We start from the raw sequence: 68,611 nt of genomic DNA, 5'->3' as shown, positions 1-68,611 counted from the left end.
AAAAAAAGATGCAATTAGTTAAAATAAGACCATACAGAGTAGAGTGGGCCCTTAACCCACTATGACTGGTGTCCATGTAAGAAGAGAAATGATGGAGTGATGGAGTGATGCTGCCACAGGTAGGGGATGCCCGGGGATACAGAAGCTGAAAGAGACAAAGGTGATCCTCCCCTAGAGGCTTCAGAGGGAGCATGGCCCTGCCAACACCTTGGTTTTGGACTTCTAGCCTCCAGAACTGTGAGAGAATAAATTTCTGTGGTTTTCAGTCACCGAGTTTGTGATGCTTCGTTACAGCAGCCCTAGGAAACTGATGCCCTCCCCTCTCTCACTGTTACCAGCCCCAACATGTTATAATAGCACCGATTGCTGCATGACGTTGCTACCATACAGTTAGCAGGTTAAGTAACCCATATTTATTATCTCATGGTTTCTTTGGGTCCAGAGTCCCAGCATAGCTTAGCTGAGTTCTCCACAAGGCTGCAATCAAGGTGTTGACCAAGGCTGGTTTCTCACCTGAGAGCTCCGCTGGGGAAGGCCCACTTCCAAGTTCACATGATTATTGGAAGGGTTCAGGACCTCGGGAATTGCTGGACTGAGAATCTCAGTTTCTTGCTGGCTGTAAGCCAAAGGCAGCCCCCATTTTCTTGCCACAAGGCCCTCTCCGTAGAGCAGCTCACATCACGGCAGCTGACTTCAGCAAAGCCAGCAAGGGAGAGAGTCCCCCTTGTGAGATGGCACTACAGTCATCTGCATCTTAATCACAGAAGTGATCGCTCTCGTCACCTTTCCTGTAGCCTCTGGGTTAAAAGTAGGTCACAGATCTCACTAACACTTCAGGAAAATCCATGAATACCAGGAGGCAGGGGTCATGGGGGTTACACTCGATAAGGAGGGTGGACAACAAATTCTCTGGGAACTAGGTTGCCAGGCTGAATTTTCAGGGTTCAGTCTCGACAGCTCTCCCACACATCCAAAAGATAAAACGTTAATTTTTCCTCCTCATTCCAAAATTGGGAGCAACTTCTTACTCGTCTGTGGCGTGGCCCCATTCCCAACTGACCCCTTTTCTCCCTGCTGCCAGTTGAACCACGGCATAGAAAGAGGCCCCTAAATCCTGGGGCAGGGGCACAGAGTGAACGCTGAAAACAGGCTGGTCCAAGTCAAGGACAAGCTGTGTTCTCGCAGAATCTGATGGGCATTATCTTCCCTTAGGGGTGAAAGGAGCCACTGCTCACGCTCATTTACCTTTCCTTGCCTCTGCTGCTAGGCTTGGAGTCAGTCCCCCTTTATGGCAGAGACAGTCCATGTCTCCATATTTTCCCATCCTCCTTAGCAATTAGGCTGGGGCCACCTGACTGAGTCAGGCCAAGTGTGTTTGGTGTGGCATTTCTGGGATGAACAAATTAAAAGCCAGTGTGCCTCCTCCATCTCTTTCTTCCCTGACTCACTTTAACCTTATCCCCAACCTGTCAGCACAGGTCCCTGGGGGCTTCTCCTTGGCCCAAGAAAAGAACTGTGCCGCCCATCTTGAAAATAAGTCCCCACTTAAATTCTTTTCTGCCTTCCCCAACTCCCTTTCAGGCTATTACCTTCCTTTCCTTAACACTAGAGGGTGCTTTAGGACTGGCACCATCCAACACTCCAGTTCGAATTTTCATTCAGTTCAGTCAGCAGCCGGCAGGGGCCAGCCAGTGGCTGAACTTGAACTTGGAGCATATTCCTTTCAACAAGAAGATGGGCTTCTCACCCATCGAATGGACAACCAACCTTAAGTGATGCTCATATACTGTCCTATCCAAAACTGTCCTGGACCACTTTCTTAGAACGTCTTCTTCCCCTTCTTAATAGTTAACATTTGTAATTATATACTTGTTTCTATACTGTTCAGTTTAATGTCCTTCTCTTCCACTAAACTATAAGCTCCATGCAGAAGTACATACCTGTTTTGTTCACTATTTATTTCCAGCACCCAGCATAGTGTCTGGTGTATGTATTTTTAATAAATACTTGAGGACTCAAAATTAATCCCTCTATTTCTTCCTTCACCCACCTACCCCCACGCCACTGGACATCAACCTGACCTTGTGCTCCGCATCACTACCATCCCCACCTCATCATCATCTTTGCTTATTGTCACAATTTTTTTGACAAGTTTTCATTTTTCCAAATGTTTGCTCTCCAATACATTTTGCCACTCCACTACCCTGCTCAAAAAACTTACCCACAGGTTCAATTTCCAACTGCTTTTAAGACATACTGATGAACAAGGGAACAACTTAGATAGTTGGGGGGGGCAGGAAAAGGTGCTTCTTTAGGGTCCAAGATCCTTATCTATATAGTAGGGAGAGTAATACTGACTTAGGGGGATGATTGCAATGCTTAAATAAGACCATGACAGGTAGGGAACTGGCAGAAAATAGACATTCAATAAAGGATGCATATTTGCATCAATAATCTTCTATGATTTTAGTCTAAAGGAATGAGGACTGTTCAGGTGAGCAAGCAGAAAACTCTAGTGGACTAGTTCAAAGGCTACTCGGGGAAGAGGGAGTAGATTTAATCTAATGTTTCTTTTTCTAGAAGCTATAAGCATTACCAATAAGTAGGAATTCAAAGTAGTTAGATTTAGCTCAGTTAAGATTTCCTGAAAATCGGAAATATCTAAAAATGGAATTGGCTTTGTGTGAATTCCCTGTCACTGGAGGTACTTAAAATGAGGCAAAATGCCTCCTTTTAAAAGAAGACTTCAAAGATATTTTGCATGAAGTAGAGACTGAATTAGGTTACTTCTAGGGTTCCAGAAACTTTATGATTCTATGATAATTTGTGACTCTTAAAATCTGTTCCTAGCTTCTTTGGCCCATTGAGTTTTCTCACTCTTTTGAGGTCTTACTTTTTGGAATATGTAAGTTTGTATTGATATTTGAGTTTTCATGCTTCTTCCATAATTAGGTAGTAAAATTCTTGAGGACAGTACCTTGAACTTATGCCTTACTATCTTCTCCCGGATGTACCCAGCGTTGTACTGGGAGTCGTCAGGGAGGAAGGGAGGGTCCAGCCAGGTCTGGCTTTTAGACAGAGAGCACCAATGCTTTATATGCTAAGCAGGTGGGGCAGGAGGATTCCATCCCCTGATCTCATTCAATGTAAACCTCAGCTTCATAAATTGAACAGTTAGGAAGGAGATACCCTAGGAACACTGGGGAATGTATGAACCACCTTTTGAAATGCAGAGTGAGGCTTCCTTATTTCCTTAGGCCTCTTTATGTAGAAACCATAAAAAAAGAGGGGCGGTGATGAATGAAGGATTAAGGGTAATGATTTCTGAAGATACTTTACCTTCTCAAATTAAGTAATTTCGTCACTGTAGAGTTTAAAAGGTGATATAGTCTGAACAAACAGGCTTTATTTAGAACTTAAATCAGAATGAAATTCCCCATCATTATGGAGCCTATCCCACTGAAGCGAATCTGGAGACTGGAAACACATCTGCTTGTTTCAATATTTAGTGGGGAAGTAGCCCTTGAAAGCCCCCTTGTTATCAGATGCTGTGGGATTTCAGGCAAGTTGGGTAAGTCACATAACAATCTCTGTAAAAGAAATTTGAACCAGCCCTTTCTTTTTCATACATATATAAAGGCTTAAGTCCAAAGAAAATGGGGACATTTGGGGGAGAAATGGGACCCTGAAACTTGGGATGGAACATCTGGGTGGATGACCCCCCCCCAAATTTTTAACTCCCAGATTCTTCTAAACTCTCTGACCTGCAGAGTTGGCTCACCTCTCCTTATTAAGAGCTAGCACTACTCTCTCTATTCCCTGAGCCCCCCACCTTTACCTTGCTTGAAGACACTACAGAGACCTCCCCCGCCATCTCCCCTTCTAGTAACTAGGCTGATTACGAGGGTTAAGTCACAGCATAACCCCACTGCTATGTGCTGGGCCTAATAATGGAAGAAAGAGAATAGACCTCCAATGAGCTGTGAGTTCTGGCTGGCATGTGCCAGTCAAAGTCAGAGGAGCTCCTGGGGGACTGGATTCTGAAGGTGCTGAACCAAGGGGGTTGAAACATAAGATAGGACAGAGAAGAAGTTGTTGATTTGGAAGCGCTCTCCAAGGACACAAGGTTTAAAACCCTGGCAAGGATGCCAGGAGGTGACTTCACTGTTCAAATGGCTCCAAGAAGTATAGAAAAAGTGATGGCCGAAGCTAGATGAAGTTGAACTGGCAGTACTGCCCCAGCGGGCAGTGGAGAAAGACATGAAAGGCTCAGGGTAGTGAGCGTGCTAGAATGGACATGCCACAAGGCTGGGAGACCTACCAGGTGGTTCTGTTGCATGGGGAGGCCCGGGGAATACACCATTCACAAAAACTAAAAGGGATGAGCTAGTGAGAAGGACAGCAGCCTCACTAAGAAGATCAACCAGGGTTCTCTGCTATGAGCCAGGACTGGTGATAGGAGAGGTAGGTGGAGAACTTGCTCAGTGACACCAATGGTGAGGACAGGCCCATAACCAAAGAGGCCAGGTGAGTCCAGTTCTTATGATGAACAACAGGGTTGGAGTGGCAGCCAAAAGGGGCCTGACCCACAGAGGGTTATGGAGATAATTAAAGTAATACAGTATTCCTAGAGACAAACTAGACAACCAACCAACAAGGTGCTTCATAGCTTGTGCCATTCGAAGAAGATAAGGATGGATGACAAGGAGTTAAAAGACAGTAACCCCAATAAAACGTCATGATATCTTGCCCATTTTCTGGACCTGGGCCAGTTTTCTCATATTCATCCAGGTCCCCAGGAGAAAACACCCTGTAACACCACAGCAAACATACACGGTAATGATTCAATGAGTCTTTCCCGCAGGGATCCAGGGTCGTTTATTTGGGTAACTGTACACTGGGGAAAAAAAAGATTCCCAAATGTTCTGAGGACTGTTGGACACAGAATCCAAGCTGAAATGATACCAGAGAACCAGAGCATCATCATGGCCCCCCTTTTCTAGCTAGTGGGACATATGCAGCCAGGTAGTAAAGTCCTGACCAAGGTCTGGCTTACAGTGTGCCCACTGAGTCTGCAGATACACCCAGTGGTAATTTCTCCAGCCCCTGAATGTATAAGTGGGATTGACGTACTTGTTACTTGGATCATTGGGTCTTAGGCTTGTGGAGTAATAGCTATCATAATGGGGTTATCCAAGAGGAAGCCCCTGAAACCGCCTCACCCCAGCCAAGATAATAAATACAAAGCAATGTTGCATGGTGGGTAAAATTGTTATTAGTACCACCCTTGCAGATCTAAAGGATGCAGAATGGTTATTCCCATAATAGCTCCATTCAATTCAATACTTGGCCCCTGCAGAACCTGAGGGCACCCTGGGGGATGGCAATGAATGACTGTAAGTTTAACCAAATATTAGCCCCAATTGCAACCACTGTGTCTGTTTATATACTACAGTGGTTCCCCCTCCCATTTACCTGTGGTTTCGCTTTCCACGATTTCAGTTATCTGCAGTGAACCCCGGTTTGAAAATACTCAATGGAAACTTCTAGAAATAAGCAAGTCATATATTTTAAATGGTGCATCATTTTGAGTAGTGTGATGAAATCTCTCACTGTCTTGCTCCATCTGTCCAGGAGGTGAATCATCCCTCCAGCATCTCTATGCTGTAGACCCTGCCTGTCCATAAAGTCATTTAGCAGCTGGCTGGATTATCAGATCGACTGTCACAATATCATTGTGCTTGTGTTCAAGTAACCCTATTTTATTTTATAATGGCCCCAAAGCACGAGAGTTGTGATGCTGGCAATTCGGATATGCTAAAAAGAAAACTTAATGTGCGTTCTTTAAATGAAAAGGTAAATACAGCACTAGATATTTTGAGAGAAAGAGAGAGACCACATTCACATAACTCTTATTATAGTATATTGTTATAATTGTTCTATTTTATAATTAATTATTGTTGTTAATCTCTTATTGTGCCTAATTTATAAATTAAACTATATCATAGGTATTCATGCATAGGAAAAAATATAGTATATATAGGGTTTGGTACTAGCGCCAATTTCAGGCATCCACTAGGGGTCTTGGGATTTATCTTCCTCCCTTTCTCCCGCAGATAAGGGGGGCTACTTTACAGCAGATTGACATGTCCTCAGCCACAAAGTCTGCAGCCTTGACTGGGTGAATTCATTCTTTGCTATTCCCTTCAAATAAGATTAGAGACTATTTGCATTTCTATGGATGAATGATAGCATGTAGTTACAATTTTGTCCCAAGGCTATATCAACTCCCCTGCCTTCTGTCATAATACAATCCAAAGGGATCTGAACCATCTGGACATCCTGAAGAATGTCACATCGATCCATTATTTATGATATGATGCTAATCAGGCCATTTGAACAAGATGTGGCCAGCATGTTGGAGGCCATAGTAAGACACACGTGCCTCAGAGGATGGAAGGTGAACCCTATGAAGATTCAGGGGACTGCCACATCAGCAATATTCATTTTTAGGGGTCCAGTGATCAGGAGCTCCTCTGGAAATCTCGTTCCAAGTCAAAGACAAACTATTACATCTTGTACCTCCCATCATAATAAAGAAAGCAACATAGCTGATCGGCCTCCTTGGTACTGGAGGCAGCATATTCCACACCTGGAAATACTACTCTAGCCCACACTCCAAGCGGCATGAAATGCTTCTACCTTTGGTTGGAGCCCAGAGCAGGAGAGGGCTGTGTAGCAGGCCCAGGCTGTGATGGAAGCAGCACTGCCACTTCATATTACAGGTGTGGGTGTTGAGAGAAGGCGCTATGTGGAGCTTATGGCAAGCCTCAGTGGGAAAATGACAACCTAGTCTCCAGTGGCTCTTTTGTAAGGCCATGCCATCTGCAAGGGAGAATTGTGTGTCTTTTGAAAAACAACTCCTGGCCTGATACTAGGCCCTGGTGGAGACAGAATACCTGAACACAGGACAGCAGGTGCGTGTGCATCTAGAACTGTCCATCATGAGCTGAGAGCTAGTATACCCATTGAGTCACAGGTCCAGCAGGCCAGCAGCAATTTATCATAAATTTGAGTGGTACAGCTGAGACTGAGCACAATAAGGACTTGAGGGCACAAGAAGCTGCGAGAGTAAGTAGCCCAGCCCCTCACATCAACCCCCACTGCTGTACCAGTGCCCCTCCCTCAGCCCAGAAGGGCCACTTAGGTGCCTACCTTATACCCACATGTCAGAGGAAGGCAAAACCCAAGCTTCACTTATCCATGAGTTGGTTCAATATATGGGTTCAAGTTGAAAGTGAACAGGAGGCGTGTTACAAGGAGTGACCATGGAAAACAGTGGCAAAGGAAAAGCCGTTCCAATAGGCAGAACTTGGAGCATTGTACCTGGTTATCTACTTTGTGTGAAAGGAAAAATGGCCTACTTTTAGAATCTATAGAGAGGCCTGGATGGAGAAAGATGGAAAGATTGGCTAGAGACATGTGGATGGACATGGGAGAGGCAGGAAGCGTGAGGCTGTTTGAATTATATACTAACGCCCACTAGAGAGTATTCACCATGGAAGAGACACTTAATTACCCTGCAGACAAAATGACTCGGCCATCTGAGGTCAGCCAACCCCAGGCACTGGCTGGCATGGTGTTGGCACAATGGACACATGAGGGAAGCAGCCAGTCAGAGGGATGGGCTATGCATGGGCTCCCACAAAGAGCACAGGCTCCCACTAACTGAGGCTGGCTTTAGCAGTGTTGCTAATGAACATCCAACATGTCAGCAACCGAGGAACACCAGGTCCCCCACATTTTACCATTCTTCCAGGAGACCAACTGCCTCCTCAGTGGCAAGTTAATTATTTGGGGCCCCTTTTCATCCTGCAAGGACCAGTGATTTGTTATCAGAGGATAATGTCTACTCCAAATAGTATTGTGACCAGATAATCCCAACCAGTAAGAAATATATTCATTTTGATCCCCAGACTCAAGTTCCTCCAGAGAGATCACGCTAAGAGCTATTGGTCATGTTTTTCTGCAGCAATTATACCAATATCCTGAGATGAGATACAGCTGAGGTCTTAGACGACCTACTCCTATGATCTTGGAAATGATCTCCTGGGATTCTTTCCTCTGTGCTTTTACCAGCAGCCTATACGTGAACTTGAACCATCTCAACACTCTCCTGACTGCCTTTGGAATGTCTTCTGTGTTTAGAGAGGTGTCAATGCTGCTGGATCGCAATCTTTGCTATCAGCCCCAAGATGGCTGAGGTTGTAAACGCCTGCTATATGCCATTATACAGCAGTCCCTTCTTATCCGCTGGGTTTGATCATTACAAAACACCAGTTCCCTTTTGCTGTAAGCTATTAATATTATCAGCTAATGCTTACTGATAATTTATAATTCACTTTGCGTTACATGGATTACCACACTTAATCCACATAATAACTTGATGATGCAAGACCTATTACCTCCTGTTTTACAGATTAGGATAAGGTTTAAAGAAAGTAAGTAATCTGAGCCATATCACTTGCCCAGTAAAAAGTAGGGCTGGGATATTAACTTGGAGGTAGTCTGACTCCAAAGTCTATGTGATTAGCCACAATGCTATACTGCTCCCTGGGGAGCTGGGAGGGGAGCGTCTAGCCAGACATTAACCTTTTCTACCACTTGCACAGGGATCGTTCAGTTCTAGGGGTAGCCTCTGAAGGCAGGGCCACCATGCTCTGTTCTTGGGGTTGTGCACTGCTCATCCACAGCCCAGCTCACGGGATGCTGTTCATGTTGTAGATGTGTTCTAACACATATGGGAGGCTATAGGCATTTGTGAAGATATTGAGCTCCAGGATTGGAGCTCCTGATCATGTCCTGGGATAGCAGCACACACAGCTGTGCACATGGTCACTGGCACACACACACACACACACACACACACACACACACGCACTAGACTGCCTTGTCCCAGCCCAGCCATCTGTGGACTTGCTTCTTCCCCTCTCCTCTTGCTTTCAATGACTCAAGTCCTACCCCTAACCTGTCTTCAAACCTGGAAGGGGGAATGCATATAGAAGATACACGCTGCCACCTATGGTTATTCAAACTGTGCAACAATGTGCCAACTGAATTTATTTTTTCTTAAGAAAGGAGTGTCCTTTCGAATGGCCCCGAGGGTGCTACATTGTCTGTCAGGGGTGCTGGTGAGAGTCCTTAACATGTATGGTCTGCTATACCTCCACACCTTGGAGCCCTTCCACTGTTGAGTGCTTGGGCTGTGTCAGTTTAAAACCAGCTGAAGTAGGCAAATTTACCTTTTACAAGGAAAATACCCACCCGTGAAATATTTCCCAAAGGGAAATATTGGGGGATTTTTCAACTGTGTCATCCATCTGGATAAGCCACACTCAGTGTTCTCTTTCCATGGAGATCACCTCATTTACTGTTCGGTGCTTTGTCCAGGGTATGCAGTCACACTGGAGTCGGTGACCCAGGCTGCCTCTCCATGGGAGGTGAAGGGGCCAGATCAGCTAGAAGGGACCAGCTGCCAGCCAGACAGGGGAATTCCTCTTCAGAATTTTTTCTCCCGTCCAGGCTGTTGCATCACTTATCTGGGAGAGACCTGAATGGGCTGGCTGAGCTGGGGCATCCTGAAAAGATTGGGACCCTAGGCTGGACGGGTAATGAGAGATGGAAGGATATAGATTGATGTGTTTTCTTTGAAGCTACTGTCACCCTGGAAACATTCTGCAGGAATAAATGACAGTAAGAACACGGGACCAGGACTAGCTCCATCTTATAAGAAATAAAACCCAAGGCCTAGGGTGAAGTGACTGGACGCAAGTTGTGGAGAGGTGAATGCAGAGCTTGACCTTGCACTGAATTCTTCTAGCGCTAACTCCAGCTGCTTTCCAACACATCAATACTGCCTTCTCAGTCTCCAAGTTTAAAGAGAAGAAAAAGAAGATGTCCAGCTGCTAGCATCGCAAAGAGAGCAAAAGTCCAAGTGGACTTTATTTCTAGAGTGAGATGGAAGGAGAAGCCCTAGCTAAGCCGGGAGAACGAAAGGTGAGATGAGGTTTTCTTCCCAGAGGTTGGGGTCTTGTCTCTGAATGTGGATTGTGAGGGGTGAGTTACAGCAGCAGCTGTCAAGCGTGCATTCAAAGTGTCCGCCCCAGAGCAGCTGGGCTCACTCCCAGGAGACCAGGGAAGAATCTGGAGTTCAGGCCGCAGTATCTCCCTCCTACCTCCTTACCCTTCTGCTCAATCCTACTCTCCCTCCCACCAGAGGGCATGATTCCTTAGAGGACCCTGAGGAATTTAGAACCAGCAAATGCTAGAAAGAGAAAGGAGCATGGAAATCATACAGTCAAAGCTCTTCTGTTGTTATGGAGAGGAAAGATGCACAGGTCAAGGTCATTCCCTCAGCCACAGGCAAGGCAGGACCTCCTGGGTCCTGGTCCTGTGTGCTTGTCAGCCTCCACCACACTGGCTCCTCCCCTTCTTGTCTTCTGTCCCAGGGGTGGGGGATAGAAGAGAAGTGGGGCTCAGAGGGGCATTCGAGATTTGGGGAGTTGTACCCCAGCCTGTGCTGAAGTTGAAGTACATGCGCTTTCCAACAGGACCAAGGGACAAGAGCGTTCCCCGATGTGGCCCTCATCCCCAAAAATGCTCTGTGTTCACTATTACAGAGGCCTAGGTAGGCTCCCTGTGTCCTGGAGGAAGGTTTTCTGAAGGTCATTGGCAGGGTGGGAAACTTGGAGACATTCTATTGAGTGTTATCCTGCAGCCTCCAATCAATGCTGATAACTCTCTGGAGACATTTTATCTCACACTCTGTGCTTCCTCATTGCCCCTCCGAGGCGGAGAGATGGCTGTCCCCCTGGACTTCAGAGGAACCGGGCCATGCGTTGTGAAGACTTTGGCCCCCAACGGGTGCTGCGTCAGCACTTAGTTCTTCGGAAAAACTAGCCCACCTGGGTGCCAGCCTCAGATTTAGCCTGGACGTGCTGATACTAATCAAAGAATTAGGTGCAGGCACACCTGGGGAGAGCCTCCAGCTGAAGGCAGGAAGTCAGAAGCTCTGGAAGGCAGGGAATGCCTAAGGCTGCCATGGCAGTGCCCAAGGCAGGGCCGTTGCTGAAGGGGGGGGGCACAGAAGGAGGTGTGAGGAGCCCGTAGACTTCTCTAAATCTGACCACTCTCAGGGCTCTACCTGCATAGAGCAGCAAAGGCTTTGGTGGAGATGGCTGGACAGAGCCAAGCTGCAGTGACAACTTAGAGCTACAGGCCCCCCATGGACTCTACTTTTCTCTCATTCTCTCCTCTCTTCCCTTCTCCTTTCTTCCACTTCTCACCCTTCCTTTCCTCTCGCCTTTCTGCAACTTCCTCTGCCTTCTCCCCACCACCCCCATCCCCTTTTCTCCTCCTTTAGCCTGTATCCCAGATTGGCCAGTGGCCTCCTGTGGTTCACTTGGAGAAGTGGGACAAGGGGCTCCTGCCCATGGGCCAGACTGTCAGCGCCTGTGTGTAACATCAGCGCCCTCTGTGTTAGAGCAGGAAGGAGGAAACAACGGCTACTTCAGTTTGCCTTTTTTTTTTTTTAAATCCCAGGAACTGCAGGCAGTAGATAGATTCAAAGAATGGATTTTTAATCAATCCAAAAGTATCCATGAAAACCTTATGGAGCCTACAAAAGAAGTATAATGTACGATTTCTGTCTTTTTTCATCAGCAGGAATAAAAGAGCATTGAGTCGTGATAAATAAAAAGAGTGGTTGGGTCTTGTTCACAATAGCTATGCATGGTCCACCTGCACTGTGCTGGATCCTGCTTCAGAGCCTGGAGGTGACAGATGAGACACGTAGTCCTGTCCCCAAGAGCTCCCCAGGCCAGTGGGAGAGACCAGAGTGGGGGGAATATCCGTGTGAACCCAGGGGGGAGGGGGGAGGGGAGGGCAGGCAGGGAGGGCTTTCTAGAAGTTGTGGAGAAGGAACAAAATAGGACCCTCGAGCAGACCACTACTTGGGCTGCAAGTTAGTTTCTAACTCAGTGTTACCGACTTGCATGCTACCAGTGGAAACAGAAAGTTTCTCTCGAAGGAATCGATTCTCCTGCAAAAATGAAGGGGTGAGGCGAGAAGGGGACAGGAGCTGCTCTGTACCAGGCACACTGTCAGCACTTCTAACACGATCTCATTGACGTTGTGCAACGAGTCCATACGGATTCTCTCTTTCCCCTGGAGAGGAAGCCAATCCCTGACACAGAGTAACCTTTCCAAGGACCCACAGTGCCGGCTAAGGTTTAAACTTCCAGCATGTAGTCTTTCCACTAAGCAATGCTACCCCAGTTCAGAACACCATGCTGGCAAGTGGGTTTGGGGGCTGGAATTTTACAGAGGGTGTTTGGCCTCGTGTGAGCACAGAAACAGCCAGGCTAGGGGAAATTCTAGCCGTTGGCAGTGACGCAAGCCAAATGTGCACACTTAGGACTGAGGATGGAGTTCTGCTTCTCTCAGAGAGGGCAGCCCCTGTCTTGCTCATACATATATCCAATCCATCCCCAACAGGCCGAGATCCCGAAGTGAGCAGGTACTCGTCCCAGGTCCCACTGCTGCTCACCCCAGCTTCTCACTTACCTCCTCTCAGTCCTCTTCATTTACAGTGTTTTTTTTGCAGGTTGTCAACCAGAGGGCTGGATGGAAAATGCCCGTCCTCTTCATACTGTGCCTGCTGCAAGGTGAGTCCCAAACACAGCCCAGGTACAGAGCTTGCAAGACCAGACCTGAGCCTTCCAGGCTGCGGAGACCCCCGGCAGGCCCCTCAGTGGCATCAGTGCCCCCTCGGCAGCCTGAGCATATCCGTGACTTTCTCTCCTGGGACCCAAGGCCATGCATTAGATCCAGGGAGTGGTCAGATCTGGGCCCCTGGGGACTGAGAAAGGCAAGAGCACATGCCTGATGTGATGATTTCTAGAATAGTCACTGTTTTCATAGTGCCAGGCCCAATACAAGGGGCATAAAGACGAAGACCCTGCCCTTCCAAAGCGTTCAGAGTCTACAAAGAAGCTAGGTGGGTAAATTAAAATTATATCTATACATTTACTTATTTCGTCAATGCGTTTATGGAAGGCCTACTATGTGCCAGGTACTAGGGACAGATGAAGGAAAGACAGGGTCCCTGCCCTAAGGGTCCTGGCAGGCTGGTGAGGTGAGGCTGGCCAGGTATAGATCAGGTTCAGGTGTCATGTTGTGGTGTCGGCATTTTATTTTGATGGAAATAAAAAGCCATTGAGGAATGTAGTGAGTGTGTGCCTAGAGTATCTGGTACCTAGAACATAGTCCCAACTAGATACTTAACAAATGATTGTCAACAAATAATTGTTGAATGAATGAATGAATAAACAAAAATGCTATGATAATACCAAGAAAAGATTAAGAACTGTTTTCAAATTGTAAACAAATCAGAGTTTTAACGAATCAAAGGTAGCAGGAATTCCCTGTGCTAACCACACCATTTCTTTATTTTAATCTCTCACTTCCCCCCTTAAAATTTTTCAGTAGGAGCAGGCTTCCCCTGCCCCAAATGAAAACTCAGGCAGCCATGATTTCTCTGCTGACATATAGATAATAGTCCTAACTTAAGTCTTTTAAGTTTCAAACACTTGAAATTTAATAATATTAAGTGTCCAGTTAAGTATTTTCAGTCAGCACTTTCATTTCCATTCAAAGACATGCCCCCTCATCCACCCAAGGCCTGCAGTCAAGAAGGCAGGAAGGGAGGCGGGGGGTTGGCCGCCTTCTCTTTTCTCCTCCTCACTCTTCTGTCTATCTCAGCAGCAGGAGGGAGAACAGGCAGAAGGCAGCCAGCTCTAGGTGATGGGATGGCCTAGAGCTCTCGGGCCTGGCAGAGGTTCAGAGCTAGCCCTTAGTCTTGTAGGTGCCTTTGCAGACCCTTTCGTGGCCCCTGATGGCCCATCTCCTCCCACTGCCCAGATTCTGCTGTGGCCTCTCCACTAGAAGCCCTCATCTCAATTGGCCATGGGCTGGCTCTGTTTTCCGGGCCAAGGAAACACTCACGCCTTCTTGACCCCTCTGCTGGTAGGAGGAGAGACCCACTGCAGGTGAAACCTCTATGGTCCTGGTCCCACCACAGACCTCTTGTGCTTTCTCAAGCCAAGTCAGGCTCAGTCCCTGGCCTCCCTCTAACTGCAGAACTCGCTCACCTCCCTGACAGAAGCAATAGACAACTGCTGGGGAATGGTGGGCGAAGGACAGCAGGGGCACCCTCCACTGAAGGGCAGAGGATTTGCTCCAGGGAAACCAGCTGGGTACCACGTTGATCCTAAAATGTTGGCACGTTCTTTAATTTTCACAGGTGACTAATAAACAATTCCAAAAACTTTATAGATAACTAAGAGCTACTGGTCAGTAATCCACCAAATGAGTTCTTAAGGGTGAGTAAAATTTGGTATTAATACAAGAAAAAAAATGCACATTGCAGGACTTGATTAAGCATTCTTAATCAGCCTTCTACTGTGAAGCCCGCAGCCCTATCCTCTGCTTAGTGGGGCAGAGCTCCATTCGCATGTGCCACATATAGATCACGAGAGTTCCTAAAATCTGGGGGAGGGACATGTTATCAGGGCACCATCATTGTTATCCTGAGATGGTCCTTGTTTGTCATTGTGAATATTCTTGCCTTTTAATGATAATTTACCATTTCATTTTATCAATAGGTCATTGGTGGTGTGTCATTTAGTTAAATCTCCACTGAGTGTTGATGTAGCCATAGCATTTATGGCCTTCACGCTTCCCATAATTAGCCCTCAAGACATATGCAACAGACAGGGCCAGCTTCATGGGCAGGAGGAGAGGCAATCCTTACAAGGAGGGAACTGCAGCCAGAGGCCACAGGAAGGAGATTCAGAAAACAAGAGAAGGAAGTAGCTCATGCAGATCAAATTTAAGACATTCAGTAGTAAGGCCACAGACTGTGGTTTAACTGTGGTTTATGCCTATTGCCAAAGCAGACATAATCACAATACTGCTCATCCAGGTTTTAGCGGTGGCACCTAGTTGGGTCCGTTTCTTCAAAAAAGTGGTCAGTGTTCACATTTTTGCAACCACTGGTCTGGGGGTATACCTGCCATGCAGACCAGGATTCTTGGGTTTTAGGGCCCCCTTCCTTGCAGGGGAAAACGCACTGATCTGTTCTTACTATTTAATCTCTCTCTCCTACATTCCATGAAAATTAACCACAGCCCTTTGCCAGATGTTGCCTCAGCCCTCCTACCTGTGTTTAGATGGCAGCTTTTTAAACATCTGCCCTGGAACACAGTGGAAGGAACCCAGGCTCTGGGTGGACTTGTCTGAGGACACCTGGCACATGATCAGTGTTAGCTAAATCATACCTAAGATTATTCTTTTATGTCCATCTCTTAGATGGGGTTTTGAATACAGTTCCACTCCATATCTTAAGGCTACTCCTGACCCAGGGGTTAAGTACTGACATTTCTATATTGACTCTTCTGTGCCTCACTTTCAAGAAGGTATTTTCTCACCTGCCCCCTAATTCTAGCCATGCGGAGCTTGTAGCAGTAACCCCAACCAGCGCCTATACTCAGCACTCCTTCAACTTTTTTTTCTCTGCCTGCAGCTGCAAATGCATTGAAGGGCCCGAGGATGGTGTCTGGGGAGCCCGGGGACACTGTCGCCATCCAGTGCCATTACACCCCCTCGCCCATCAACAAGCACCAGAGGAAGTACTGGTGCCGCCTAAGCCCCTGGACGGGGCTCTGCCGCACCATTGTGTCCACCAATCACTACACTCACCTTCACTACCGTGACCGTGTGGCTCTAGCAGACTTCCCACGGAGCGGCTTGTTTGTGGTGAGGCTGTCCCAGCTGTCCCCGGATGATGTGGGGTCCTATCGCTGTGGTATCGGAGACAGAAATAACATGCTGTTCTTCAGCATGAGACTGAATGTGTCTGCAGGTACGGGCTGATGGATGATGGGTCAAGGTTGGTGGAGTGGGTGTCAGGAAGGAGAAGGTGCAAGAGAGTGGAGAGGTCCAAGAGGGCTTTAACCACAAGGGGTGTAATGAGGAAATGCTGGAACGAGGCAAGCACTTCAAGAAGAAGGCTTTCATTTCTATGGAAACTACCTTCAGAAGGAAGGTAGATATTAGCGAAAATTTCCCAACTGAGTGCATGTCAGTTATCCCATCCAATTCCCCCCGAATGGGTAACATACACATTTAGAGCCAGTTCCAAGAAGGTAGCGAATCGGGTAACGTGGTTGCTTACAGTCATGGTGTCTCTTTGTTCAGACAAGCAGAGCAGGTAAGACAGACAGGACAAAAGAATCGGGACTGGGCTCGTCCTAAGACTGAGCCCCTCAGCAGACACCTGGCAGCTACCAGGTCCATGCCCTGTGAGGCAGCTTCTGGAGAACTGACCCAGAGTCAGGCATCCACTCCGAGGAATGGCATCCAGGCTGTGAAGGCCAATCTGCAGGAGAGAGGCCCGTTAGGGAGCAGGCAGGCACGAGTGTCTGCAAGTGCGTTTGCCTTATCCGGTGTTGCTTTCCTAACCACCTGCTGAGACTGGCCCCTCTACTGCCACTGGAGTTTTTCTTTTTCTTTTTTTTAATTTAAAGAGTAGTACATGGTGAGGGGTGGGTTTCTGGGAAAAGGGGCAGTATAGGGGCCCTGGAAAGCTTGGATAGAGAGTATGTGAGCATAAAAAAGGAGATGGGACCATAAAAAGTCAATATTTGCAACAGCCTAGAGGATACATCTGGTTTTCACAAATTTTTATTTTATCCAACACATTGGTCAAAGGCTGTATCACTTAGTGAGGTTGCATTCCACGTAGCAAACACTTTCAGCCTGGCATCCTTTGCTACGTCCTGTAGGCAACAGTGTCGTCTTTTCATGTGTCTCCCTCTGCTGTCCACACAGGTCCTCCCAGCACTATCTCCAGAGTCACTCCAGCTGCTGGTGAGCTCCTCAGGAGAGCCTTTAGAATGGCATCTTCAGCGGCCAACAGCTGGACCCCAGGGACCACTCAGACTACAGAAAGGCAGGGGACAGGATGGGATAGAGTTGCTCCCACTCCAGAAACCAGCAAAAGAACAGCTTCAGCTAAGGGAAGACAAACTCCAGGAACCACTGGGGCTGTAGCTGCAGGGACATTTAGCCAGGTAGAGACTTCTACCTGGGCAACAGTCCCCACTCCAGAGAGTGTGGCTTCAACAACCAGAGACGTGTCCAATACAACAGAAGGCGTTTGGATAGAGGGCACCAAAAGCTCAGTGGCAAACAGGTCTACAGCCAGTGAGGAAGGGAGAGAAGTAACAACTGCTGAGGCCGATAGGCCAAGGGAGGAACTGGAGAGGGCCAAAGTAGCCCTGGATGCAGACTGGACGGTCATAGGAACAATTAGGCCCTCAACTCTGGTCTCAGAAAAACGAGTGTGGACAACCCTCCAAGAAACAAGACTGGTTTCTAAGCCACAAGCCCTGGGCTCCGCTGAAGGAACGACCTCCGCGGTAGGTATGTGGGTCTTGGGGCCCACCAGCATAGATATGGCATCTGCAGAAGGAAGCACTGAAGGGGACCTAGACACCCCTGCTGGATACAGTGATACCCAAGCAACTTCGAGCCAGGACCCAGCAGCAGGACCCCTGAGGCTCCCGGGCAAGGGTTCCTCTATGAAGAGGTAAACCCCCAGGCCCTCCACTCAATCAGAACTCAACATCTGCCCCTGCCCCTGGCACACCCCTCAGTGAGCTGACCTCTGTGCCCCTCTCCATGCGCTGGCTTCTCTCCCTTTGTAAAGGGCAAGGGACATAAAAATCAGATGCCCTCCCTCATTCAAGGTCTTTGCTAGGAGAATCTGAGTAGTTTCATGTGGTTCGCAAGCAAAAATCTAAGCAATAGAATAACAGAATACAACAGAACCCTTGTGACTTTTTTTTTTTAAAGATGAGGAACAAAAGTCCCAGAAAGGGGAGGTGACTCGCTGAAGCCACAGGGAAAGATTGTGGCAGAGCCAAATGCCCAGGGTCGGTCGCCTGCCTCTCAGGCCTCGTTCCCACTGTGGCGCGTCAGGGGGCCTGCACACAGGTGGGGGAGCCAGGGCTCAGGGATCTGGAGACAGGGCCTCTGGTAGTGGTCCCAGCTCTGGTACTGACCCGCCATGGGAATGAGGGCAGCCAGCTCACCTTGGCCTCAGCTTCTCACCTGTAAAAGGAGGGGTGAGGGCCAAACGGCCTCCAGTCTCCTACCCAACTTCTGCCTCCCCGCTCCTGTCCTCTTCCCCTCGCCACCCCTGTTGCTTCCACTCCAGTGCTCCTCCAGAAAAGAAACACCTCTCTCGCATCCTGACTCCAGTCTCTGCGGTGCTGTTCCCACTTGTGGCTCTTGTTCTATTGCAAAGGAAGCTCCGGAGAAGGAAGACGTGTGAGTTGGGTTGAAGTTGCCCCAAGGCTGGGGTGGAAGAGTGTGTGTGTAGGAGGGGGACGGGGGAACCGTGCTGATTCCCATCTGACACCCTCAGGACCAGGTGGAGTCACGGTTGATGCCAGTATTTCTGGATGTAGAAGTGCTAAGTTCTGAGCCGTTTAACCATTCTTGGCCTTGGTGTCTTTATCAGTCTAATGGGAATATGGGCTTTGTACTTGTCTCAATGGCAGCCCAGAGCTTAAGGACGAGCTCTTCCGAGGATGGTAAGACATACACCACAAGCATATGAATCACATGAGTAACCCCAGCAGCGGACAGCAAGAATGCAGGGTCCAGATATGGGATCAAACTACATTTGTACCCTGTGTATGGGCCAACTGAAAGTCTCTTACAGCAACAAGCCCAGGTTTAGATACTCTTAAAGTTAGTGCTCCATGGTGTTTAGATCCGGCAAAGAAAGGGGGAGGTTTTCTGGGAGCAAGTGGAGGAGGCCAAGATTCTCAGGCTTAGGGCCCTGAAGGCCTGGCCCAGTCCCGGTCAATCTAAGGCTCAATTGTACTTCTGTATCAGGAAGTTGTTGAAGGCTTGTGGTGAGTGGGGGTGGTTCTCAGAGAACCAAGTATAGTACCCAGTATGCTCACAACATGTTCTGTGTCTGTGTAGCTCAGGAGACAGAAAAGGCAGCAGGGGTCACCTTGATTCAGATGACACATTTCCAGCCAGACCCGCGGCCCCGTGTGACAAGGAAGACGCTCCAGGATGACTCTCCTCCTATCCAGGCCACCATGACTGTCCCAGAGAGGGACGCTGAACCCTAAGGAGTGGAAGAATATGCTGTTTGATCACCATGGAAGGGGAACCAAGACCGAACACCATGACCCCAGCCTCTTCTCATCCTTCCTCCACCTGCACAAAGAGAAGCTAATGGAGCTGGAGCTCCACCTGGGAAAACAAAGCCTGACCATCCTTGGGCCTATGGAGGCCAAGCGTTTTCCATAGCCAGAGGTGACAGAATGGTGCAAAGAAGGCTTCGAGAAAGGATTTATTAAATACTGGTGGAGGTCACCTAGGAAAAGTGTGGAGTTTCCATTCCTGGAGATTTGAATATTTAATAGGTCTCCAATCAGTGTGAGGAATTACAGATTCTCACCCATCACTTCTAGCCCATGCTAATTGCCCCTTTTTCTGTTAGCATTCAGCCTGCTGCACACAGTGAATTATATCCATATGTGTACTAGTAGATTCTGAGCTAGTAATTGTGTTTTCTGGCAGTAATTGTGTTTTAACCATCTCAGTATGTCCCCAGAGAACTTCCAACTTAGCAGGCGCCCCCATAAATACTTGTGACTGAATGGCTGACTGGAAGGGCATGGGCTCAGTGGCCTCTGGGGACTCTGTCCATGCAGATGCCCTGACTCCCCCTTCATTTGGGAGTCCCCTGTATGACTCCATAGGCAGGTGGTTTCTACAAAGAGATCAAAAGGAACAGCACCTAGTCCTCAAATCATCCCTTCCCATTTGGCTCCAAACTCATCAAGCTGTAGTCCTTTTGACCCAGTCAAGGTTTTCTGGATTTTCCTAAATTCATGGAGGAGGAGGGTATTTTTCAGTAAAGCCTCTCCTCCTTCACAAAGCTCTTCTTATTCAACTGCTTATAACTCCTTGATAGCAAAGATGTTGATGAAGCTGAAAAATGGTTGGGAGGGGTGGTGGTAAGAGAGAAGGTCGCCAAGAGGAATTTGATGTGGATTCTGCTTTTGAACCACTTCATCTCATGCCTGTTGGGGGACTTTTGCTCCACGCTTGGTCCCCATGTCTTTTTAGGAGGCACATTTGCTATTTTATTCCAAATCTGTTCACCAGCTGCCTGAACTTCATGTTTGGGCAACAAAGCCTCTGAGCAATGGAAGAGAAGGAAAAGGCTCCAATATCAAGTCGAGAATTGTCAGGGAGACATTCCCAGAAGGCTGAGCCCTGCCCCCTAAGCTGTCAGCAGCACCAGAAACCATCTGTCAATATCTCCTCACCATAGCTGGTGCTGAACCCAGACATGGTCCCAAGAAAATCAAGGAGATGTTGTCTTCATGGTTTGTGAGAAAGAGACCCATTGTTTGGGATAAGTAGGGGATAAGCATCTAACCAAATGGAATCATGGAATTCAGAGCTAGCCAATCTAAAAGCCTCAGCCTAGTGTGAGGTTACTGAGGCCCGGGGCGGGAGGGGGCGTGGGGGGCTCAGTAACTTGTTGAAAGTCACTCAGTAACAGCCGAGTGAGGACTAGAAAAGGGAACTCAGGACCTTGACCTAGTGCCTTCTCCACTTCACCATTACTAATTATATATATGCAACACTAATAAAAAAATTAATGACACCACCGTCCTCTTGCACCAGACCTTTTTCATGTACACTATCTCAGTGACCTGCCTTTAAGCCTGTACTCGAGATAGATAGAATAGCCATTAACCCATTTAACCAATGGAGAAGCAGGCCCTGAGGGGTGTGTGATTTAGCCAAGGTCACTTAGCTCATTAGAGGCGGGGATGGGCCAAGAACCAGTCCTCATAGGATCATTCCCCCTAATTGGTGTTTACCAGGGGCGTCCACATTATTCTGAGAAAAAGTCGGTTCGGTAGATCAAAGAAGTTTGGTTAATGAGGGTTAAACAGTAACAGCTTCTTTTCCACATAGGATTTGTTGACGCCTTCAATACACTAAGGTGCGTTGTGAACAGGCCTGGGGTGGGAGACCCGACGCTTGCCCCCAGCACTTTGGAATATTGTGTTTCGGTGAAGCAGTCTCACAGGCCCGCATTCCCCACATCACCCCCTTGTTTAGGGAAGCTTGATGCGATAAACCAGGGGTCAGCAAATTCTGCAAAGCGTATGAAAAACAAAACAACAGGCCCAAAATGGAGTCACTTATGCTAAGCCCTATAGCACCAAAAAGAGACTTGATTTAATTATAGTTTCAGCCTCTCCCAAAATTGGAATCTTACTTAAACCAATCAATCAGGAATCACCTGGCCAGCTCTACTGAGGTAATCTGCCTCCTGGACCCCTGCCGAAAGGAAGTGATTCTGCCACCACCAATTCTGGTTTTGCTGGTATGACTTGCTTCTCCCACTCCCTTCTGCCTATAAAAACCTGTCATTTTGTACGGCTCCTCGGAGCTCCTTTTTATTTTCTGGATAGGATGCTGCCCAACTCATAAATTATTGAATAAAGCCAGGAAGATCTTTAAATTTTTACTCCACTGAATTTTGTTTTTTAACAAAGGCCAGCTAGTAAATATTCCAGACTTTACCGGTCGTCAGCCTCCGTCACAATCACTCATTTCTGCTGTCGGAGTGCAGAAGTGGCCAGAGACAACACATAAATGGCTGACGGTGTTCCAACAACACGTTCTTTACAAAAACAGGTAGCAGGCTGGACCTGGCTCTCATGCCATAATTTGCCAATTCCTGCAGTAAGCCATAAAACCATACATGGCTCTCCTGTCCCTGCTCTGATGTGAAGGATCAGACGCCACTCTTCCTCAAAAGCTCCCAGACCACACATCGCAGTGACCTTCCCTTCCTCCGAACTCCTATAATACTTTCCGTCTGGGATTTAGCAATTAGGATGTGCTGCCTGACGGCCCATCTTAGGAGAAGAAAGAGACCAGCTCGGCAAGGGTGTTGGCCAAGTGTCTGGAGTCAGGGGCAGCTTCCAGAAGTGGGGAAGGTTGTTTAGTGAGGGTGCTGTAGGGAAAGCTGAGATCCACCAGCGGGACAAGCCAGTACAAGTTCGAAGGGCCAGAGCAGAGCCAAGATCAGAGTCTCGGGGGGCCAAGGAGCTGGGCAGAGATAAGATCTGAGTGAAATCTTTGTCAAGAAGGAAGTGGGGCAGCCCTGAGTATTTATAGCTGTTTTTTTATGGGCCGGTCGATGCCTGGAAGGGGGCACAAGCAGTTGATTTAAAGGGCCAAAAGCAAAACAGGCAAAGCCGGCCAACTCCACCAGTTGGTGGTGGCTGAGGTTTGTTTTTTATTGTATTCCCCAGCTAGCATGACACCCACATCACCAGGATGAGAGGCAGGGGAACATCTATGACCAGGCTGGAATCAGGGATGTGTCCATGGAGATTTCTAATCCAAGATCCAGGGGAGCACTGACTTTCCTATGATCTAGCAGGTTCTCCAGGTGAGGGCACAACTCTTCAGTTCTCTCCCTCTATTATTAATGCCACCACTACTTGTTAAGTGTCTTCACACAGCAGGCACTATCTTAGGTGTTTTCACGTTCTGTTATTGCATCTGATGCAACATTTCTGTAAGGTAAGTATGATAATTCCCGTTTTACAGATGAGAAAACTGAAGCCAGAGAAATTAAGTAGTGACATTCCTCGGGAAAGGGCAAGCTGGGAACTGAATGCAAAGCAGTCTACCCTCACAGCTTAAATCCTTGATCAATACACCGCTCTGCCTTCCTCCATGCTTGGGTTTATGCCCTGTGTACCTGTTCAGGTCTTTTCCAAAGCTTTCCTTGTTTTCCTCTTTTAGACCTGTGTGTAGAAAGATGCATAAACATTTTCAGTTCAGCCACCTCGCTGGCTTATTCCTGTACTGGCTAAATGAAGTATAAAAGTTCAGGAAGCTGGAACTAAGAGCTAAAAAGTCAGTCACCAGCCTAGGTCCTTACTGCATTTGTACAAATAGAGCTCAGATCTTAATTACCTGTGGGGGTAATTCAGGGCAAACACCTGACCCTCAGCCAACTTTTCCTTATTCTCCACTAAGACCTTGGGGGTTTCTTCTTCTCTTCCAGTGGCCAGTGCAGTCTGGAAATACAGAGCCGTTTTAGCAGTTTCAGTTAGACACAAAAAGGAAGGTATTTCCATGGAAAGACCTATATATAATGCACTTCAGCCAAGTAGATACAGATTACATGATTACTTTTAATTGGAACAGATATCCCAAGGCAAACAACTTGACAAACATTGATTGGAGAATCAAAAAGGAAACAGACTCTGTGTGTGGCCCTGCATGCAAGATCCAGTGTCACCAAACTCTCCGTTTTTCATAAAGTGACACAACTTCTCTTACAGGCGCTGGCCCTTCCAGGCCAAACTTCCCCTCACTATCAGCAAGAGGATGAACTGTTGCCGCACGACCTGCTCTCCAAGGGGTCAGCTGAAACCCAGATGGGCAGCAGAGAGGTACCAGCGGCAGGAGAGGACGCTGTGCCACACTTCCGGAGGCATGCAGAAGTCATGCGGCTGAGGCACTGGGCCAGCAGGCCGCTGTTTGCCTCCTGGACCCCTTTCGTTGCAGACGCACATTCCCTAATTAGCCTCTGGAGTCTTCTGTGTCCTGCCTCTTCCAACCTCTGACTAAGTTCCCATCCCCTGCTGATTCGCTGCCTCAATATAGAGCTATCTATCGGCCCTGTTGAGTGTAGAGGGTCAAGTAGGAGCAACTCCTTTCCCCAGTGTTACAAATGCCTGGCTCCTCAACACTGAGTATCTTACAAAAGAAGAAGAGAACCAGGACTACCACAACCGAGGCGTTTTCCAAGTTGCCAGACAATTTGTGAGAAGATGATGTACTTCACGTCTGTCAGGAGCTCAGGAAAAGGGCATCAGGGGGTTGGCTTCTTGAGAGCCTGGCATAGGAAAGGCAGGCTGATTCTCTAAATGCCACGGTTCTAAACTCTTTATTTTGCCAGCCCTCTCATCCACCCGTTTCATGCAGGCAACTAAAAAATAATTACAGTACACATCCCCAGAAAGAAGCAGATTGTACACCATGGTACAGAAGGGAGTGTTGAGGCTCAGATGGGCACAGGCTACGGGGGAGCACAGAATATTTTTCTAATGTCTGCTTGCCAGGCACACCCTGGGCTGGAGTCCAGGCTCAGCCAGGAACAGGGAAACAGCAAGTCCTCAGGAGGACACCAGTGGCTTATGAGAGGGGCTGTGGCCTGTCACCTGATACCTCACCTGTTGACTTTGGATGTCTACTCCAAAAGTCTTCCTTCTTCCCCACTCCCTGGCCAGGGTACGGAGGCGGGAGAGGGCAAGAGAGTGGTTTGGTAACCTCAGAAAAGGTTGGCTCCTCGGCTCCTGCCTCTCAGTACTAGAGGGTAAAAGCTCTCTGGGGCCCCAGGGCTGGCCCAGGAGGGATTGAGAGAGCCTCTGGACCAAGAGCAGCTCTGCATTGCCAGGCTCTCAGTTCAGCTCACCGCTCCTTTGCTTTCCACAAATTACCACCTCCTCAGGGCAAGACACAGCCAGTCTCAGGGGGCTCCCACCACAGTCTCTGCCTCCACTCCTCCGACAGCCAAAACCATAAAGAGTGCAGATACTCTCCTTCCTGGAAGCCTCAGAAGAAATGTTGTTTTCACTCTCTGATTGGGAGTCAACAGAGCCGGGAAAACAGGTGAAGGATTGGACGTCTGGGCAGTGACACATGGAGGTAGATTGTCAGGGAGAAGAAGGTGACTCAGTGAGTACCTGTAGAAAAGAAAAGAGTTGAGGCTCACAGGCATACATTCGGCCAGTAAGTGACCCTCTCCAACACTATGCATAGAAAGGTCACAGCCCTTTCCCCCATGCCCCACTCTCCACACACCTACCACCAGCTTGTCATCTCCTGATTTTTCCCTCATTAAGGCTGTTTTTGGCATTGACAAGGTACTGCCAGATCACACATGCCATGCTCCAGGCTCCTTAAAAAGGGCCCCGGGGAGTCCCTATGAAGTCACCCAATAGCCAGGCAAATATGGAGTATTTATGATTAATTTTCCTCCTACTCTCCCTAACAGAGACTCACCTGAGAAAAAGCTCAGGCCTCTGAACAGAAGTCTGGGCTCAGAAACTCCCAAACAGCTTGCCCGAGCCCAGCCAGCAGGCCTAATCCAGTCCCCGCTCTCCTAGTGAGATTCCAAGCAGCAGCCACACTGGGGGCCATGTGGCCAGCCAGCAAGACTCAGCTGCACCACAGAGCAGAAGTCCCCACCCCATGCCCTCTCCCCAGCCCAAAAGTTGAAATTAAAACAGAAAGAGTAGGTGCTATACCCCTGCCAATGGATGACAGCTAGAGTCAGGAAATACCAGAGCATCATCTGCTGTGGTGAGGATGTAGCTACTTCGGCATAGATAATCCTAGTCAATATCTTTTTAAAAAGGAGCAGGGGCTTGCTATGTAGCTTTGGTAAATGCACTGTCACGATTCTATTTTCCAGTAATTGATACTAAAATGACTATATTATTGGCTTACTGAGGAATGCTGGATTTCAGGGCTGACTGGCCTGGGATTAAACATTGACTACAGACAGGGGTTAAACATTGACTCAGCCAAAGATCTACACGTGGGAGCAGAGAGCTGGCAGTAAACAGCAGTGATAGGCATTTCATCTGTCCGCTCTTATCTCGCTCTAACGCAACATTCATAGGAACCGTCTGCAGTGAGGGATGCCAGAAGGGCAGTGAAGATCTGGGGAAGGACTGTATGGCTTAGGTCTCCCCTTCTATTGGTGGCTGCGTCAACCCAGGTCTTGAAGCATCAAGCTAATGATGCCAACATAACGGGCTGGACCTGTGTAGGACTGTGTGCTCGGTCCTCTCCAATCTTCCCAGGATCAGTAGAAGGTGCAAATGGGAGACCTCTGCTGCTTATGGAAACACAGTTCAAAAGATTCATCTGGAGAATGAAGGCTTTGGGAAGTGGAGGAAAATGCCCAATGCCGGAAGGCTTTGGTTCTCAACCCATCTACGCCATTACCTCACTGGGTAAACTTGGCCGAGTCACTCCACTTCTCTGCCCTTGAATCCTCATTGATTGATCAGTGGGGAACAACGTTTTGTCCTGAAAGCCTATGTGGTCCCATTCATTAAAGCTGAATCATAAGCACGTAGTAGATGCCAGCCACTGCACATGTGATACTTAAATCTTTACAACATACTTGTGGAATAAGTATAATTAACCCCATTTTATAAATGAGAAAACTGAGGTTCAGAGACGTTAAATAACTTGGCAACGGTCTCCTGGTTGGCAGGTGAGCAGAGCTTCAGTGTGAACCTAGGGTGTTTGTTCTAGGTCTGGAGCCTGCGAGCTTCCCACAAGTCTGCACTGCCTCTCCATGCTGGCTAATGCTTGGCTGGTGTTCTCCTTGGCAGTGGTGGTGGTGATGGTGGGGGGATGGTGATTCCTCAGTTAGACCAAAAGCCCTTGGGGCACAGGGATGCACATTCATGCATGTCTCAAATCTCCCTGGACCTTGAACTGGTCATGAGCGTAGTGCAAGGCTGAAAAATGCCACCCCCTGAAAACATGTCCACCTCCTGATACCTGGAATTTGTAAATGTGACCTTATTTGGGAAAAGGGTCTTTGCAGATGTGATTAAATTCAGGCTCTTGAGATGAGGAGATCATCCTGGACTATCCAAGTGCCTTTATAAGAGAGAGGCAGAAAAACATTTCAGACACACACAGAAGGCAATGTAAGATTGGGGGGCAGAAATTGGAATGATGTAGTTACATGCCAAAGAATGCCAAGAAACGCCAGCAGCAACCAGAAGCTAGGAGGGACATGAACAGATTCTCCCTTGAGCCTCCAGAGGGAGCGTGGCCCTGTTCACATTTTGATTTCTGACATTTGGCCTCCAGAACTGAGAGAGAATCCATTTAAGTTGTTTTAAGCCACCAAGGTTATGGTAAGTTTTTACAGCAGTCACAGTAAACGAATGTGGTGCTCAGTCAAAACACAGAATCCTAGAACTGCAAAAGCCCTTGGAAACCATTTGGCCCAGCCCTAAAGGAGGAAGTGATTTGGCAGAAGTCATTCAGCAAATTAGAGGCAGAAACAGAACCAGGACACAGGAGTTCTGACCCCAGGCCAATGCAATACCCACACTGACTCATGCCAAGGTCCAGAGTTATGAAAGTCAAATAAGAAGTTGTTCTTATTATTATATGCTTCTCATATTGTTGTTTTAAACGAGAGGGGGAGCGTTTAAGCAAATGAAGTGATATAAATTTTGGAAGGTATGACTGTTGTTATCATTATTATTGAATTGGACAGTTGGACCCTCTTGGCTGGTCCCTTCCCCCGCCCCCGGGACTATGGTACAGGGGTGATGTTTTAGGTCACTGAGTCCCACATGGGGAAAGCACCATGAGAGACGGGAAGCTGGGAGACTCCAATCACACCACTAGCGTGTGGCTAAACCCAAAATAGGGTTTAGACTTCCTGTTTCTTACCTGGACTCTACTTCTCATTTTCCCCTTTTCTTAAGCTGGGTCATAGGCCAGGTGAGGAGTGTGTGTGTGTGTGTGTGTGTGTGTGTGTGTGTGTCTATGTGTGTCTGTGTGTGTGTCTGTGTGTGACATAGTCTACTAAGAGAGTTTTGGGGACTCGGGAACACACACCACGACATGATCCAGAAAACGTCACACCATTAGAGAATAAGGGAACGGGGAAGAAGATCTGGGGCCCCCGAGGCAGCATGAGAAGCCAGTTTCATGCATGTGCCTCCTTCCCTCCCGACACTCATCACGTTTCTGTCCTAGTATTCAATGCGCCTCCCTTAACCCCTACTCCAGCCCAGGGGACTAGACACAAGTTATCCCCTGCTTTGGGGGAAGTGAGTGCATGAAAAATAAGAAAACAAAACCCACAAATATCTTGATGACTGAGTTCCAAACGAGAGGTGTAAGAAGGAAAACCGAGGGTTGCTAGTTGGGAGGGGGTGGGGATGAAAGAGAAGGGGAAGGGATGAGACAATACAAATTGGTAACTACAATATGGCCTCAGGGATAGAAAAGACAGTCTGGGGAATATAATCAATAATGTTGTAAATATTTTTTAGGGGGCCAGATGGACTCATGTCTTGTTGGGGAGACCACTTCATAGTCGGTGTAGAGGCCTGACCACCGCACTGTATTTCTGAAGCTGATGTTGAATAATAATGTATGTCAACTATAATTATATATACATATAGTCACAGGACGTGGAGTAGAGAGTGGGAATGGAGTCAATGGAATTGTAATAGATAAGCATGATATCGGGGGTGGGAGGGCAGTAGAGGGGGGGGAAAGGGGGTAGTTACTTTGTGAGGGTGAAAAGGGTAACTAGTGCATTGTTCTGTACACCTGAAACAAACAATAAAATTAAAACTGGAACTGGAGAGGAGAAAGATTTTGGAGGGGGAAGAAAGATGACTTAGCTATTGATATGTCGTTGTGCCCTCCCACCCACCACCATGGTGCTCAGTCCAGGGTTGCAGTTGGGGAGAGGAGATTGACAATGATGAAAATATTCAGCATTTGAAGACACCAGAACAAAGGAGGCCTGCACCTTGCATGTCCTGTATACAACTTGGACGGTCAGCTGTCTTTCCAATACCCATTGCAGCCCCAGTTACATGGGAACAATGGGGCACAGAAAGCTGCAGGGAAAAAATACGCTCGCTGCTCAGGGTCCCCAGAGGACTCGGAAAGACACGGGAGAGCCAAACTCACCCTGTACCCACAGAAGGGCAAGAAAGGAGGCCCGGAAGTCCTACCCGAAGAAGCCCAGGAGAAGGGACGAGGAGAGCACAAAGTGGCCCGTAGACCTCTTAGGTAAAGGCCCCTGACCAGCAGGACAAGTTCTGTTCGGGCTGTTTAGGACTATTTGGGGACAGGACTGTTTCCTTCTGGAGCACAAGGCCAACATAGAACCATGACAAAGCAAGAGGAAAAACAATGGGGCACTCCTTCTTACCACCTCCACAGGAGCTCCGGCGTAGGCGGCACTCACCTGTGCCCACTTACCCCAGACTTAACACAAACCTTAGGGGAGAGAAGGGAGACAAAAAGGAGAGAAAATACAGAATGAGACTGAGTTTTAAATCGGGAGTGAAGTGACTGAGATATCATTGAACTGGACTGAGTTTACCTGGAAGTAACTAGATCATATTTTTCCTTATATCAGTCAGATTTGGGGTATAGGGGCTAAAATTAAACTCTGTAATAGAAAATATGGTTTCTTTACTTGCCACCCAAATCCATGATTGTGGGTGGATACCCACCCGTGAGTGAGTGCGAGCTATTATAAAATAAGACTCAGGACTCTGACTGCCTTACGCTTTCTGGGACTCCATTTTCCCTTTCTTCTTTCTCCTTCTGAAGTTTGGCCTGTAGGACGCTGGAGGGAGAGTCTGGCTCAGCCTTGCGCAGGTAGGATGGGGCAGGATTCTGTATAGGGTGGGGGCCATGTGTGTGTGTGTTGAGAGTGGGCTTCCCTGTGTGACAAAGGACTACTCAGATCATTTGGGGAATGCCCGGGGGTCCTAACCTGGTCATGACCAGAAGACCAGCCAACTGAGGCAAGGAAGGTTTCTACCCCCTCTCAGCAGATCAGCACTATCTTTGCTGTGGTGTGAGCCCAGGTCCTGACAAGACTCTGAGGTTCGCTGTTTTCAGAGGCGCCCAGAAGAGGCTAGAGTCTTTCATTCCTCTAGAGAGTGAAAAGGGAAGAGCTGCGGTCTCCCAAGTTCCTGGAGGCACTGGAGCTGGTAAAAGGGCTCTAAGGAAGGTGTGTGAAGAGTGGACTCAATCCAGGCTAAGCATCCTAGGGAGGGGGGCACAGTGTTCCCGGGCGAGGAGGGACATGAGAGCCATTCCTGCCACCTGTGCCCCATCAAATGGGTATCAATTTCATACCATGCTCCGCACCAGTTGTTTTACATCTGATATCTGGTTATATCCTCAACCTATAGGTTTGGTGTTACTATCCCCATTTTCCAGATGAAAAGAAATATGAAGGTGACTTGCCTAGGGTCTTGCCGGTAGAAAGCAGCAGAAATGACTCTTTGCGCTTGGATACCCTGTCTCGAATCCTACAGTTGCAATGATGGAAGAGTCCCATGTAACAGTCCTCCCAAGGTCAAGGGGAAACAAATGGAGGCAGCCAGGAAAGCTGACGGGGAAGGAAAGCAAGGGATTTGTGAGAGTCACGTGCCCCTGGCTGGCCGCCATGCCTGTGGGAGAGTGTCCCTTTAAGAACCCAGGTGTGGGTCAAGCACTGCACATAGTTTCAGTTTTGGCAGCAGCATCCAGTGTCCTGCTGGCAGCTTCTAGGAAGACAGGGTTGTGGAGTGGTCACCAGGCTATCCCTCCGAAACTGAGTCGACGGGAGAGAAGGAAGTGGCTAAAAGTAAGTGTGGCTGCTCTGGGATCCCCAGATGGGATGCCATATGGGAAGGGCCTGGGATGGTGGCTCAGGCAATCCCCTATATTTCACAACTTCCAGGCTCGCAGAGCGGAGTGAGGAGGACATGGGCTGCAGCCTGTGTGTCTGAGTGTGTGGTTCAGGAGTAGAAGTGCGTATCCCAGGGAGATGAGTCAGGACGGACGTGTGTAGGAGCCCCTACCCCTTGTGTGCAAAATTTCAGCAGGTGGGAAGAAGGAATGCCTGTGGTCAATATGTATAGTTATTCTCTAAGTTTGGTCTCTGAATTCCCTACTGACTCTTCCATAGGTTAATGGTGTGATTTTAGGTAAGTTATCTAATAGCGCTCTGGCCTCAGTGTCTTCACCTGTAAAATGTGGATAAAAATAACACCTATCACTTAGGATTGATGTGAGGTTCTAATGAGAAAATATGTGTGAAATTCCTTTGAAAACTCTAGAGCAAAATAACAATTGTTTGGTGTTTTTTGATTTAGTCAATTAGTCAATGATTTATTGAGCATCAGGCAGACCTAGATAAGATAATGCATATAAAGTGCCTGGCACATAGCAGCAACCCTTCTAGTCTTTGGCGCTTTCCTCCTCCAGCTTTCTGGCAAGGGCTCTTGTAGCCCCTTTATGAGAGTTTCAGGAGGATCTAAGATCCTTTCTAATTTCAACCCAGCTTTGCTTCAGCAGATTCCTGCCACGTTGAGGCATAACCTGTATCACTGTATCCTGCTCTTGCTAAGGTGGGAAAAGTTAGGTCCTCCCAGGTAACATGAGTAAGGTGGGCAGAGCCCCCTCCTAGGCACAGGCAGTATTCCGGGGTCCTGATGCTCCTCCTGGCTCTGCAGACATAGGCCTCCCCACCTCTGTGCTCTCCCCTTGCCCATCCTAACAGTATCCCCAAGCCAGCCATGGGACCCTTTGGCACAAGCGCAGCAGCTGTGCAAGCTCCATCCCCCACTACCCTCAGGTCTGGGGCCACCCAAGCTGCTGGTCCCATTTTGGACACAGACTTCATCATTGCTTTCCCCTTCACTAGAGAAATTACAGGTTCCTTAACATCTGGAAAGGGGATGTGCTGATTCCTGGGTTAGGATAGAAGGCAGCTATCTGATCTACCCAGAGCCAGCTGTGGAACTCTCCATCCCTCTCCCTGGTCTGGATTTGATGATGTAGAAGAAAGAGCAATCAACCAGGAGTCAGGAGAGCATCCAGCTCTGTGATCATTGCCTGTTCCTTAGCACTGCTAGATCTCTGTGGTATTATTTTATAGACAGTGTGATAGCAACAGCTTCCACTTAGTAAATCCACTTACCCCGGGCTTTCCCAGCTTCACCTCATCCCCACATGAAACAAACCTGAGAGGCAGACAGGGACAGTATCATGATCCGTTTTACAGTTGAGGAATCTAAGACTCCTTGAATTAATGTGGATGGGTAAGTTCAAACTTACAAACGAAGACATTTTGATCCAGCCATTTTGATTTGGTCATGGGGTCATTTTGACAACACCTAGAAAACAAAATACCTAACTTTTCTAAAAGTAATATTAGCCATGCATGTGCTCAGCAGAGACTCCCCCCCCCCCGACTCAGTCATCTATATCTTGCCCTCTCTCTGGGTGGACTGGGGCCAGGGTCCCAAATTCCCTGACATTGACAAAGTGTGATCAGAGTAGAAAAAAGCTTTGGACGCAATGTGTCTGGCTACAGAAAACAAATACAACATGCCCTACATGTGGTAGGTGCTCAATAAATAGCAGCTATTATTATTTTTCAGGAAGAAATTTCTCTGTTGGCACCTACTTCTGGGTTCAGGTGTCTCTTCATATGAACTATATTTCTTGTGAAAGGCAGAGAGCAGAGAACTGAACTAACTTCTCTAAAATTGTATTTCCTCTTCCCTCCTCTCGCAACTGCTTCCCCTCAACTTCAAGACCCTTCACAATATAGCACAGTAACAAAAAACTTATACTCTTGACCCAGAATACCTGAATTTGAATCCCATCACAGTCACTTACCAGCTGTGTAACCTTAGGCAAATTTCTTACTTCTCTATGCCTCAGTTATCTCATCTGTGAAATGATTTTGCCCATTTAATTCTATCTCTTAGAGTGTCTGTGGAGATTAAATGAGTGAACATAGGTAAAGCACTTGGAAATTACTCAGTATGTGACAGCTATAATTACTGTCCCCCATTTCTAACCTAATCCATAGCACATGTCTCCTTTTCCAGGCCATGTTGATCCAATCTAAGCATCTCACCCCAGTCTTCAAAGGATTCCCAATAAATAGACTTCTGTTCTCCTCTCACTCTAAGATGAGAAAAAGAGAAAATTATATTGATTCTAGAGAGTAGATGGGACAGAAACTAACATCTTTTAAATCCTGACACTACACTATATTCTCTCTCTCTCTCTCTCTCTCTCTCTCTCTCTCTCTCTCTCTCCTNTGGGACAGAAACTAACATCTTTTAAATCCTGACACTACACTATATTCTCTCTCTCTCTCTCTCTCTCTCTCCCTCCCTCCATGTTTTTTTTATTTGATCCTTACAGTGACTCTTTATACAAAGTGCAATTATGTCCAGTTTATAGATGAGGACTTGAGGCACAAAGAGTTTAAACAGACTGCCCCCATATCACATAGCCCCCAGGTGAAAGAGCTGAGAGCCAAGCTGATGAGTTCAAGCTGTGTGCCACTCTCCAAGTACACAGCAACTGTGAAATCAAGTGCACAGACCCTCATCGACCTATGCTTGTATAATTGCACCCTTTTACTGTTGAAGAGCACTTTCTACTATTTAAAGTGCCTCAATATACATTATCCCATTATCCCCTTCCATATTCCCCCATCCCACAATAGCCCTTCAATCTAGAAGAGTCAGGGACTATGCTGCCCATTTTACAGATGAGGAAGTTGAGCCTAAGTGGTAGAGCTCTTCTTCTGTAGCCTGTGATTGAGCAGGACTCTGGGCTCTGGGTTTTCCTCCATCCTCTGGGCTCCTCTTCATGCTACTGTCTTTTGAGTCCGCAGAACCAAGAAAGCATTTGGCAAAGTGAGAGAAATCCGTCCTGATTTTATCCTTCTCAGCGATATGAAGGATGTAACTATTCCCAATCTGATCGGTCTTTGCCAAGCAGCTGTCCTTGCCAGGTCCTCTCATGCAAGGCCCTCTGGGGATGGAGAGATTGAGCTAGTTGGCCCCTGCCTTCCAGGAGCCTACCTCTGGTAGAGTGGATGAAATAAATATCTACACATCAAGTAGAATGGGATGGAGTCCATAACCGGGGTTCTAAGTCTTTGTTGAAAGGCCATCTGGAAATCCACAAGGTTATTCCCAGACCAGCATGAAACTGGTATTTCAAATGCTTCATTTCTGCTTAAGTCTTCACTTTGACAAGGATGGGACCAAAAAGTCTTGAATCTTTCTAGCTCATACATTCTTCAGACCCCTTGGCTATCCTCTCTCCATTTAACTGCCCTCTGGAGTTCCAATTCCCTTGCACCTACATTGCCTTTACTGGGAGATGCTCCCCTACTCCAGGGCTTAAATAAACTACATAAATTATCCTAAGCTCTTACCTGGTATCACTAGTCTGAGGCTGTTCCAAATCACACAGACTGCTCTCCCTCCCTAGTGGTCCTGCGGTTTCCAGGTTCACTCTAGTCTATGCTAGGCCCCTGCACCCATGGGAGATGAGAATGTAGTCCCAAAGGACTCAGGCAGTGAGTGAGTAGGGGAAATAGGGGAAAGGGCCATTCAGTCCAGGCCAAGGAAAGCCCCCTCCCCAGCCAAGCCATCCTCTCCTCACTCCTCTGAACTTCAAGCTTCTTGCTCCTCCAAGTTCACACTCACAGGAAGTTCCCAGAAACTACCATGTTGGCTTCAAGTACCCATAGTGCATGCTCTCTGTCCCCTCTGAAGCCCCTGGGGCTGTGAGCATCAATTGCCCCTCTGCTGTGTACCAAACTGATAAAGAGCCCAGAGTGTTGAAGGTCATGTGGCTCACCAGCAGCCAAGCAAGGACCTGGTCTGGAAGATCTCCCACCCTCTGAAAAATGAAGAAACCTAGGATTAGATGAACAAAGGTTTGAACTCCAAGCTATGGGAGCTGAAGATCAGTCACTCTAACTGAAAGACAGCTAGGTAGATTAATTTTATAAGGAGACAAACTCTATTCTCCAGCATGCTATACACCCATGCCCCAATCCACAGTTGCGTAGACATATGTTATGAATATACCAGGGACAGTAACTTGGTAAAATGAGAAAGGTCTAGAACATTCCAGCCTCAGTAGTGAAAAAACAACTCCTATTTTAAGGACCAAGAAGGTGCCTTCCTACATGATATACTAGCCTATGAATATTCCAAAAGAACAAGCCCTCTGCTCATCCTGGGAATGATAACAGGATAGTGATTCAATCCTCTATGAGTCTCTGAACCCTCAGGTTTCTCATTTGCAACATGAAGGTAATAATATCTATCTCTTCAGTTACTGTGATGATAGATAAAGTCATATAAGACAAGAAGCTAGCAAAGCACCTGGCCTCCAATAAGTGTTATGCTCTTTCCTTCCTTCCTTAAGCAAATCCTTTGAATCCAGTTCCAGCCACCATGGAACTAGGACCTCCATGAGACATGAATCTCCCAGGTTTGAGACAAAGTCTGGTTTTGAAAGGAAAGGGTCTCTAACAATTCTCAGGCCCAGGGTTTTTCTTTTCAGCTGTTAGCAGAGAAATTGTGCTTCTAGTGTCGCTTTGGGCAAAGATTTCCTGCTCCTGAGAGCATGGGTGCACTTACTCTCCCATCCTCTTCCCAGGACTGGACTGTGCGTTTCCTCGCCAAGGTCACCCTCTGCCAGATTTGCTTTTCCAGCTGTGCACACCTGATGCTTTCATCCCTAGATTGAGGCTGTGCAAAGAGTACACGCGTGTAACCCCCCCCCCGCCCTGCGTGGACATCCACAGACAGCCAAGCATGTTATACATGACAGGAAGCCTAGGCTGAAGGAGGTCAGGACCCCCATTGGAAAACCTGGAACCTGACTCTGTAACCCAGAGTAAATCACTTTTTCCAGAGAAGGTCTGCATGCACCAGCTCAGCCCATGGGAAGACCCACTCCGATCCCACGGAAATATTAGGAAGGTTGCTTATCGAAAGGTGAGAATAGGAACCAGAATCAAGGAGAGACACTGCTGGTTTGGGCTTTTCAAACAGCCGGTGGCAGTTTGTCCTCCCACCTGCCACTGATCCAAGGCCAGAGCAAATGGCAGATGGTAGATTCCCTGGGACTCTGCAGCCATCACACCCTACATGTTTTAGAGGAGACAGACTTCCCAGCCTTCTGACACCTGCTCCTGCTTGGGAGACTCCCCCCATGGTTACTCCCAGTGCCCACTCAAGTGGTCCCCCAGCCCCTGAGCACATCCAGGTTGAGGCTAAAGCTGGTGTCTGGCTAAGGCCCCACTTCAGAGGTTAATCATTGTCCTGGTGTGAAAGGTCCAGGGCAATTAACCAGCATCAAGAGAACCTCAAGCAGCCACCTGACACCCATATCTATCCCCACCTCTCCTAACCTACTCCCCCTTCCTCTTCCAAAGAAGTGAAGAAACACAATACCTTTATCTCCACAAGGAAATAAAAAGGTTCCTTGCTGGGAAATTCCCCCACGGAAAAGAAATAACCAAGATAAACAGCTCTATTGCCTTTGGCTCAAGCTAGTGAAGGGAATCTCTGGGAGGGGAGCAGGGGCCAAACAGTAAAAGGTGCCTAGGAGATCAGTCCCGGACTCCCTCCTACTTTGAGCTTCCTTATCTTTATGGGGACTCATTACTGCCCAGTGCCTGTTAACATGGTTCTCTCCTTTAACACTCTTGCCAAGTTCATTCCAAAGTTTAAAGCCTGTCAAAGTCTGTGGGAACATGGGGACTCCTTTCTTGTTCTCTAGGCTGCAGCTTGGGCCCTGAAGACAGCTGTCAGGCTGGACCGTGGGACCCTCAACCCTCCCTAGCCCTAGGCTGTGTCCACAGATGGGACAAGGTTCACATGCGCTGCACCATCTGAGTGGCTTTGTCTTGGATTCTCTATCTTCGTCTGCCCAGCCTCACCAGGCAGGATAACTGAGGCCATAACATCTACATTTTTAACCCTGACCCCATTACCAAGTCTCTGGGAAATTGTGGGCATATCCTTCAGCATTTCAAGATCTTGGTTTTCTTATCCATAAAATGGTTATAATTATATCCATTCTGTCTTATTTAAAGGGAAGTTATAAAGCTCCAGTGAAATAGTGTAGATGACAATGCTTTGATAAGCAATGGGGGCTCAAGGGATAAGCATGGTGCTGTATTTGAGGTGTAATACAGTGCAGTGGGAGAGGTTAAGAGCTTGGATTTTGGAGTCAGACAAAGCTGGGTTCAAATCTTGCCTACCTCCCTCACTCCCACCCTGCCCACCCACACACTTGATCCCTATGTGACCTTGAGAAAAAGGACTTAACCTTTAAGCTTTCATTTCTCCGTATGTAAAATGTGGATAAGAATGCCCATCTCACAGGGGTGATATCAAGTTTAAATGAGATAACACACGTGCATTATTTCACAAATGTCTGGAACAATTGGTAAGAGAACAATTGATGGCGATTATGACCATCATTATTACATTTGCAACTTTAATCCTTACTAGCCTTCCTCTACCGGTCTTGGTTTATTCATACGAACACACCATAAAACATGCCAGCCCCCTTCCAACTCCCAAGGATGTTAGGAGGGCATCTGAGACAGAGAGGTGGGGCCGCTTGTACCATCCACAGAGCTGTTCCTGACATCTTACAGATCTTGCTCAGGACTGTGCCTCCCAGGTAGGGGTACAGAAGAAATGGCACTTGTGTCCCTGTCCTAAAAGAGCTTGCAGATGAGTTGAGAGGATAAAAATCTACTGTATAACTTTTTTTTTCTTTTTTAAAGATTTTTATTGGGGAATTGGGGGGATGGGAACAGTGCTGGGAAATTGGGGGAAGGGGAACAGACAAGTTGCTGTCCTTTTGTTCTTCAATCTAGTTGTGGAGGACGTTGCTTCACTGGCCCAAGTTGGCACCATCATTGCGCTCTTCCCAGGCGAGGCAGATCAGTCGCCGGCTTCTGGATGGCCGCTCACTGCGGCTGCTGGCCGCTCACGCTGGCTGCTGGCTACACACGGTAGCCCATGGCAACCCACTGCCACAGGGACTGCAGCCTACGCCGTCGCCGGCAACTCACCGCAGCCCAGCTCCAGGTCGAGCTGTTGTTCAGCATCTTAGCTGTAGAGGGCAGTGTCACTGGCCCTCATATGTGGGATCCGAACCGGGGCCCTCTGGCGTCCCAAGCCAGTTCTTAACCATCGCGCCAGTCGGCCGGCCCCAAAAATCTACTTTATAACTTTTAAGGAACAAAAAGCACTGTGAGGTGATGGGTCTTTGAGCTCTAATGGGAAAGTAGGACCATTCATTCTTTCAATAGGATTTATGTCTGTTACTGGACATACAAAACTAAACAGGTGTCACAGGAACGCTAAGGTCAACTAGTCTTGGAAGCAAGAGCTTCAACCCCTCATGCTATTGTTTTTCAGCGACCAAGCAAGAGATTGGCCTGGCGGCACAGCCCCAGGGGAGCCATCAGCCATGATGCTGTTCTTCCTTGCCTGCCTGCTGGCTGTCTTCCCAGGTGAGTCTGCTGGATCCCAGCTCACTCCCCGCAGGATCCAATTCCCTGGGGACACTGAGATCAGGCCCATCCCCAAAGATGCCCCCTTCAAAAGTTGTATTGCCTTGAGAAAGATTCACACATACACTGTGGAAAGGCCATGTCTGAAAATGGGTTGGCAATCAGAAACAAGAACAGCAATTCCTCATTTCAAGGCCAGGAGTCTACTCTTCACTGGAAATTATAAAAAAAACAAAAACAAAAACAAAACCCTTGAACCAAGCATCTGTATGAGTTGCTATGGGGTTTTGGGAAAATGGCTTATCCTTTCTGGCTCTCAATATTTTTATCTAGAAAACAAGAAACTAACCCACAATGTGTTTTTAGAAATATAAGGAAATAACAGACAGCAAATGCGAAAGTGTAACACCCTACAAAAGTGCTTTTTTAAAAAAATAAACAAGGGAGAGCATTAAATACGTTTGTATCCCAGTGTCCTTAAAATGGTTGTCATTAATGAATTACAATTAGACTTTAACAATAACTAATCAATCCTTTTACCCAATAGTACCAATCATCTAGCTGTAGCACCTGTAAATAATCCACAGAAGGCACACGTGTTAGGTGGAAATTTCATCTCCTCAGGGTGGGCTGTCGGAATCCTTTCAGCAGGATCCTTTACCTTCATGGCCTCAGAAAACCTGTCTTCTGTCCCTACAGTGGTCTCCATGAAGAGTCCCATCTTTGGTCCCCAGGAGGTGAGCAGATTGGAAGGCGGCTCAGTGTCCATCAAGTGCTACTACCCGGACACCTCCGTCAATCGGCATTCCCGGAAGTACTGGTGCAAGCAGGGAGGCAAGGGACGCTGCACAACCCTCATCTCAGAGAACTACGTCTCCAAGGACTATGAGGGCAGAGCCAACCTCACCGACTTCCCAGAGAGCAACTCGTTTGCGGTGGACATTGGCCATCTCACCCAGGATGACTCTGGGCGCTACAAGTGTGGTGTGGGCATTGTTAACCAAGGCCTATTCTTTGATGTGAGCCTGGGGGTCAGTCCAGGTAAGGATCCAGCCTCCTTGGGCTTCTGTGGGCAGTGAGAGGGAATCATTTCAGGTGCAGCAGGAGAGCTTGAGGAAGAATTTCCTGAGAGGGAAGGGAGTCCTGGCATGAGGTGGGGAAGGCTGTGGGTCCTTCTCCATCCGGACGCAAGAGCTTTTCAAAATACAACATGGGAATGGGATGGATAACGCCTACTTGGGAGTGGCAGGTGGGCCTTTCTAGGTCTTCAGGGCCTATAACATTTTAGGCTTTTACTAAGGCTCTAGCTTGGAAGAGCATCAGGAGGACAATTTCTCTTGTTGTGTTTGTTGCAGGTGTGACAGGAGCTCTATGAGCTGAGGGAGGTAGAAAAGGCAGGTAGAAATTTAGAGGTATCCTTAAATTCCTACCACTAGTGCGCCTTTTAGATCAAGACCTCAGGTCACCAGAAGGCTTCTTTTAACAGGCATTTAAAAAAAAACTAAAAAAAAACCAACCTGGGATCCATTAGTCCATCAACACTCTCCACGTAAACTAGATGATCAGTTCTTGCTCAAAGACCAGGGCCCTGAAGGGATGGGTCACTGAACAAGCATGTTCTAATTGAGAAAAGTAGGGGGTGGGGGGAGGAAACAAGGGCTCAATGACAAGAGCATTTTAGGTAATCAAGGGAAATTAAAAAAGAGGTCTTAAGAGAGGGAATTTGGAGGGATACCCAAGGATATGTTTTGCTCCTTTGCAATATGCTTAGTATTATCTGTAGACCCAATGAAGAGTTGATTCAGGTGGTCATGGAAATTCATAAATTTGAAGAATCTTAAGAGCCAAGGAGAGCTTAAAGTTGACCCTATGGGGGATGTCCAGAAGAACTGGTGTCAATGGGTACGCAGCTTCTGATCAAATGGCAGAAATTCATTCCTTCACAAGGAAGCACGTTCCATGTTTAGACCATTCTAAATTTCAGAAACTCTCTCACAATACACTCAAATCCACCACCCTATTCTTACATTCATTCTGTTCATGTCAACATATGTTAATTTGGACACCTGCTGTGAGGGCATGGAGCTAGGCAGGGGAGTCAAGCATGAGAAAAGCATGTCTTTGCTCTGGGGGAACTTCCACTCTGTGGGCAACATAATTAACTATACAGAAGACTAGATGTGTAAGTGATACAGATGTAAGTATCAAGAGAGCGTAGAGGAGGGAGAGAGATTAGTGCCAGCTTGGGGAGGGCTTCATGGAGGAAACAGCAATACAGCTGGGTGTTGAAAGACATATCGTGACGGTGTCCCTCTGGGGAGGAGGACATTCCAAGTGATAGGGACACCCAGACTCTCACTGGGAACACTGAGAAGTCCTATGTGACAAAAAAAAAGTCAAATCATAGCTTATCCCGCACCCCTCACCTTGCAGGTTTTGCTTTCGTAAATGGTACTCAAGTCTACACAGAAGACCTGGGCAAAACAGTGACCATCAATTGCCCTTTTAGTTCTGAGAATTCTATGAAGAAGAAGTCCGTGTGCAAGAAGAGAGGCCAGGCCTGTCTCCTAGTCATCGACACCGAAAACGTCGGCAACAGCTACCAAGGAAGAATCCGCCTTGAGATTCCTGATACCAGCCAACTAGCATTCAGCGTTGTCATCAACCATCTCAAGATCAGCGATACTGGGACATATGTCTGCAAGACTGGGGATGGTTCCAGCATGGACAAAAGTGATGTTCACCTCCAAGTGCTAAAGCCAGACCCTCAGCTTGCTTATAGAGACCTGAGGGGCTCGGTGACCTTTAACTGTTCCCTGGGCTCCAAGCTGGAAAATCTGCCCAAATTTCTGTGCCGGGTGAGCAAAGACAAAAGCTGCGAAGTGGTCATCAACACCCTGGGGACGAGGGCAGAGAACTTTAAAGGAAGGGTCCTGCTTACCTCCAAGGAGAATGGCTTCTTCAGTGTGCATATCACCGGCCTGAGGAAAGAGGACGCAGGGCACTACCAGTGCGGTGCCTACTCTGATAGTGAGCCTCGGGAAGACTTGATCCAGGACTGGCAACTCTTTGTCAATGAAGGTGAGACTTGAAAAGGGGAGAAGGGAGAGGTGGGTGTTCTGACAGGTGAGTCTCTCCCTGTGAGTCTATTCAATGTTCATCAGTCAGTTAACAATATCTGCTCACGGACAAGCCCTGAACCAGATGCTCTGTGGACAGCTGTACAGGACAGCTAGAAAACACAGCCTCTGCCTCGTGTTACCTCCTAATTCTTCTCTGTCATCAAAGGCCTCTTAATGGCTGTCCCTGAACAGAACTGAGGAGAGTGCAGCTCCTGACTGAGGCAAGACAGCAGATTGTTGTCTAGGTTTCAGAGCGCCACAGTGAAAACTTAACATGGAATCCCAGTGCCGTGCAGGGCTTGCAAGGGCCTTCTGTCCCTTCTCCCTGATCCTTAAGCAGGATGGCACCTCATGCCTCACACTCAGGTGGGAGAAGGAGTGACTTATCTTGGTCTCAAAGCTTTTCTGGAAAGACAATGAGCATGCCTCCAAATTTTCCTCTCCAACATCTCTTAGGATTATTTGTTATTCGGCATGATCTGGCCTACTTAGCGAGACTTTGGCGAGCCACCAACATGGTGAAATCTTACATCCCTGCTCCTTCTCACCCCGGAGCACTCTGCAGAATCGCCCTGCAGAGTCAATGTCACCGACCTTGTGGCTTCTAAGGGGCTCACATTCCCTGGCCATCATTTCTCTGTCAATCTTGGGTCCTTACCACATTCCTCAGCACCTTCGGTCACCCAGGGTTCTCACTGAACCTCAGCTTGAGCTTGGAGAAGGACCGTCCTTCTCTTTGAGACAGTCCTCAGGGTCCTCAACAGTTAAATATATAGTTTATATTTTAAATCACACTGTTCTAAATTTTCTTAGCTTGGAGAAAATTCATCTGGCTGTTTTTATGAGACAAGCTAATAAACAGACAAAAACTTATATCGAGGGGGATTTTTGTAAGAAGCCCAAAGAGAAGGGCTGATAGTCTCTCCTTCCAGTCCCTGCTCTGAATAAGGCAGGGGAAGAGAATGAGATGCCCTGACAAGTGGTGAAGGTCACTGGGGTCTGGTTGGGTGGCTCCAGCTACAGGCTCTGGGACACAGGAAAGTCTCATTTTTCTGAGGGGGGTAAGGTAATTAGTCTAAACCTCACTCCTCACCCTGGCTGAGACCACGTTGCCATCCTTCCATCCCATTTCTGTCTGTGCTTCTAGAGACGATGATGCCCCGGAGTCCCTCTGTGGTAAAGGGCGTGGTAGGAGGCTCCGTGGCCATGCTCTGCCCCTACAACCCTAAGGACAGGAACAGCCTGAAGTACTTGTGTCGCTGGAAAGAAGCTCAAGCTGGCAGCTGCGTAAACCTAGTGAGCAGCGAGGGGCTGGCTCAGGAACAACGCAAGCAGTATGAGGGCAGGCTTGCACTCTACGAAGAGCCAGGCAATGGCACCTACACGGTCATCCTCAACCAGCTCACCCCCGAGGATGCTGGCTTCTACTGGTGCCAGACCAATGGTGATGCTCGCTGGTGGTCCACGGTGGAGCTCCAGATTGTCGAAGGTAAGAGCTGAACGGGGGGCAAGAGGAAAGGGAGGCAGCCCCAGGGCTCCTGCAGTCAGCAACAGCATCACCCCCCAGCCCCTCTTTCTCCTACCTCACCCACCTCCATGCTGATGGGACAGACCACAGAAGAGAGCCCACCTGTGGACAGGTCCTGTTTTCATAACAAGCACCCTTCCCTGCATATACCCCACACTCTTCAGACTACCACACACGGCACCTTCTATCACCGAGAACACTGGACTCTTTTAAAGCCTATGGGTGTCAGCTGAAGCAGAACACAGCTCTGTATTAGCCTAGAAAAGAAGAGGAAGGACAGGTGGTCATCCATAATAATTATTACACAGGTGCATAATTACATTTCTTATCTATTCAGTATAATGTTATTCACAGTGCTGTCCAAAGAGGAAATGGGCTGTGGGGACAAAAGTCTCCACCACAGTCACCTCCCTGCAGCAGCAGCAGCAATGTCAACTTCTGTGCCTATTTCTCTCTCCCTCCTTGCTCCAGGAGAACCAAACCTCAAGGCACCCAAGAATGTCACTGCTGTGCAGGGAGAGACTCTCAAGCTCCCTTGCCACTTTCCGTGCAAATTCTTCTCCAATGAGAAATACTGGTGCAAGTGGGGCGATAAAGGTTGCAAGGCGCTGCCCAGCCAAGACGAGGCTCCCGGGCAGGGCTCCGTGAGCTGCGACCAGAATAACCAGCTCATCTCCTTGACCCTGAACGCTGTCACCGAAGAGGATGAGGGCTGGTACTGGTGCGGGGTGAAGCATGGCCTCCAATTCGGAGAGACTGTGGCTGTCCATGTGGAGGTCAAGGAGAGGGGAAAGGGTGAGTCTCCCAGGGCAAGGTCTGCATGCTCCCAGGGACCTCAGAGAAAGGGTCCTGCCCAACAGCTTCTCCATTGCGGGGGGGGGATGGGTGCCAGGTTTGGCTCTAAGACATTGGGGGCAAGGGAGATTTATCCCCACAATATCATTTAGTCCTGCAAAACAGCATCCCAAATAAACACACAAACTAAGAAAAAAAAAGTTGTTTTGCCATTTAACCTCAGCTTCAAGACAAGCCTCATAGTTGCCCCTTCAGACCATTGTAAGCCTTTTTGTATGTAGAGATCTTTACATGGAAATTTCAAAGTCACTATCACATGCAGCACACTCCACCAAAGCCTGCTCTCTCAAAAGAGGGCCAGATATCTTCAAATACAAGGTCTGATAAAGAAAGTTAAGACAACCTCTTCTACGAAGCTTGCATTTTAAGGATCTTTTTAAAATGTCACATGAAATGTTTTATCCCTAATGAGGATACTTTTAGTCCCCCTGGACATGCTCTTTTGTCTGGGTCAGGTGGGTCTGGTTCACTGAGGGACCCAGAGACAAGTGACCACCAGGGGGCAGCACTATTGCACCCAGCTCTACAGTCAGAGGACTTGGGCAGCGTTTCAAAGCTGTGAGAAGTCTCTCTGTGCCCAGATGATGGGTCAGCCCTTACACACAGTTGGATCTATGATGTGGAGCCTTGTAGATGGAAATGAATTTGACTTTAATGGGACAGAGATCATCTGTGACTAACTAGAGAAAGACCGTCACCCTTCCATTTCTAATGTCATACTAGACCCTACTCTAACAGCTTTGAAGTCTCACACTGACTCATCAGACTCCCTTACCTCAAGGAGTGAAAACATAGAGAAAGAATCATAATTCAGCCCTATTCTGCTCTCTCCAGGATCCAAAGATGTCAGCCAAGCGAATGCTGCTCCTGGCAAGGAGGTGATAGAGCCGAGGTCCAAAGATGTCAGCCAAGCGAATGCTGCTCCTGGCAAGGAGGTGATAGATCCACATGTCAGGGAGACTGAGAACAAAGTCATTCAGGATTCTAACCTTTTTGCGGAGGACAGAGCAGTGAAGAGTCCTGGAGATTCAGCTGGTGGGAGCGGACCACCTGCAGAGCCTGGCAGGTGAGGAAGGACCCGGGCTTCCAGCTCGGGCAACATCCTAGAGGCCAAGTACCTGGGCCAGCAGGTCTGGGTAGGAGAGCCTTTTGGCCCCCCGATAATGGGGACAGCCCTCGCTGCTTCTGCTTGTGCTCAGGAGGGGCCAGTGGCACTCTCTGTCCTGCTCCCATGGCTGGGGTGGTGTTTACCATCCAATTCAAATGTCCTAGGCCTGGGATGCAGAGAAGGCCCAGTCCTTGCCTTTGCCACATCTGGGAAAGCTTCTTAGAAGAACAGAGCTAGAGAGCTGGATCAGGAGGAGGGAGTGGATTAGCCTGGGAGGGAAAACTAGCCAGAGTCAACCTGCCCATCGTGGGATCCCCAGGTTTCCCATTCAGTGACTAACCGACTCAATCTTCCTTCCAGCTCTGCAGGTCAAGGAGGGAGCTCCACAGTGCTCGTCTCCACCCTGGTGCCCCTGGCCCTGGTGCTGGCGCTCGGGGCTCTGGTCGTGGGGGTGGTTAGAGCCCGGCACAGGAGGAATGTTGGTGAGCCCCCGGATGCTCCCTGCTTCCCACCTCCAACCCCTTGGGGGCGGCAGGGGGAGAGGAGAGGGGAGGCAGGCTGCCAAGGTTCCTGCTCTTTCATAGGCTCAAGAAAGGGTTCTGGGAAAGCAGGGTGGGAAAAGATAAACCCACAGGTACCCAAAATTTACATTAAGTGCTGCTGTCTAAATGCTGTTTCTGGAAGGCCATCCATGATTGCTTGGGGTATAAGCTCAGAGGCAGGGCTGCCAGGAAGAAGAGAGCAGGGTTCTGGGGGATGGCACTTCCAGCCTAGTTTGTGAACTAACTGGCTGTGTGACTTTGGGCCCCCATTTCATGCCTCAGTTTCCTCATGGTTCAAGACAAGGCTCAAAAGGTTGATTTGAGGACAAAACAAGGTGCTGTACATGGAGAAGCCAGAATGATAAACAGGGATCTTGGATTACTGAGTCTTGATTATCTGTGAAAAAGGACTGGGGAGAACACTCAGAGCATTTCCAGTCTGCTTTGGGTCATAGTCAGAGATGAGCAACCAGAGACCTTCTGCCTTCTCAGCTGTTCTGTGAGGCTCCCTCTGAGAGTAACAACATATGTCCCCAATCCTATCCCTGCACCAACTCCTCTTTCTCCTGGACAGACCGGATTTCCATTAGAAGCTACAGGACAGACATTAGCATGTCAGACTTTGAGAACTCCAGGGACTTTGGAGCCAATGACAACATGGGAGCCTCTTCGGTCACTCAGGAGACATCTCTGGGAAGAAAAGAAGGTATGTCCCTCACTCAAGGGGATGCCTGACCCCTGGGAGAGTAAGAATTAGAACTGACTCTGTATCTGGGGTGGGAAGAGAAGGCTAGTGAAGGCTAACCTACCCCCTCTCTTCACACAGAGGTCACGACCACCACCGAGAACACCGTGGAGATGGAAGAACCAAAGAAAGCAAAGAGGGTAAGGGTGAGGAGGGAGAAGAGGTCTCACTTGCATCACAAGGAAATAAAGCATGAGGGACTGCAGTTAGACATGAGGAAAAACTACCTCAAAGTCGGGGCTGATAGCAGAACAGGGAAGGTCGTGTAAACAGTGTTCAGGAGAAATGTTTGAGGGCGAGACGTATCTTCCTAGTTGCGGTATTGATGTGGTTGGGGCAGAGGTAGGAGGTGGGCTGTGTTTATAGGCTGTAAACATGCAGGAGGGAGAGAGCCTGGGGGCGGGAGGGGGGAGGAAGGCAAGTAGATGAAAGATTTGGCCAACAGATAGGAAGGCCAACGACCAAATGCTGGTGATTAAGTGGGTCCTCCTCCTGGGCTGTGGGGCCCATGGACTTCAAGTCACAGGAGCTTGCTCATGACCAGGCTTTTTCCAGGGCCTGGAAGACATTTGCTGGTGGTGGACTATTGGATAGTCACTAGAAGTCCCTCTCCACCCCAACCAAGTGCTACATTACTTAAAATTGTACCAGAGGTGACTCCTGCCTTTGGGTCACATATTATCCTCCCCTGTGCCTCCCTAATCCCAAGGTGGTAACATTTGCTATCATATGTACTCTCCCTCCCTCACAGAGGCGGAGACCCCAGCATTTGGAACAATTAGGGGAATGAGTTAGTTCCGGAGACAGCCTTCTCCTCTAGCCTTGTGTTGTGTCTCTGGGCTCCTGGAGAAAGAAAAACATAAACCACTGTAGCTGATGCTAGCCTAGACCCCCTTGGCCCCCATGAAATGTGTGGGCAGAGCTTCCGGGGACAGGCCCAGGTAGCAGAGGTGGTTCCACTCCATGTGTTGGAAGGAGGTAGTGAGACAGAGGGAGATATTTTTAGAAGCTGCTACTTTCTGTTTCTCAAAATTAGTCCCTCTTGGTGAGCATGGGGCTGTGCTAAGAATAGCGGGTCAACACGGGCATGGGTTGCTTGGGTCAAGGTCATGAATTAGGATATTTAACGTATCTTCTCTCTCCGAGCCCCACTCGCTGAACCAATGCTCCAAACACTGACTCCTTTCCTGTTGCTTCCCCAGTCCTCCAAGGAGGAAGCTGACATGGCCTACACTGCCTATCTGCTCCAGACCAACAACATGGCGGCCGACGTCCAGGATGGCCCCAGCGAAGCCTAGACTGAGCACCAGCTGTCTCCCTCTACCACACTTAACAATCATCTTCAGAATCACATTGATCCTCAAGGCCCTCAGCTTCGGGGGCTCTGCTGCCTGCACTCACACCCCACCTAGGCTTTTCCTACCTGTCCTCGGAGAGTGTCCTGGTCCCACCTCAGTGGCATCCAAACCTGACCTCATTGTTCCTGTTGAGGGTGAGGTGACGTGAGTTCCCACCTGCAGCTTATTTCTAATGAGAAAGCCTAAGGTGTGGAAGGAGACTTGAGATCTTAAAGGGGCCTTGCCAAAAGAAGAGAGATCCAGTGGATGGGGAGATCATTTTAGAAAGGAGGGCCATTTGGGGCTTCTCTGCACCCTTATTATGGGATTTCAATAGGAATTGATATTCCCCACTCCATCCCTCCATTTCTTATGCCTTCCTCCTTTCCATCCTCTCTTCTTTTTTTCCTTCATTGAAAATGCATTTCTGAATCCTCACCAGAATCCAGGTGCTCTACTAGACATGAGGACAGAGGCTGCACTCCCAGTCTGCAGCCTTTCTGTAAACATCACTTGGAAGACACAGCTTCTTGGTGTATTTATACTTGCTACGACTTGAAATCCTCATCAGGTGTACTCACCTCTGCCCATTTTTGGAGAAATCATTAAATGCCTGGAATTCTAAGGCCTTAGGAATCATGTAACATGCATAGGCACACGTATAACGAATCATAAACACACATTCTTACCATTTTACAGGTGTGAGAAAATTGAGGTCCTGAGAGGTGAAGAGATTTGCCCAAGGACACCAAGTGAGATACTCCACTGTCAAAACTAAATTTGGTTTCTCTTGGCCAGGGATCTATAAGAACCCCTGCTCTCTTGTTGGAGGCAGAGCGCTAGAATAAGGAGGAAGAGGAGGAGGAGGAAGGAAAAATGTAAATGGAGACTGATCTCTCACAGGCCCCACCTCAGGGAATACAACCCTTTCCCTTTCTGTCACTCACATGGACCTAAGAGGATAAAAAAATGGTCAAACACTCATAGCCTCTGTATCTGAAGAGGCCTGAGTAGAAGGAAAGAAAAACAGTATTTGAGGTGCCAAAGAGGGGCTGATCTCCAGAGGGCTAAGGTGTAAGGTCTTTTTTCCTCTGAGCTCTGTGCCTCAACCAGCATCTACAAGTTGGCATTTGCTAACAAATCAATAATGTAACTTAATAATAATTAAAGACCATGATTGTCACCAAGGAGGCTCAGACTGCATTTGTCCTCCATACCTTCTGTTTCCAGACAACCTTTTCAGAGCAGTTTGCTTTGGCTCCACTGTCGGGTACCCCAGGACATTTGTCTAAACCAAAGTTTCCTCGATCTCCAACACTGGGCTGAGGGGGGACTAAGAGACGGCCTCCAAGTGAGACGAAGATTATCCTCAATAAAAGAATAGTTTGGAGTCTACACCAATGATAAGGCCCCCAAAGCTCTGTGTAAATAAGAGTAAGACTATTTATAATGGAATAAACTGACAGCAGGTATAACCAGTGCTCCTCTTAGGCCTGTAAAAAAAACCAAACAATCTTGGTAAAACATCCATGGAATACTTGACCTTGAATCTCATACCTTCCTGGGTATCCTCCAAGATCAAGAGGCTGTTAATCAAAACTCAATTAACCAAATGAGTCAACTCCCTTCATAGGAATACCACATAGAAGTTAGTTAAAGGATAACTTAGATTTTAGATAACTTAGTGCCCAATCCTGAGTTCATCCAAAATCGCTTGGGGGACAGTGATTCCATAAAGGACTCCCTTGTCTATTAAGGCCATTCCTACGTTCTGGTACTAAACCTTGTCATATCCTGTAAGCCCCCAACCCACCCAGACTCCTCCTCAGGGCCTGTGGGTGTGCAGAGCTCTCTCTGGGAGAGAGTTCTTCTCAGCCTTCTAGCCTGCTGAGGTGGGGCCAAACCTTTACTTGAACATAACGCTCCTGGTGCCATGTGCTTCCTAAGCCTGCCCTTGAAACAACTCAGACTTCAGCCTCCCTTGGTGTCAATCCCACCAACTGCAGTACCCAGTCCTGATCCTTGGGCTCCTCCCCAGCCAGGAAAGGTGGTCATCAGGAACATTTCTCTGTTCTCTACAATGGGGATGCATATCTGACTTCCCCTGAAATGACAGCAAATCACTCCAGGAGAACTAAGACTAGAAGGTGTGTCTGAACCTATCACCGTTGTACCCTCAGGAAGCTGCTATCTGACCTACCAAAGGGTCATGGCTGGGGCAGAAGGATTCAGGCACAGCTTCTGTATTAATGCCAATAATTGCAAGCCAATCCTGAGCTCACGCAGCCTATCCCAGTCCCTAGAATCAAAGACTAAGAAATGTCACTAAAGCTGTAGACAATCGTACATTATTCTTGATCAATATTATCAACAGGTGATAACAAGTATAACAATGTACTGCCCAAATTCCACCTACTCCTTATGCTGCACGTTTGACAGAGAAACCCGTCTGATCTGTAGCCAACATGGATTATCTAATAAGTTAAAAGTGACCATTTGGAGTGTGGGTGGGGGTGTTACTCATTTTCAAGGACTGCTGTAACAAAGTACCACAAACTAGGTGGCTTAAAACAGTAGTCATTTATTCTCTCACTATTCTGGAAACTAAAAGTCTGAAATCAAGGTGTCAGCAAGGCCAGTTCCTCCTGAAAGCTCTGAGGGAGCATCTGTTCATGTTGTTCTCCTAGTTTTTGGTGGTTGCCAGCAACCCTCGGCGTTCCTTGGCTTGTAGAAGTATCACTGTCTCTGCCTCCATCATCACATGGCCTTCTCTCTGTGTGTCTCTCTGTGTTTTCACACGACCTTCTTATAAGGACATCAGTCCAGTTTGACCTCATCTGCAAAGTTCCTTTTCTAAATAAGGTGATATTCTGAGGTTCCGGGTGGACATGAATTTTGGAGGAACACTATTTTCAGCCCAGTACAAAGGGATAACAAATTAACTGTGGAGTTGATGACGATAAACCAATTAGCAATGATCAGTATCCAGCAACTACTCAGAGAACTACTTAAATATTTCTGATGACAAGAAAATCTTCCTTCAGTTCTTGAATTATCTTGATGTTTTTCATTTGAAAAATCCATTATGTAATAATAAGTATGCATCACTAAGGCCCAATAGTGGTTGCGAATCTGTTTATAGTAGCAGTTGATTTGGGTTTGTAAAGCTAAAATATACTTCACTTGCCCAAGACTTTCCGAAGACTCAGGAAAGAACATCTCCTAAGAATAGTGGACAGCAGAGAGGAACTGATTGTGATACGGTCTGTGGACCTGGTCTCCAAGGCAGAGAAGTAGAGTCCCCCCACCCCCTCACCCCCAAGCTTCTCTGAAATAATGAACTCTACCAGGGAGTCTGTATAATAAAAACAGTAAGAGATCATCTCAGTAAGACCACACATCTAAGTAGATGGGCACTGAAAGAAAAGATGTAAGGCTGAGATCACTGGTCCCCAGCTGGCCAGGGAAGTGAAGCAGGAAGGGAACCAAGGTCAAGCTATAAGATTCTAGAGCTAGGGGCTTGGTAAGCCCTATGTATGTTAAGACTGATGAAGTATGGGTGGCCTATCCACCCTCACTAAAGCCAAAAGTTTTTGTTTAAATGTGTGAAGGTGAATATTCTAAAATTCAGGTCTTTGCTGACAAATCACATTAAAATTCATCCAAAATTCCCACATATTTGGGTTCTAACCTTAGAGTCCCAATTGGAATATCACTATATTCAGGAAAGAAATCTTCCGTACCAAAATTCTACCATTTCTTGTAGCAGGAAGTCATGAATAGGCTAACCTCTCCAAAGCCCCATTCCTGCAGAGCAGCTCACTCGGGGGCAGGCAAGCCTATGATCCAAGTTCTTGGAAAGAGGGGACTGTAGGATGCCTGAACCAGGTGCCTCTACCTGGCCGGGCTCCCTGGTGAGTCCTGCAGGCAGGGGGATTGTCGTGGGCTGTCTTTGGGGAGAGCAGTGTTGAGTCATGGAGAGGGCCGCTTGAGGATCTTAGCTGTCAGCCCAGAAAGGCCCAGGGGGAGGCCCTTGGGAGTCTGGCCATGTGGGAGGTCAAAGTAGGGTGATGCAGAACCCATAATGACAACCTCCACCTTAATGGCCACGGTTAGTCTCCATGGCACTCATACTATATTCCAGGGACTGTGCTAGGCCCTTGAAATGTTGGCCTCATGCAATCCTCACAAACACCTTATGAGGAATGTTCTTCTTATCCCATCTGGAACACAGGGAGGGTAATAAAAGCTAAGTTACTATGGAGATTAAATGAATTTACCTAAAGGACTTAGAACAGTTCCCAGTGTATCGTGCTAGTGTTGCCTCCACCCTCCTATCAGCGGGCTCTGAATTTTTTCCATCAGGTTCATCCGTTCTGATCAAGCATTGTTCTTAGAGGACTTTTAGCCATTGAGCTCTGGCCATCAGTGCGTTAGCTCTTCAGACCTTCTCCTGGGAGTAGGAGCACCAGCGCAATACAGGAGCCCTTGAGTCAGAAAGGAGAAATGAAATTTAGATGGGGGAAAATAAAGGAGGGAGAGGAGAATACGGATGGTAAACTTTTTCCACTTTGCAATTTCGCCAGGGGTCAGTCAGTCTTCCCTTAGGGCCCCAACCCCGAGACCCTAGGGCAGCATCTGCCGGTCGAGGCTGGACAGACCAAGGACTGGGAGTTTTGATGCCTCAGACTCCAAACATTCACTTCCTGCCTGGCAGTCCTCAGGCCCCTAATTCTTGCTCTTACCAGCCCAATGTGATGTTTCTGAGGGTTTGATTTGGGCCACACATGATGTGAAAATCTCTCCTACCCACTCATCCCACACATCCTCAGCACTGCCTGGCAGGCCCCAGCCGCAGCACAGATAACCCTTCATCCTCACACACCGCACGTTCATGCATCACACGCTCACAACCACACAACACACATTCACACACTCAGCCACACATCACATATTCACACATCCCACAACACACATCATACACTCACATATCACACATAACACATTCCCACACCACTCCTCCCACGGTCACACACGACGCATACTTCACATACTGTCTCACACATCACACAGCACACACTGGCACACCCACACTCACACATTCACACCCACAGTCACACCCACAACACAGCCCTTCATTTATTTTCTTTCTCTCCAAGGCAATCCCGGGCCGGGAGCCCCACAAATGCCAGAGCCCAGCTGTGTGACAGCTGTAGGGCACTGGAAAGGGTCCTTGAATTTGGGAAGGGTGGAGGTAGATGGGAGCGGAGACCTCTGGCAGCCACTCACTCTAAGCAGAGGCCTGAGGCTGCGCGCTGACACCTTGGCCCAGAGTGCCTAGAGGGAATCACAAGTGCAGCTGCTCTGGGCTGGTGGAGACACAGATAGGGGTGGGCAGGGCAGGCTGCCTGCCCCCACACACGCTTCCTCTGCACCTGCTCTGAGCCTCACATTCGACTTCCACTGCGGATGTCGTCGTTTTGTGTTTTGGAGAGCATGTGACAAATCTGGTGTGTGGGGGCCGGTGGGGAGTGGTAGACATGGGACCTCTGAAGAGCCTGGACGCTCTGTTAGCCACATCCTCCCAGAAGGGTGTAAGAACAGCTTGAGTCCTCTGTAGGCACAGGAGGCTGCAATGCCTGGAGGTGGGGCCCTGGAAACCCACGTAGGATATAACATCCAGAAATGAACTCTGGGAATCCTCCAATTAATGACAGCCCCATATATCTCCACATTAAAGGGTTTTTAAGGCATGGTTTCTGCTAGGCCTCATGACAGCATGTGAGGTAGGCAGGGCAGGGATCATCTCTATTTCATCCATGAGAAAACTGAGGCCCAAGGCTAGAAAGTGCTAGCAGGACCAGAACTTAGGTCTTCGGACTAGAACCCGAAGCTCTTTCCATGATACCGCGAGGCTGATGGCCTCAGTATCTCTCTCTTCTCCATCAGTCACTGGGTCACGCCCTTGGACCCTTGGGGTCCTGAAGGGATTGCTCTGCCAGGCTTTAGGCAGATTTGTTGTGTGACTTGTCACACCCTCTCCTGGCATCAGCCCTGTGGTCACTGGACAGTGGCCTGGGTCCCTGCCAGAATAGAGCCTTAGGGAAATAGTTGGGGGAGATGAGAGTTGGCTGGTCTGAGGTGCTGGGTGAGCTGTGGTTAAGACTTCAGGAACAGTGTTCTGTAGGAGGAAATGCCAGGGATCATCTAACCCCGCCTTTGTTTTCTAGATAAAGAAATCAAGGCTCAAAACCCATACTTAGTATTCCCACATAGTAGGTGCTCAAAAATATTAGTCATGCTGGTGGGAACGTAAATTGGTCCAGCCCCTGTAGAAAATAGTACAGAGGTTTCTTGAAAAATTAAGAATAGAATTACCGTAAGACCCAGCAATCCCTCGTCTGGGTGTCTACCCCAAAAATCTGAAAACATTTATCTATAAAGATATATGTATCCCTATGTTCATTGCAGCATTATTTGTAGCCAAGGCATGGAAACAACCAAAGTGCCCTTCAATAGATGATTGGATAAAGAAGATGTGGTACACATACATGACAAGGATGGATCTTGAGATTAGCATGCTAAGCAAAATAAGTCAGACAGACAAAGTCAAGAACCATATGACTTCAGTCATATGTGGGATATAAGACTGAAAGCAATGAAAGAACAAGACAATCAAACAAAGAAACAAAATCTCATAAACACAGACAACAGTTTAGTGGTTATCAAAGGGGGAGGGGGGAGGGGGTGGTAGATGAGGGTAAAGGGGGTCAAATATATGGTGATGGAAGGGGAACTGACTCTGAGTGGTGAACACACAATGCGATATATAGATGATATAGAGATGTACACTTGAAGCTTATATAATTTTACTAATCAGTGTCACCCCAATAAATTTAATAAATAAACTAATTAAAAGACTATATTTGTCAAATGAGTTCAAGGGCTAAAACCAGCACCTCCACCTTAGGCCCAAGCTCCTGTCCACACAGCCTTCCTCAGATGGAGAAAATTGGAGACAGGGAAAAAGCAAAGAACTCTGGCTCAAACATCAAAGAATACCCACAGAGTATGAGAGGCCCCTCTAAGAAAAAGTGCCCACGGAAAAGAAAGACCATGTTTGGTACTTTCTAATAGCCTTTAGGATCTCCCTAGAGGCCCTTTGAACCCTGGTGGCCCATTCTAATTCAACATAACATGTTTTCTCAACTGACTTCCGCTGTGGTTTGCTGATGTTTTCTCTTTTTTTGCTTTCTTTTTAATCTAAGACTAGTAAGCAAACAAGACAGGTTGTCATTTCCTCATTTTCAAGCCTTGCTCCTCACATGGGCCAGAAATCTCTTTCAAGCTCCAGATAGTGACGGGTTCCTGGGTGAGCAGTGGGTCTCTACCCCCTCTCCAGGGGATCTTGGATGGGACCTTGCTCTGGAAGAAGCCATGGACATCTGGTTTTGGTCACTTTACTTCCTGCCAGGTAAGTGCCGTGGGGAAACACCTCACATATCTTATGAGGTTTGAATTGACCACAGGTAGCAGAGTGGCTGGGCATCTCCAGCTCTTATGTTTCTGGGCAGATTTAGTTGCAAACTAGTACTAGGGCAGGACATGGATGGCGGCCACATGAGGCCCTCCCCACTCCCTGTTGGTGCCTCTCTCTCTACTCCATACACATCTTCTGTTCCACTCAGCTGTTGATTCACAAAGGTGTCACCTCCCCCAAACATATTTGCCTGTTAATATGGGATCTTAAAGCAAGTGCCCCCAAAGTTCTTTCTTCTTATCTTTACTTTCTCTTTCTTTGGATTTCTTACACTCCTGATTTTCAACTTCCAACTCTAAATGAAGACTCCCTAGTCCATTTGGTAGCCCTAATCCATTTCCCGAGTTCCATATCTCAGTTTACAATTGTTTCCTGGGTACCCCCACTTCAATCCCACCCAGATCTGAAATGCAACGTACCTAACACCTGACTTCAAATTCCTCATTGGTCACCAACCAAACCAGCTACTCTCTCTGTCTCAACTGTCTCTGATATTAGCCACAAAATGCTAGAATTGCTCTTACCACCTCTTTTTATTTATCCCCAACCACACTTTGACCCCAACAATGGCCAATTCATGTAGTTTCTAGATTTCTATTTACCAGTAGATGGCAGCCTCTACTAGAGACATAACAGAGGGAATGGAAAGGAAAAAAACACATGGTCATTTCTTAACTATCTTTCCCACTTCCTCCAACTTGACCTGCCTGTAGTTCCAGATTAGTTTTCCTAAAGCTTGACTCTAATCATAGGATCACCCTTCCACTGTCTACTGAATTAAATACAAACCTCTCCCTTATGCTTCCCTTTACCCTCTGAGCTTATCACATTCCTCTGACCTTCCCTAACCTCCAGCTCAGCAAGACTTCTCCTTGAACATATGCAAGACTTCCTGCCACCAGATATTGCTCGTGCCAATCCTTCTGCCAGGAACATCCTTCCACTCACCTTTTACCTCTTATGGGTCCTCCACAGCTCATCTCAACCTTTACCTCCTTTCTATACACTTTCCAGAGCCGCCTCTTCTGAACCCCAGTAGCTGGTCCCATTCTGCCTTGTATTGTGGCTCAGGGTGTGTCCGCCTTATTTTGTTGATTAAATGGTCATCTCCTTGAGGGTCACAATGGATTTTTCTTCATACTTGTTCTCTTTATGATGGCTTGAGCATGGAAGAAAACCAAATGTTTGTCAAATCAAAGATTAAAGAACCCTAAAAGCTCAAGGGAATGGACTTTTAATGAAATATCAGACTCGGTGAGAGGTACTAGGACATAGGTGAGCACAATGTGAGTACAACCGAACTTAGGTCTCAGAGGGAAGAGGGGTTGGGTGGGAATAGGTTTTGGAAGAGAAATCAATAGTTTTTTGTTTGTTTGTTTGTTTGTTTGCCATTGTAAGTTTGAAATACATATTAGATGTTCAAATGGAGTCCAAGTTGCGATATCAGGAAGGCAAGTCTGGAGCTCAGAGGTAAAGACAAGACTAGAGATACATGTTGTCGTGAAATATGTATAGAGTTGGCATTAAAAGCCATAGGAGTAAATGAGCTAGCGTGAAAAGAGAGTGAAGCAGGACAGAGAAAGGAACAGGCCCAAGCACCAGGCCCAGGGGTAGCCCAACACTGAGAAGTGGATGGAGAAGGAGAAGTAAGAGAAGAGATTGAAAAGGAACAGCCATTGGGAGTGTGGTGTCAGGGAAGACAAGAGAAGAAAGTGTTTCAAGGTGGGAGAGTTTGATTCTGACAAATCCTACTGAGAAACAAGTAAAATGAAGACAAATAAGTGACCATCTAATGTTGCAACAAGAAAAATTTTGGTGACTTTCTTTAGAGCAGTTTCAGTGGAATGTTGGAGACAAAATTCTGACAGGTGTAGGTAGAAGAGGAATCGGGAGGCATGGAAGTGGATTCGGTGATTTTGGTGACTCATTTGAGAAAGAGAACAGAGAGGGGGTAACAGCTGAAGGGGAGGTAAAAGTAAACCAAGGGGTTTTTCAATACGGCACCATCAAGCATGTGCATAAGCCATGGCGACACTAGAAGTGGAGGAAGCAATGAGGCAGGGAGATAAAAGGATAATTACAGAAGGGAAGTTCTAACGAAAGTGAGCAGGGTGGACTCAGGATACAGGCGAAGGCCCTGGCTTTTGAGAGGAGCAAACAGGACATAGGGCAGACGGAAGGCCTGGTCACACATAGGTTAGTGTATGCAGAAGTGAGAAATTGAGTAAAATGTTTCTCATCCTTTTTAAAAAATACATGCTCTGTCTCATAAGCCAGCTGCCTTCTTCCAGAGACTCTGCTATGACTTGAGTTATTGGGTCCTTATCACCACTCCCCCGCTAGAAAATCATCACCACATGGAATCCAGAGTTTATCTCCAAAGCACCCCCACCAGCCAAGGCCACGTGACCCTTTACCTGATTTTGCATTATGAAAATTATACATTTTTTTCCATGTTCCAAACATCTATTTATATTTAATTATATATTGAGGGTGACTTTTTAAACCACAAATCTCCCTCTCCCTTACCAGCACCACTGTAAATCAAGTCAACAAATTCGAGATTAATGTCACTTACCAGTAGCTTCTCTAAAATACCAACATTCAACAGCTTGGTTCCTTTAGATAGCTTCTTCCACTGGCTTTCTTTCTTCCCAGAATCATTTAGTGATATAATCACCATGCCTAAGGGGAGGTAGGACCAGGTCATCTGCATAGGATGACCCATGCAAGTTTCCTCCGGCATGAGTCTTACACACACTGTGCATTAATCTAAACCAGGAGGTTATATCTATCTTTTCTTTGTTTGGGAAATCTGGTTTTCTAAGCTTTTGGTGGAGGTGAGAAGCTACTGTGAACTCTAAGGAGAGGTGGACTCTGGTCATTTTCACCTCACCAACTAGTGCTTCCTTGAGACCAGAGCTCAGCGTGCCTAGCAGCGTTCCTTGTGCTCCATCCATCCAGCATTTGCACAATGAGAATGTCTTAGTCACCTTGTAACAAAATACCATAGACTGCACTGCTTAAACAACAGATGTTTATTTCTCATAGCTCAGGAATCTGGAAGTCCAAGATCAAGGTGCCAGCAGATACAGTTCTTGGCGAGGGCTCTCTTCCTGGCTTGCAAATGGCCACCATCTCCCTGTGTGCACACATGGCCTCTTGTGTGCTTGGAGAGAATAAGAACACTAAGCCTTCATCAAACCCTGATCACCTCCCAAAGGCCCCACCTCCTAATAACATCACATTGGTGGGTTAGGGCTTCAATACACAGATTTGGGGGGGACACAAACATGCAGCCTGTAACAGAGGATCTGAGCAAGCCAGGGGTTTACCAGAAGCCCATTCCTGAGTAGAGAGAAGCCACCAGAGGTGTCTGCATAGGTGACGACCCCTCTCTGCTCTCTCATATGCCTGCCCATTTTATAGCATCTTGTTCTTCGGAAAGCAGGATTCATGCCCCTTTCTGGCTGACTTGATCCCAAAACCTTTACGTGTTTACTCTCAGATGCTGGGCTGTCTGGACACACAAGGTGATTCCCCTATCCCCTTGAGTGGGTCTTTGTCCTTTGCACAGGTCACCCTTCCATTGCCACATTCCAGTCACGAGGCTACCACACAAGTCTCAGTTTCCAGGGGTCCTTAAAGCAGTGCTGGGTTATTTGTGTGAGGGTTTACATGCCAGATCTTACGTATCTGGCTGGCTGCTCTGTTTCTCCCTACCACATTACAACAGCTACACTTCCAGATGGTAACATTCTGAAATGCTCCCTCCCAGCCCCTGTCTAGCCTCCCATGTCTCATGTTCCCATGGCTGTTTCTACCTCTTCACGCTTATCCACACCCTTCCCTCTCCTGGAACGTCCTCTTCAGTTCTCAGTGCTCATCTGGAAGCCTCAGGCCCCACGTCTTTCCTTGACTCTCCTCATTTTGCTAAACTCCTTGGAGGAATTCTTAGTGTGCGGTCTGTGGATGAATTTCAGGAAGTTGGTGAACTTTCCTCCACCCTATGAACATGCCATGTTCTCTCTCACATCTCGGCCTTTACGGGAGACGTTCTCACGGCTGGAAGTACCTCTCCTCCTCCACCCGATCCCTCAGCCCCACCCCAACACACACATGTCACCCTCGGAACCCTCTTCCCCGAAATATGCAGACACTTATAGGGACCCACTTAGTTGCCAACTAAGTTGCCAACTATGATTCGTTGACAACTCATCATACCTGGCCATACCGTCTTCTCCAACTGGCTCAACTGTGTTAGACCTGCCTTCTTCAGGAAAAGCATTTTCATGCCAGGGATTCATGAGCCACATCTTTTCTCCCTCTCTGCTCCACACCCTCCCCAGAACACACACAATACGCACGTACCCATGCATACACACACAAACGCACATACACCCTTGCTTTCCCTCTATGCTCCTGGCTGCAGTGAAGACAGTCATCATCCTTCAGTTGCCCTCCACGCCCAATCCCTCAGGTCACAATGGACACATCACTTCTTCCAGAAAGCCTCCCCCCAACTACACCATCCCTCTGCAACAGCTTGGATCAGGTGCCCCTGCTTGTTGCTTCCAAGAAACCCTGTGTGTCTCTTCATGGGATCTACGAGACTGCTATAGTTGCTGTCCATTTGTATCACCCACTAAATGACTCCTACTGTGAGATGAAGAATGCCAGCTATCTTACTGTCACAGGAAAGGCATTCAGTAAATGCTTGTTGAATGATTTAACAAATAGAACTGGAGGTGAAAGGTTGTTTTGGCTGAATGGATCTGAACAAAACAAAACTAGACTGAAAAACCTGTTGCAGCAAAATTATACCATGCCTCCCAACACCACACTGAAGTCACCTGAAACGTATGTGCTGTTCGGAGTCACCATGGCAAATTCTCTCTCCTTGGATTGGGATTGTAGTTTTGACTATATTCTCAGGGGTTTGGTGTCTGGGTCCTTATGGGTTTGAGTTTGGTGATGAGGCTGCACGTTATGTTCAGGTTTGGGTTGGGGACAGGTCTGGCTGAGACTCAAGTTTGGGCACAGGGATGAACACAGAGCTGAACTGAGGATGTAAATAGATGTGGGGATGGGAAGAGGGCTACAGATTAGGGTAGGGCTGAGGCTGAGGGCCGGCTAAAGCTTGGGCTGATAACGGGGATGGGGCTGGATCTAGGGACGAGCATGGGGCTGGGCTGGGGCCTGGGATGCAGTTGGGGATGGGGCTGGAGATGAGGTTTCCTATGCATTGACTCCCTCTCCCTGCAGTATCTGGAGCTCTGAAAATGGTCCCAGAAGTCAAGCTGGAAGGAATGCTGGGCGGATCCGTTACCATCGAGTGTCCACTTCCTAAAATGCCCAGGAGGCTATATCTGTGCCGGGAGGCAGACGCACCCAGAAGGTGTGTCACCGTGGTATCCAGCAATAACTTTGTCAAGAAGGAATACAAACAACGAGTCACACTGAAGATGTGTCCAGACCAGCATCAGTTTCTAGTGGAGGTGAAAGAGCTGACCAAGAATGACAGCGGAGTCTATGCCTGTGGGAATGGCGTGTACACAGACCGGGGCAAGACCCAGAAAGTCACCCTAGATGTCTACAGTGGTAGGTGCTCCACCTGAGGGAGGCTCAGCCCACCCAGAAAACAGTTCCACTCAGGAGGGCTGGGACAGCTATTAAACTGTAGCAGTCTTCCAGTCTCTTAGGCTATTGTCGCATTAGCCACTCCAATAATAATTGGCATTTGAACAGGCGAAACCTCGCAGAGTCAATTAACTTCATGGTCTACAGAATTTTCTCTCCAAACAAGATAGTTGCTATTCTTGTGTTGTATTGAATCCAGTACCCAGGACATGAGGGAGGTGTGAGGGTTGAGAATGAGGAGAGGCCTGAAACTGGAGGAAGTTGAAAGCAAAAAACCACAATTTTCTCATGAGAAATATTATGGATAAATATAAAGGAAAGACAGTCATTTCTCAAGCCCCATTTGTAGGCCAAACTTATTAATTTATGACCTGATCCTTTCCATATTTCTTCAAATCCTGCCTTTCTCTTCTCCACCAACTTCCTCACACATACACAGCACTAATTCAATAGCCTAGAAACCCATTGGTTTCACAGAGACTGTTGACTGGGTTACGGTGAAATTTTTTCCTCAGGGGAGCTCCCAGCCCCATTCTCCTGCTCCTGTTGGTGGACCCTGCCCTCGTCCCCTCACTGCCATCTATCTTGGCTAGGTCAGCTTCAGCTCCTACCACTGTCCCTTCCCAGGCCCCCCCCCCATCTCCTTCCAGAGCCCACCGGTGTATTCCTCTTGCCTCCAGCAGAGTACGAGCCGTTCTGGGAAGAGGAGCCGATATCTGAGCCTCCAGCATGGTTTCAGAGATTTCTACAAGGGCGGATGCCATGGTTCCAGAAGCCTGCACATGCCAGCTCCTTCGAATTCACATCCAAAGGTCAGGTCACCAAAGGTAGGGTAGCAGAGGTGGGGTGAGTGATGTGGCATCGTGAAAATGAAGGAGGGGGTTTGTGTTCAGTTCATAGGGCGGTCGGCAGATAGGAGCTGGGTCTCAGATGTGTCTTTCCCTGCCTTAGGAGAGGGTACCTCCCTGAGATCTGCGTCCTGTTGTCTTCAAGCCCATGCCACAGCCTGTACACTCGGCACTCGTTGCAGAGCTTACATCACCACTAGATGGCAGCACAAATAATGAAGTTTGTGCTCCATTCACAAAATCTAGCTCTTTCATGAATGACTTCAGAAACCAAAACGGGGCAGACGTTTCCCAGCTGGAGGTCGTTATGCCTCCTGCTGCCTATAGGGCTGTCTTCCGCTTGCTGCCATACAGTGAGTTTGACAACTCTATTGTGCAATACAGAGATTAACGATGATACCTTTACATTTCTTTATCATTTTTCTGTTTTAAATGCATTTTGACACGTAATATTTCCACCGCATCCTCACATCTGCCCTATGAGGTAGATACATTTACTGAACATTGTTTCACTAGAGGACCCTGTTGGGTGCCAAGAGGCACAGTTTAACGGAGCACATCACAGACTCAAGGTTCTGACTGACAGGTGTGGGATGGAGGAGACTGGATAAGTACACGGCAGAGTGGCAACTACTAACAAGGGTTTCTCCACGCTCAGAGGAGGGCTAGGCCTTCCGCCTTGAAAGTCATGGAAAACTTTCAGGAGAAAATGGTGTTTGAAGAAAATACGGATAGAATTTACTAAGTATAGATGGCATATTAAGAAGGCATTTCAAGCCATGAGGAGTGCAAGGGACAAATGTAGTCTAGATAAAATGGAAGAGGATTCAGGAAAAAGACAGCGACCCAACCCGGCTGGACACTAGTGTGTATATGGAAGGTCACTTTTTCCTGCTATCTCCTGCAGTAAGCACATCAGCTCCAAAGACGGGGGTCCCTGCAGCACACCAGCCCTCCCCCACCACCCCAATCACCCACAGCCCTGAAGTTTCCAGATCATCTCCAATGGTATCTGCCAAGTCCACAACCCTCCTGCCATCCACCACAGCTTCAAAGACCTCAGCACCAGAGAGGCTGCTCAGGCCCCAGACAGCCAGCTACACTCACCAAACCAAGATTCACAGGCAGAGGTAAGAGGCTTCCACCACCCAGGATGGGCTAGAAACCAGGCAAAACAGTCTAGAACGAGGAGACCCACTGAAATCTCCCTGAAATGCCTACCAACCAAGACCCTTATTGACTTTGTCTCTAGAAGGCCACTGTGACATACTACCTTATGAGCATAACACATTAGCTCATTAGTCCTCTTACCACAAATACACTTGTCAATGCCCCAGCAGGAGGCGATCCTGTAGAAGTGAGACCCAAATGTTTCAATCACTCAGCATTCATTTAGATGTTTTGATTTGGAAGAACTAGATGAGAATAAAATTAACTCCTAAACTATTAACTATTAAAGTTACTTTCACATGTTTCTTTTTACTCTTTCAATGTGGCTACTAGGAAAACTAAAATAACACGTGACTCATATTTCTAATGGACAGCCCTGGTCTAAAGGGCTAGGTGCAATCCAGGAAAGTGCTGCAATAGACCGCTAGGGGGCAGCATTAGAGCAGGCTCCAAAGAAAACCCATAATACTTGGAATGAGTTTTGTCTAAGCAAGGATAAACATGTTAGTGAGGAAAGGAACCTCCAACAACACTTGGGTTTTATAGATGAGGAAACTGAGGCCATGAGAGCTCATTGGTTTCAAATAAAACGAGGATTCATGATTCCTAGTTCAGAAAATTACAACAGCCTACTTTACTTGGTGGACAAGAGTTCAAGTCAACATTTTCTTACTATCTACCAGGCATCGTGCTATGTCCTAAAGATGTAGAAAAATGAAGATATGCAATATCCAGGTCTTATCTTACTAGCTTATGCAAATATAACTGTGACAAGGGTTGTAACCAGTATGAACACAATAGTTGAGGATAGAGAAAAAAAAATTGATTCTGGTATACCATGATTGGGGAAGAAAACACTTATGCGCTGGCCCTCTATGGAAGGTAAGATTTCAATGTGTAGAGCAAATGCAGGAAGGGCCTCCTAGGCAGAGGAGGCACCATGAGAAAAATCATCCTCTTTTCTGCGGTTAAAAGAAACTAATTCATTTGATATTTGCAATAATCTTATGAGGAAACTGAGGTGCACAAAGCTAGAAGGGGATCTGACATTTATTGACTGCTGCATAGGTCAGGTGCATGAAGTTCTTTTTATTCACTATTTAGTTCACCCTTGAACAGTTCTGTGAAAGAGGGTTTACTAGACCCATTTACTGAGAAATGGGGCTCAGAGAAGTTAGGAGACTGGTTCAAAACCACACAGCCAGTAAAAAGCTGAATCTGCGTTTGAACTCAGATTCCCTGACTCCAGAAACAAGGCTGTTTGTTGGGAGAGGCGAGAATTCTGTTAACAAAGGGACAAACTGTCAGCTATCCCCAAAAAGTTGGCCACTCCAGGGTGCTTCCTTAAACCTCCCTCCCGTCCTGACTTCTTCCTCCTGTCTCCCTCTCCTTCCCCCCTCAGAGCCTTCAACCACGTCTCAGCGTCCCAGCTGGAAGACCAAGGATTTCACATCCTGATCCCCACCATCCTGGGCCTCATCCTGCTGGCACTGCTGGGGCTGGTGGTGAAAAGGGTCATTCAAAGGAGGAAGGGTGAGCGACTCAGGCTCGGTTAGGGGGATCTGAGTGACACCAAGAGCCCAGAGCATTCAGACACCCGCTGGATCTCTCCGGAAACTTCCGGAGCTTCAGAGGAGCGGCCTGGGGTGTGGGGGAGAGGGAAGGGGATGGATGGTCTGGAAATGGGGACGAGGAGGAGAGCGGCCTGGGCCCTTTGGTCTTCCGTGGAGGGCAAGGCTGTGCCTCCTACATTCTGAGCATCGACACGTGAGACAGTACCGAGCCCAGGGGAGAAAGGCAGACTGTAGTTTCCTAAGACTCGAGGGCGGGGAGAGGGTGGTCATGGTCCTCTGATGCGGTTGTCCTCTTTCCCTGTGGCTTTTGCCGAGAAGCTCTCTCCAGGCGGGTACGCCGACTGGCCGTGAGGATGAACGCCCTGGAGGCCTCCCAGCGGCCCCGCGTGTCGCAGCGGCCCCGCGTGTCGCAGCGGCCCCGCTCCCAAAACAACGTCTACAGTGCCTGTCCTCGGCGCTCTGGGTGGGCGCAAGCTGAAGGTGAGCAGGGGCGATGGGTGAGCCGGCGGGCGCGCGAAGAGGGGTAGGGGTGAGCGGAGTGGATACAAGTGAGGAGGGGGTACAGGGAAGCGGGGGGAACAGGTGAGACAGGGAGACACGAGGGAGCGGGGGTTCGTGAGCGCGGGGTGGCGGGGCGGCGGGGCCGAGGAGTCAGACAGGAGAGCTGGAGCCACAGAAGCAGCGCGGTCGCCGAGGTTGCACCGAGAGCCCAGGGCGCGGCGCTTAAAGGAGAGCCAGGGGCTGCAGGGACCGCTCCTCCTCCCCAGGGCTTCGGGCAGGGCCGGGGGTGGGGCCAGGCTGCCGGCCACGCCCTCACCCTCGCCTCACGGTTTCCCTAGGTGAAGGGGCGGCACCTGTCCCAGGCCCCCAAGCGTCAGCGCCGCCCGCTCCGCCGCAGGTAAGCTCCGCTCCGCTCGGGATAGGTCGCGGCGGCCCGGCTGGGTGACCCAGACTTGGGCGTGGACCGAACGCGGTTACGCGAGCCGCGCGTAGCTCTGGGGCATCGGCTTCGCCATCGGTAACTGGGCGGAGTCGGTAACAAGTTGTATCAGTTTCTTCCTTTGATGGTGTGAGTAGACCGACTACCCAACAGCGTGGTCGATTTAGTTTTCTGGCTTTTAGCCAAGCATTCTCATGGGACAAATGGGTGCTTCGTAGAGGCTGATAGGTGGTAACTCTCCAAATATGTGAAGGACTTTCACGGAGTAGAGATTTAATTTCTAGGAAGTCCTAAGGGGGAGGTCTTATTCTTATTCAACTGAATATGAGGGAGAACTTTCTAGAAATCTCTGCGAGGAGGTAGCTTACCCATCCCTGGAGCCAGCTAAGCCTGGCCTAAAGGATGACCTGGAGATGTTAAGATGTAGAGAGGAGTCAACAGCTGGGGTGAGGAGGGTTCCTCTTGAAATCTAGAAATGCACGTAGGGAATTTGTGTTTCTATCGATGGCCATTGGCAGGAGGCCTTTAAGCTACCCACTCACCTTTGTTTTCCCAAATTAAAAAGATAAAAGATTTTATTCTCTAAAATAGCCCACGGTAGCTAAAACACTATTTCCTCAGGAACCAAGAAAAACTAAGTGTGGCCAGTGTCCCTCTTTTTAATCAGGGTGTAAACTGAGCTAATGCAACAGACCCTAAACCACAGAGCTCGCAAGATGAATTCCTGATTTCTTCCCAAGTAAAGGCAAAGGGACAGAAAGAAGTGGCCTGAGACACAAAGTCACCCAGGGACTCAAATGTCTTCCGTCTTGTCGCTCCACCATCCTCTGGAGCCGCCTGGTCCATGGTCAATGCTCAGTATCCGGCTCCATGTCCACATTCCAGCCCATAGAGGGAGAAAGAGAAAGCTGCTTCTTTCAGACTATGATTCTGAAGGTTCACACATTACTTCCTTTCACATCCCATTGGCCACAATATAGTCATGTGGCCACACCTACCTTCAAGGGCGGCTGAGAAATGTGCTACCTGGCTGGGCACTCATGTGCTTTGTTAAAAAGGAGAGAATGATGCCCAGTAACAAGTGACCGTTCAGCCACAGTCACCTCCAGGTTCCTGAGCTTGCCCTCACTCACCCCTGCTAGAGAGGGTTCACAGTAGGTTAGGTAGGTCCAGCAGTGCCCACCCGCTCTACCCGCTCTCCTCTTACACATGCCCTTTTCTCTTGAACTGTCCTGTGACCACACACATCCTCACCTGGGCCTGTAGCTTACTCAGATCTTACCCTTTCTCTCTACTTGAAACTCATTTCCACCATCAGGGACAAAAATCTTGATGGAACAAGTTCACTCACAACAAGGTGCATATGATTAAATGACTGAATAGTTTAGACTTCACAGGGAATATTTAATTTTTGAAGCCAAATAAATTAATCTCAAATGGTGAACAGGCAATGGGAGATAAGTACAAAAAGTAACAGGTCCTTTCAATGAGCATTTACTGAGTACTTGCTGTGTTCAGGGGGCTGGACTTGCAGTTCTCGGCACTTGTGTTTAAATATGTGATGGTATCCACCATAGCCTTCTTGGGTGGATGTTACAATAGTTGTGCCATGTTGGGGTCATGGCTCAACCCCGTGCCCCGAAAACTGACCCATCCTGAAGGCAGATGATTCTGAAGTTTCCCTCTGGGGAAGAGGAGCACCACTCTGTGCACATGGCCTGTTGCCTCCCTCCCCTTCGCCACCCAACCCCTTCCTGGAATGCACCATCATTGCCACATCACAGACTCTCCAAGACCTTACAGTGGTGCGTGGATTGACTCACCCTGCTTCTGAATCATTCCCTAAGAAGATGCATATTTATTCCACAAGTCACATTATCTAATCCCAGAAGGGAGACTCCTCCAGCAGCTGGGTCTCCTTCAGGCTGATGCTTAACTACCTGATTTTAATCTGAGCCCCATTTAAGGCATTTCCTGCCCATGTTAGATTTAAGTGTTTTTCAGTTATCTAGGGTGAGGTGCCACCCTGAAAATCCCCAGGGATGAGCTACTTAATGGAGCTCAGCCACTGGTGTCTTTGCCTTCTAGAAATCAGCAATCGTTCCTATGCCCCCACCCCTTACCCACTGTGGAAATCCACCTGGAGAGATACTAAAATCACCCTACCAGGTTCAGTGATGCTTCTTTGGTTGTTCCCAGGTGTCTGAAGCTCCCTGGCCCCATGCCTTGTCTCTGAAGACCAGCTGTGAATATATGAGCTTCTACCACAAGCCTGCTGCCAAGACGGAGGATACTGATTCAGATTACATCAATATCTCCTACCCGACTCACCCCTCCAGCAGGCCCCCTGGGCCCAGACCATGGTGCCAATGAGCCTTGTCTGTCTGCTGCTTTCCAACACCTGCTCCATCGGTTTTTGAGCCCTCATTACCTCCCACATCCCACCTCAAGTCTCATCCCTGTCTGTTTGCCCTGAGCATAGCTCAATCCCCTACAGCCCTTCTTGCACAGCTTTGCAACCCGTTGTGGCTTTCAAGTGGGCTCTAGTCATGCAGAGCATTTGTTTCGATGTCACCTGCTTCCTTTCCAAGTAACATGTAACAGGCTGTGGGATTTGCAGACTGTCTTTGATCACAAGGATTCTAGATTCCTTGGCTCTAGACCATGTAGCATTAGGTTGGAGTGTAGGCATAGCTGTTGCTTCTGGAACCCTTCCCAGGCTTGGGCCTCACACCAATAGAAGGCCCCTGGACTGCATCGTGAGGACATGCCTCAGCCTTGTGGACCAGGAAGGGGCCGGGTATGAAACGCTCCTGTGAATGTCTTTGCCCTGACCTGAAGGCTGGCACTTACTAGTAAGCTGTACTCATCTTGAGTCCTATGGTAAGAGCAATTTATTTTGATGTGGTGAAGGATTCTAAATTTTCAGCACCATATATATCTCCTTATATCTCCAAACCCTCTTTAAGTGTCCCTCCCTTGATGTACATAAGGACCCTGACCCCAGCATTTTCCTTTCCTTTGGAAATAGTTTTTGTCATCTCTTTATCCTCCTTCCATTGCCTAGCACTGATATGTGTGCACTTATCTTAATGTTGGTCTATTTTAGCCATCCAAAACCATTACATCTCTCTGCTTTCAAAAATGCACCTCTTTGCCAGTTCCCAGTAATTATAGCAAGGTAGGAAAGGAAAGTGGCCTGGGATTCCTAGAGGGCCAGGTGCTCTGCAATAGCACTCATGTCATGGAAGAAGAGACGTCCTACCTCCTCCATATGCTCTTTCTCTTAAGTTTTCTGAGCAA

The 68,611-nt window shown here is 47.9% G+C and overlaps 3 protein-coding genes across 7 annotated transcripts in view; all 3 read left to right on the top strand.

Annotated features, from left to right (window-relative positions):
- The first annotated feature begins 9,748 nt into the window (after positions 1-9,748).
- On the top strand, positions 9,749-20,634 carry FCAMR (Fc alpha and mu receptor). Of its 2 annotated transcripts, none has more exons than XM_019629130.1 (6): positions 9,749-10,056; positions 12,665-12,725; positions 15,644-15,982; positions 16,951-17,710; positions 18,341-18,453; positions 19,120-20,634. In XM_019629130.1, exons 1-6 carry the CDS (start codon positions 10,018-10,020, stop codon positions 19,272-19,274), a joined length of 1,467 nt encoding a protein of 488 aa, XP_019484675.1. In that variant the 5' UTR covers positions 9,749-10,017; the 3' UTR covers positions 19,275-20,634. The 2 variants fall into 2 exon arrangements, with proteins under 2 accessions (XP_019484675.1, XP_019484676.1); XM_019629131.1 differs by having other exon boundaries at positions 19,125-19,175.
- A 9,852-nt stretch (positions 20,635-30,486) lies between these two features.
- Positions 30,487-48,783, top strand: PIGR (polymeric immunoglobulin receptor). The gene is made up of 11 exons (XM_019629128.1): positions 30,487-30,634; positions 38,265-38,359; positions 39,059-39,400; positions 40,793-41,440; positions 42,629-42,970; positions 43,481-43,804; positions 44,699-44,930; positions 45,333-45,454; positions 46,089-46,220; positions 46,341-46,399; positions 47,462-48,783. The coding sequence occupies exons 2-11, from the start codon at positions 38,317-38,319 to the stop codon at positions 47,555-47,557; spliced, it is 2,340 nt and encodes a 779-aa protein (XP_019484673.1). The 5' UTR covers positions 30,487-30,634; positions 38,265-38,316; the 3' UTR covers positions 47,558-48,783.
- A 6,097-nt stretch (positions 48,784-54,880) lies between these two features.
- Positions 54,881-68,611, top strand: part of FCMR (Fc mu receptor) — a 16,994-nt gene continuing 3,263 nt past the window's right edge. Inside the window, exons 1-8 of one of the 4 annotated variants that reach the window (XM_019629122.1) lie at positions 54,881-55,070; positions 60,402-60,737; positions 61,460-61,588; positions 62,532-62,754; positions 64,197-64,327; positions 64,687-64,848; positions 65,208-65,266; positions 67,508-68,611. The exon at positions 67,508-68,611 is cut by the window's right edge and continues 3,263 nt beyond it. In XM_019629122.1, coding sequence (XP_019484667.1) covers positions 55,034-55,070; positions 60,402-60,737; positions 61,460-61,588; positions 62,532-62,754; positions 64,197-64,327; positions 64,687-64,848; positions 65,208-65,266; positions 67,508-67,681 — 1,251 coding nt within the window. In that variant the 5' untranslated portion in view covers positions 54,881-55,033 and the 3' untranslated portion in view covers positions 67,682-68,611. Of the gene's footprint in view, positions 55,071-60,401; positions 60,738-61,456; positions 61,604-62,531; positions 62,755-64,196; positions 64,328-64,686; positions 64,849-65,207; positions 65,267-67,507 lie in introns of all 4 variants that reach the window. The other 3 variants (XM_019629120.1, XM_019629121.1, XM_019629119.1) reach the window with 3 other exon arrangements.

Source organism: Hipposideros armiger, unplaced genomic scaffold (assembly GCF_001890085.2).
Source record: "Hipposideros armiger isolate ML-2016 unplaced genomic scaffold, ASM189008v1 scaffold_826, whole genome shotgun sequence".
NCBI classification, from domain to species: Eukaryota; Metazoa; Chordata; class Mammalia; order Chiroptera; family Hipposideridae; genus Hipposideros; species Hipposideros armiger.
Note: the sequence above shows the minus strand (reverse complement) of the source record. Positions and strands in the feature narration are given on the sequence as shown.

What these genes read in the sequence shown, in the direction of transcription:
- FCAMR (XM_019629130.1), top strand. Translation starts at nt 10,018, where the DNA reads ATGGAAGGAGAAGCCCTAGCTAAGCCGGGAGAACGAAAG. An exon ending in CTAAGCCGGGAGAACGAAAG is followed by an intron (nt 10,057 to 12,664) that starts GTGAGATGAGGT and finishes TTTTTTTTGCAG; the next exon opens with GTTGTCAACCAGAGGGCTGG. An exon ending in GCTCCGGAGAAGGAAGACGT is followed by an intron (nt 18,454 to 19,119) that starts GTGAGTTGGGTT and finishes GTGTCTGTGTAG; the next exon opens with CTCAGGAGACAGAAAAGGCA.
- PIGR (XM_019629128.1), top strand. Translation starts at nt 38,317, where the DNA reads ATGATGCTGTTCTTCCTTGCCTGCCTGCTGGCTGTCTTCCCAG. An exon ending in GGAGCTCCAGATTGTCGAAG is followed by an intron (nt 42,971 to 43,480) that starts GTAAGAGCTGAA and finishes TCCTTGCTCCAG; the next exon opens with GAGAACCAAACCTCAAGGCA. An exon ending in GGTCAAGGAGAGGGGAAAGG is followed by an intron (nt 43,805 to 44,698) that starts GTGAGTCTCCCA and finishes TGCTCTCTCCAG; the next exon opens with GATCCAAAGATGTCAGCCAA.